Source organism: Raphanus sativus, chromosome 9, assembly GCF_000801105.2.
Source record: "Raphanus sativus cultivar WK10039 chromosome 9, ASM80110v3, whole genome shotgun sequence".
Taxonomy (NCBI): Eukaryota; Viridiplantae; Streptophyta; class Magnoliopsida; order Brassicales; family Brassicaceae; genus Raphanus; species Raphanus sativus.
Genome location: NC_079519.1, coordinates 28136931 through 28190293, shown reverse-complemented (window position 1 = coordinate 28190293; position 53363 = coordinate 28136931). Strand labels below are relative to the sequence as shown.

The following is a 53363-nucleotide window of genomic DNA, read 5'->3' as shown; positions in this document are numbered from 1 at the left end:
AAAATATACATCAAGTATCTTCATTATAGTTATGATAAACGACTATATGCTATCAGATTTTTTTTTTTGCTTATCGTGTGATATGTTATCATATCAGTTTAAATGTATTGTTCCAATGCTATCATATCAGTTGAGTGAGGTTTGGTTTCGAAAAATATACAGAAGAACAAGGATAAGAAAATATCCTCAACTATATTCAAATGATTGCTAGAGTTCAATTTACTGATTAGATAATAATAAAAAAGTTCTTCTAACAAACATCTGTAAAAAATTATAAGCATCAAAGTGATGATATTTTCCCGTAAGGTCTTTATGTCATTTTAGTCGGATCATGTACCTTTTAGGTCCACAATATAATCAAGTCTCCAAGCCACGTGAAGCACCGTCCAAGTCGTCAAGACCCTCCGTCGTCGTCGTTGGGGTCGAGTTTTGCGAAGAGAAAAGCTTCGATAGTCTCCAATGGAGAACTTTAGATTATTTGCAAATCTGGTCCCTAGAGTCTTGCTTATTCGCGCATTCGCCCAAAAACTCTTAAAATTGCAGAAATGCCTTTGCGAATTCAACCCAAAACTTTCAATTGTGCATTTTAGACCCTGTGATATGCAAATGTGTATGCAAATGCAATATATACATCTAAATGCAACCTAAAATGATCATAATAACCTAAAATATGAATCTAAAAACCTATAAAAACATGAGATATCATTAATATATAAGGGATGCTAAACCATTGATCATTAATTTTTAACGTAATAATTTTAATAGTTTTAGTAATTTATTGTCGGTTTTTTAAATTCAAAATATAACATATAAGAAAAAATCTAAACTTTTAATTTTATAGCTAATTTGATTGTTTAATTTATTTTAATAATATACAATTATACAAAAATGATGGAGGATATATAAATTGTTATCAAATCTTATTTATTAGAATCATTAATTTTCATATATATATATATATAGTATATTAGTCATATTTGGTAATTCCGTAACTTTTATATAAGGGATAGGAAAAACAATTTATAGAAATTATGTTCAATCGATTTTTAAATTAACTGTGAGAGCGACACGTGGCGAAATTAGTGTGAATGCATTAAAGCCAATACTTCTCTTTTAATATATAAGAGATATCATCTTCACTTTTAAAATATACATCAAGTATCTTCATTATAGTTATGATAAACGACTATATGCTATCAGATTTTTTTTTTGCTTATCGTTGATATGTTATCATATCAGTTTAAATGTATTGTTCCAATGCTATCATATCAGTTGAGTGAGGTTTGGTTTCGAAAATATACAGAAGAACAAGGATAAGAAATATCCTCAACTATATTCAAATGATTGCTAGAGTTCAAATTTACTGATTAGATAATAATAAAAAAAGTTCTTCTAACAAACGTCTGTAAAAAATTATAAGCATCAAAGTGATGATATTTTCCGTAAGGTCTTTATGTCATTTTAGTCGGATCATGTACCTTTTAGGTCCACAATATAATCAAGTCTCCAAGCCACCGTGAAGCACCGTCCAAGTCGTCAAGACCCTCCGTCGTCGTCGTTGGGGTCGAGTTTTGCGAAGAGAAAAGCTTCGATAGTCTCCAATGGAGAACTTTAGATTATTTGCAAATCTGGTCCCTAGAGTCTTGCTTATTCGCGCATTCGCCCCAAAAACTCTTAAAATTGCAGAAATGCCTTTGCGAATTCACCCAAAACTTTCAATTGTGCATTTTAGACCCTGTGATATGCAAATGTGTATGCAAATGCAATATATACATCTAAATGCAACCTAAAATGATCATAATAACCTAAAATATGAATCTAAAAACCTATAAAAACATGAGATATCATTAATATATAAAGGATGCTAAACCATTGATCATTAATTTTTAACGTAATAATTTTAATAGTTTTAGTAATTTATTGTCGGTTTTTCAAATTCAAAATATAACATATAAGAAAAAATCTAAACTTTTAATTTTATAGCTAATTTGATTGTTTAATTTATTTTAATAATATACAATTATACAAAAATGATGGAGGATATATAAATTGTTATCAAATCTTATTTATTAGAATCATTAATTTTCATATATATATATATATATATTAGTCATATTTGGTAATTCCGTAACTTTTATATAAGGGATAGGAAAAACAATTTATAGAAATTATGTTCAATCGATTTTTAAATTAACTGTGAGAGCGACACGTGGCGAAATTAGTGTGAATGCATTAAAGCTAATACTTCTCTTTTAATATATAAGAGATATCATCTTCACTTTTAAAATATACATCAAGTATCTTCATTATAGTTATGATAAACGACTATATGCTATCAGATTTTTTTTTTTGCTTATCGTTGATATGTTATCATATCAGTTTAAATGTATTGTTCCAATGCTATCATATCAGTTTGAGTGAGGTTTGGTTTCGAAAATATACAGAAGAACAAGGATAAGAAATATCCTCAACTATATTCAAATGATTGCTAGAGTTCAAATTTACTGATTAGATAATAATAAAAAAAGTTCTTCTAACAAACATCTGTAAAAAATTATAAGCATCAAAGTGATGATATTTTCCGTAAGGTCTTTATGTCATTTTAGTCGGATCATGTACCTTTTAGGTCCACAATATAATCAAGTCTCCAAGCCACCGTGAAGCACCGTCCAAGTCGTCAAGACCCTCCGTCGTCGTCGTTGGGGTCGAGTTTTGCGAAGAGAAAAGCTTCGATAGTCTCCAATAGAGAACTTTAGATTATTTGCAAATCTGGTCCCTAGAGTCTTGCTTATTCGCGCATTCGCCCCAAAAACTCTTAAAATTGCAGAAATGCCTTTGCGAATTCACCCAAAACTTTCAATTGTGCATTTTAGACCCTGTGATATGCAAATGTGTATGCAAATGCAATATATACATCTAAATGCAACCTAAAATGATCATAATAACCTAAAATATGAATCTAAAAACCTATAAAAACATGAGATATCATTAATATATAAGGGATGCTAAACCATTGATCATTAATTTTTAACGTAATAATTTTAATAGTTTTAGTAATTTATTGTCGGTTTTTTAAATTCAAAATATAACATATAAGAAAAATCTAAACTTTTAATTTTATAGCTAATTTGATTGTTTAATTTATTTTAATAATATACAATTATACAAAAATGATGGAGGATATATAAATTGTTATCAAATCTTATTTATTAGAATCATTAATTTTCATATATATATATATATATAGTCATATTTGGTAATTCCGTAACTTTTATATAAGGGATAGGAAAAACAATTTATAGAAATTATGTTCAATCGATTTTTAAATTAACTGTGAGAGCGACACGTGGCGAAATTAGTATGAATGCATTAAAGCCAATACTTCTCTTTTAATATATAAGAGATATCATCTTCACTTTTAAAATATACATCAAGTATCTTCATTATAGTTATGATAAACGACTATATGCTATCAGATTTTTTTTTTTGCTTATCGTTGATATGTTATCATATCAGTTTAAATGTATTGTTCCAATGCTATCATATCAGTTTGAGTGAGGTTTGGTTTCGAAAATATACAGAAGAACAAGGATAAGAAATATCCTCAACTATATTCAAATGATTGCTAGAGTTCAAATTTACTGATTAGATAATAATAAAAAAAGTTCTTCTAACAAACGTCTGTAAAAAATTATAAGCATCAAAGTGATGATATTTTCCGTAAGGTCTTTATGTCATTTTAGTCGGATCATGTACCTTTTAGATCCACAATATACGTGAGTTACAAGTTTTGTAGCATTGGTTTATGGCAACTCACTATTCATTACTCTTAAATATACAATATATTTAATAAATATGTTTTGTCCAAGTGTATGATTTTAAGAAACTAAGAATTAGTCATAAATCAATCCTTAAATTAGGATTTGTCTGTATCTTTTTTGGCTTGATATGGAAGTCTATAAGTGATTTAGTAGTATCCGTTTACGGAAACAAAATATAAAACTTAAATATTAGGGCTTTAATGTGACCGTGCTAATATCACTACAAGAAAACATCGGTATTCTGAGGGACATACCGAGGAAAAATGAGTTCCTCGGAATTTTCTGACGAAAAATCGAGGAAATACCGAGGAAACCAAGAAATGTGGTTTCCTCGGTATTTCCTCGAAAAATTTCGAGGAAATTGCGAGGAAGACACATTTCCTCGAAATATTTCGAGGAAATTGCGAGGAAGACACATTTCCTCGGAATGTCCCTTCACGGTTGAGGGGTTTGATTTAAAATCCCTTGTTCGTCGAAATACCCTCGAAATATTTCGAGGAAATTTCGACGAAACAAATGATTTTCGGTATTTCCTCGAAATTCCCTCACAATATTCCGAGGGAATTTCGAGGAATAAGGAGTTTTAAACCGAAAACAACGTTTTGCGGATTGAATAACACGTATATAACCTTCATTAAGTGTCTTAGGCAGATTATGAAGTCAAACTTTAGGGTTTTAAACCGAAAATAATGTTTTGCGGATTGAACGGAAACCACACAACATAAGAGAAACACTTATACATTTTAATAAACGTTAAAGGGAATACTTACAATTATTTTTGTAGTTGTGTTATTTCATTGTTTATGATCATCTATACAAAGAAACCTCATTAATATGAATTACATTTGTATAAGAAATGACATAGAGGAAAAAATCGATGTTTTCAAAACCCCAAACCCTGTTTCCTTGAAATTTCCTCACATATTGTGAGGAAATTTCGAGGAACCTGCTTTCAAACCCTGTTTCCTCGAAATTTCCTCACAATATTGTGAGGAAATTTCGAGGAAACAGGGTTTGGGGTTTTGAAAACATCGATTTTTTTCCTCTATGTCATTTCTTATACAAATGTAATTCATACTAATGAGATTTCTTTGTATAGATGATCATAAATAATGAAATAACACAATTACAAAAATAATTGTAAGTATTTAAAACTTACAATTATTTTTGTAATTGTGTTATTTCATTGTTTATGATCATCTATACAAAGAAACCTCATTAGTATGAATTACATTTGTATAAGAAATGACATAGAGGAAAAAAATCGATGTTTTCAAAATCCCAAACCATGTTTCCTCGAAATTTCCTCACAATATTGTGAGGAAATTTCGAGGAACCTGCTTTCAAACCCTGTTTCCTCGAAATTTCCTCACAATATTGTGAGGAATTTCGAGGAAACATGGTTTGGGGTTTTGAAAACATCGATTTTTTTCCTCTATGTCATTTCTTATACAAATGTAATTCATACTAATGAGGTTTCTTTGTATAGATGATCATAAACAATGAAATAACACAATTACAAAAATAATTGTAAGTATTTAAAACTTACAATTATTTTTGTAATTGTGTTATTTCATTGTTTATGATCATCTATACAAAGAAACCTCATTAGTATGAATTACATTTGTATAAGAAATGACATAGAGGAAAAAAATCGATGTTTTCAAAACCCCAAACCCTGTTCCTCGAAATTTCCTCACAATATTGTGAGGAAATTTCGAGGAACCTGCTTTCAAACCCTGTTTCCTCGAAATTTCCTCACAATATTGTGAGGAAATTTCGAGGAACCTGCTTTCCTCGGAATATTTTTCATTAACCCGGCAACCCTAGCCGCCAAACGTTTCGCGAAAATTAGATTAGAAGATTTCGAGGAAATTTCGAGGAACCTTATTAAATTTGTGAGGAAATTCGACGGACAGTGTCCGTCGGACGTCTCATAAATTAGGTTTTACGTTCTTCTCTTCCCCATTTCTCTCTGCCTCTCCTCTCTTCCTCTCCTCTCTTGTGCGGCCTCCTTCCTCTCCTCTCTTCCTCTGCGCGGCAAATCCCCTCTCTTCCTCTCCTCTCTTCCTATCATGTAAGTTCATCTCTCTTCTCTTCCTCTCTTCATAGATCGATTCTTTGGATGTTAGATCTCGAAATTTAGGTTGTTAGGAAGAAATTCTAGGATTGAATGGATAGCTTAGGATATTCAAGTTCTGATTGTTGTTATATATTTTTTTTAGTTCTTTTGCGTTTTGGGTAAAATTCAAAATGTTTTTCATGTTTTAAAACGTTTTTTGATTTTTAAAAATGTGTATATGATTTTTTAAAACGTTTTTTGATTTTTTTAAAATGTTTTTTTTTTATTTTAAAAATGTGTATATTATTTTTTAAAACGTTTTTGAATTTTTAAAACGTTTTTTGATTTTTTAAACTATTTTTTATATATTAAAACTATTTTTGTACTTATTAAACTATTTTTTATATATTAAAACTATTTTGTAATTATTAAAACTATTTTATATATATTAAAACTTTTTTGTAATTATGAAATTGTTGTTTTATTTTTTTCGATTTATTTTGTGTGTTTGGTTAAAATTCAAAACGTTTTTTATGTTTTTAAACGTTTTTCTGATTTTTTAAAACGTTTTTTGATTTTTAAAAATGTGTATATGATTTTTTAAAACGTTTTTTGTAATTACTAAACTATTTTTTATATATTTAAACTCTTTTATATATTTAAATTATTTTTGTAATTATTAAACTATTTTTATATATATTAAAACGTTTTTTAAAGTTTACAGTAATAATAAAACGTTTTTTATAAATTTTAAAAATATTTAAAAACCTTTTTCTATATTTATAAACGATTTGTAATTTTTTATAATATAAATATATATATATATATGTATGTATAAATCATGTATACTAAAAACTATATATAGTAATTATTAAACTATTTTTTATATATTTATATTTTTGTGATTAAAAACTATTTTTGGATTTTTAAAATTTTTATTTATTAAAACTAATTTTTAATATTTTTTAATTTGTACAATTTTGAATAATATTATCTAATATATTTTCAATTTCAATTTTATTTTATATTTTATATTTTCGAATTTCATTAAAAAATTAATATTTTTTTTTTTTTTTTTTTTTTAAATTCTGAGGAAAGGGTTCCCTCAGAATATTTCGACGACCACGTCCGTAGGAAAATTTTGAGGACTTTTGTGACGAACCCTTGTCCTCACAGTTTCCTCGGAATTACTGTTCTTCGAAATTCCGTCAGAAAATTTCGAGGAAATTTCGAGGGAAAATGAAATTTCGAGGAGTTTTTTTCGAGGACCTTTTTCCTCGGTATGTCGTCGGAATACGGTTATTTCGACGACATACTGAGGAAAAATACCCTCAATATCTGCGTGTTTTCTTGTAGTGTATGTTAATTTTGGCTTAATACTTTTTCAGAAAATAAAGAAGCTACATATTGGCTTAGTACTTTTTGAGACAATAACGAAGCCAGTTTTAATATGTCATTTATACCATAATATTTTTCGACGAGAATGGTCCAACTTTAGTATGTTAGTTTTGGCATTATATTTTTCTGTCAATGAGAGATGAACAAATTTTTTTTTTGTGTGCAACAGAAAATCAATTTGCTAATTAATGTATGATCTAATATTTAAGTTTTAAATCATGGTCCATTACCAAGTATTGCAAAGTTTTTGAATTAATCCTTAGTGATTACGTATAGGACTGAGACTTATTATTCGGATCCGGATCTAACCCGAGATCCGATCCCGATTCGCTCCGAAAATAAGATATTCGGGGTGTCCGGATCTAGATAGTAAAACATCGGATCCGTCAAATCTGAATATCTTGTTCCGGATCCGAATTTCTTGAAATATTAAATTAATTTTTATTAATAATTATAGTTGATATATTAATATTTATACATAAAATTACTCTTATCATATAATATTTTATTTTTTATAATCTTGTCTGTATATATTTTTAGACTTTTTTTATAAATATTTAATCCCCTATATATTAAAGGAGAAACATTTCGAAAATTAGATCCTCACTTTTGTAGTATTTAGAAAAAACCACATGTCCATGTGTCAATCAATTAAGATGCTAATTAATCTTACATGTCATGATTACATTGAAATTGAAAAAGTGAATAGTTTAATTTGATTTATTTATTTTCCTTCCTAAAATAAAGCCTGCGAAATTACCATAAATGACTAATACATATATGACAATTAATGGTTCTAATAATAAAGATTTGATAACAAATTATATATCCTCCATCATTTTTTGTTTAATTTTATATTATTAAAACAAATTAAACAATCAAATTAGCTACAAAATTTAAATTTGGATTTTTCCGTATATGTTATATATTGAATTTAAACAACTACAATAAATGACTAAAAAAATTAAAATTAATATGTTAAAATTAATGATCAATGGTTTAACATTTTTTTATAAAAAGATACACATGATTTTAAAATCATATGAGTAAAAAATATCATTTTATAATAAAACATATATATATATATTAAAATATATACCATATAAGATTACATAAATATTTTAAAATTAAAACATTCAATGAATTTTCAAGAACACTTATAAATTATAAACTTATTATATAAGTGCTGATCATAGAACTATATGATTATGAAGTCTCATTTAATAAATAACTATATAAACATACTATTCTTAGAAAAATATGTTGGTCCATCTTAACTTATATTACACTTTTTATTAAACTAACAGTTAGTTGGATAACAACTAATAAATAACTATATAAAACATACTATTCTTAGAAAAATATGTTGGTCCATCTTAACTTATATTACACTTTTATTAAACTAACAATTAGTTGGATAACAATTAGTAGAAAAATATGTTGGTCCATCTTATCTTTATTTTAACAATAAATAAATTGAAGTAAAGATTATAAATTTGATGGATAACAATTAGTTGAAATTCTTTACAACTTTTTTTATCTTTAAACAAACAGAGTTGTGTTTAATCGAAGACATATTAATTTGATGAACACTAAATATGAAAGAATAAGAAAACTTTTCTTTAATGCTTCTGTTTTGTTTTACTTTTATTTTAAATTTAGAGATTTGATATTAATTTTAGATTTGATTATTTTATTAGATGATAGAAGCATTTTTTGTTTTTAATCTTTTATTTAAATATATAATATTGTTTAATAAATGACTTTTTGACAACATAACTCTAAATATTCGTATAATATATAATATGATCTCAAAGTAAATAATTTTGTTTTTGGTATAAAACCAAATAAAATGCAAACCGACGGTTTATAAACCACATCGAGTCAAAGTAAATATGGATTTAGAATATTAGTTATATTTTATAAACCGAAATACCAAAAAAACCGAACCGAACTGAAACCAACCCTATATTCGGATTGAACACTCGTAATTCAAATAAAATCGAACTATTATTTCATTCTCCAAAACATAATAAAAATAACAACTTCATTCCGCGCAAGGCGCGGATCTTATCCTAGTATATTACTTATTTGAGGAGAACCAAATCTTGAACATTTTAAAAAACTCGGCTTAAAACAACAATAAATTGAAACCAAAACCTAGAAACAGGAAAACTAATAGAAGACCCTAATCAGATTTGGAAGGATCGAAGATTTGACCAACAAACAAAACAGTTCCGGTTCTGTCTTCTCTAATCAAGAAAAGAAATGGATGATCTGCCACGAAATCTATCCTATTTGGCGCAACCCGGGAGCCACCACCGCGCAAGGCAGTTGCAGCTGCAGCTTCAGTACCTACCTCATCGATCTCAATAAAAGATTTTTGGTACAATGTCACATTTAGCTCAAAATTATCATCAAAAGCCCTTGAAGCTTCAAACCCAAATTCGATCCTAAATTTTGGAATTCTGAATTCACCAACTCGATCTTTGTTTCTCGGAATGTGAGCGTCCAAGAATCCATGAGTAGATGTTAGTCTCTTCAAAAGATTATCCAGTCCATCTCTTTTGTCAGGTAGATAGAAGTACATTGAGAATTTGCGGCCGGCATCATCACGGCCTTGTTGATAATCGAGCCTCAGGACCTTGAAATCATCATAAGCCTTTACATATTGGTTCTTATGGCTGCTCATGAAAGGCACAGAGACTGATTCTCCATTGACAAGGTGAAATGGTTTGTTTTTAGTCAGATACTTATCAAAAGTCTCTTCCCAAACTCCTTTGAAGTACAATGCGTTTCCATAAATCCATGTGGTTAGGCTTGTAGCGGATCCTCGAGGAAGAAGGTCTTTGATGAGATTATTTGTGTGACTTGATGCCCATGCATTCACCTCCTTACGCACTATTTCCGCCTTCAAAACAACAAAATCATCAATCAATAACAAAAATTAAACAAAAAAATGCCTTGAAAATCCCAAAATGCATAGAGAATCCCCAAAAAATCAACAAAAAATGTAAATCATCAACCGAGCCGAGATTATGTTTCAGAAATAATCAAACCCTAGAAAACCCCCCAAATAATAAAAAGTAAAAGTACCTTAGTACTGAAGTCTACTTGAGAGAATTCAGCTTTGAAGAAGTTTACTAAGAGATCCTTTCATGAGGAATCAACAGGAAGTGATTGATCGATCCAGACTCCATTGACTGCGGCGATTTTAGGGCCACCGCTTGCACTACCGTCTGCGAGAACCACAGAACAGATCTCACCGAACACAGCGTTGAGCTCGTTTGTTGAGGAAGACCTAAGGAAGGAAAGGATAAAGGATCTTAGTCTTTCGTCTTCTTCTGGTCTATTAGCCGCCATGATGAGCACGGCGTTTATTGATGCCGGAGAGAAAACCAAGTTAGTGTTCTTGGCTAGGGTTGAGATTACTTTCCCCGCAAGGCACATGGCCACGTCGTTTTGCTTCTTCATCGCTTCTGCCAAATCAATCTTTGATAGAGATGGACTTGGGATTACTTGTGTTTCTCTAAGTTTTTGTTTCTTCTTTGGATTTGTCTCTTGGATAGGGAGATCTGAGACTTGTGATTTGCCAACTTTTTCTTTCATCTTTGTGTTATCCATCACCGTCTTTGGGGGTTATTATTTCGTCTATGCACACATACATGCATATATATACTATATCAATCTAGGGCTTGGAGGTCGGCCTAAAGTCGGTTTAGCTCTTTTTCCTAAAGAAAAAAATATCAAAAGGAATATTTTTAAGAAACAAAAATATATATGTATAAGATGGAAACAACCCAAATTCGGAAACTTTTCACTTTATTTATATATATATATATATATATATATATATATATGTATATATCTAGAAGTTTATTATTCCACAATTAATTTTCCTAGAAGTTTCTTTTAATTTAATTTTACTTTTAATTTAATATCTAGTATAAATTTTAATTTATTTTTCCTTTTTCTACAAAAGCCAAATAAGAAAAATGAAATATTTACAAATAAATATATAAATTTTATTGAGGCATCACCAACGGAGGACCCAATGGTTATCTTTACAAAGAAGCTGACAAGTGATATTAGGGAGACTCCCGTGGAAGTTGCAGCAGCCTGAGGTGCATGCATTACTGCAGTGGTTCTAGTTGTTGCAATTGTTCTGTTCTATCTGACTGTGTTTGGGTTTCATAGGTAGAACCAGCTCTTGATTATCCTGAGGGTTCATAATTACAATCACAAAGTTGGGTTTTAGGAGTCTGTTCTTTTTGATCAGATAGGAGTCTGTTCAAATAGACTCTTGGAATAGTATTTCACAGAAGGAATGTGAGTGGGGCTTTAGGAGTCTGACAATCACCATGTGCGCAGGACTGTAAGTAGAGGTGGATACATGTGGACTGTATTTCACAGAAATAATATGTCCGTTGATTCTTGGAATCGGTAACGGGACAGGTAGGATTACCTAAAATGAGTAGACACATGTTCATAACACCAGCTCTGTAACCCGGACGGACGCCGGGGGAGCGACGTTACACTTCCTTTCTTATACAAGAGTTTTAAGAAGAACACCCACTAGTTTCTAGATTCTCATCGTAGAGATAGTCCCAACTCTCCCCGCAAGTACTCTTTTTGGTCAGGGACCAGATAGCGATTGCTGCATCTTCCCTGGCTAAAACAGGTTTTGTAATAGCTCTCTAGCTAGTCTCAAAGAAAAAGTGAATATAAGCCGAATGAATTTTGTCACTGCCTTGCTTGATGGTGATAGCTTGAACTTGAGGGAATGAGCCTCACAGTCATGTTGAGTTTTAAGAAGAGAAACACTAGCTTCCAGCGATTCCAGCAAACAAAGTTTTTGGCCAGCGACCCCATAGCGATTTCTGTAGCTTCTCTGGCTAAAAACAGGATTTCCTTCTCCAGCTAATACCCAAAGAAAAAGTGAATATACGTTTAATGAATTGTCTCCTTGCGTTGGGTGGTGATGATGATTAGGGGTGGGCACTTTACCCGATATCCGAAGTGGCACCCGAACCCGATTCGAAAAACCTGAACCGAAATCCGAACCGAAGTAGCAAAATACCCGAATGGATATTAAGTTAGGAGAGATTGGATATCCGAACCCGAACGGGTAATACCCGAACCCGAATGGATATCCGAAGATAACCGAACATATGTATATTTACCTTTATTTTTCTAGTTTACATCTCTCATTTTATTTAAAATATTTAAATTGATGTTACACATACTTTAAGATCATATAGTATATATATAATTATGAAGAAAATAATTTGATATTCATTTAAAATGCATGTCAAATTTTTTATTTCATGTATTAACAAAAGTTACATCCAAAGTTTAAAAACAATAGCCAAATTAATATTTTTATTTTTGAAATGTTATATCCAAATCTATTAATCACTCAATCTATAAAAAATAGAAAAATCAGTTAAGTGAAATATATATTTTTAAATATATATTTTTAAATACAAGAAACTTTAAAAAATTGAAAATTTTATTTTTATTTCTTCTAAAATCTAAATATCCGAACCCGATCCAAAATAACCGAACCCGAACTAAAAATACCCGAACCCGACCCGAAGTACAGAAATACCCGAACGGGTTTTATATCCCTTTACCGAAATACCCGAAAATCCGAAATACCCGATCCGAACCCGAACGGGTACCCGAATGCCCACCCCTAATGATGATGGTAGTTTGAGGTATGACCATTCCATTTCTCTACAAGCTTCTTAAGAAGAACAAGACTAGCTTCTAGATTGTCTTTGGATATATTTTGTACCAGAGCTTCCAGCAAACAACGTTTTTGGTCAGAGACCAGATAGAAACTTCAGTAGCTTCCTTGGCTGAAACAGGATTTTCTTCTTCAGCTAATCTCAAAGAGAGTAAAAATCTGTTTAATGACTGGCTGACTGCCTTCCTTTCTAGTGCACCGGGAAGAGCCACTTTCTTCAACGAGCCATGAATTTCCGCAAACCTAGTTGTATCCACCTCTTCTGTTGGGGAAGTAGCAAGTTTGGTCAGAGCCCCTGGTTTAGCCAAAATTGTCTCAACTAACTCTAGGATGAGACACCTCCACTGGCACGGGGTGTCGTCACTATTGACTAGTGTAACAAGTAATGCCCAATGGAGCTGCTATAAGTGCACAATTCTTTTTTTTTTTTACAAAAGTATAGGAACATTAAGTGGGTCTAAAATCCTTTAAATATTGATGAATCATTTTAAATATATGATAAAGTAACTTCGCAAATTTTGCAATTCATATTAGTCGTGATGCATCTGTTGCAAGAAAAAAAAAATTAAGGATGCTTGAAAATTACTCCTCAACTAAACTGCATGTGAAGAATGATTCAGAATCATACTTAGTTGAGGGAGAACCAAATCTAGGTAGGTTATAATCATGAACATTTCCAAAAACCCAACAAAATAAAAAAATATTGATACCCCCAATTTCCAAACCTCAGAAACAGCAAAAAAAATTAATACAAAACCCTAATCAGATTTGGAAGGATCGAAGATTTGACCAACAAACAAAACAGCTCCGGTTCTGTCTTCTCTAATCAAGAAAAGAAATGGATGATCTGCAACGAAATCTATCCTCTTCCGCACAATTGGTCTGCAGCCGCCAGTAGATTTTCGCATGGCAGTAGCAGCTGCAGCTTCAGTACCTACTTCATCGATCTCAATGAAAGTTTTTTGGTACAATAACACATTATTACCCTGAAAATCATCAAAAACCTTTGAAGCTTCAAACCCAAATTCGATATTAAATTTTGGAATTCTGAATTCACCAACTAGATCTTTGTATCTCGGAATGTGAGAGTCCAAAAATCCATGAGTAGATGTTAGTCTCTTCAAAAGATTATCCAATCCATCTCTTTTGTCAGGTAGATAGAAGCACATTGAAAAGTTGCGGTCGGCATCATCACGGCCTTGTTGATAATCGAGCCTCAGGACCTTGAAACCATCATAAGCCTTTACGTATTGTTCTTATGGCTGCTCATGAAAGGCACAGAGACTGATTCTCCATTGACAAGGTGAAATGGTTTGTTCTTAGTCAGATAACTATCAAACTTATTTTCCCAAGATCCTTTGAAGTACAATGCATTTCCATAAATCCATGTGGTTCGGCTTGTAACGAATCCCTGAGGAAGAAGGTCTTTGATGAGATTATTTGTGTGACTTAAAGCCCACGCATTCACCTCCATACGCACTTTTTCGGCCTTCAAAACAGCAAAATCATCAATCATTAACAAAAATGGTATATACAGTATATAGCTATAAAATTATCCAAAAAGAATGCCTAAAAAATCCAAAAAAAAATATAGTTTTAACAAAAAAATAAAATCATCAGTCGGACCAAGATTATGTTCCAGTAATAAACGACCGAGATATGTTTCAGTGATAATCAAAACCATAGAAAATCCCAAAAATAATAAATAGTATAATTACCTTGGCATTGGTACTGAAGTCAACTTGAGCGAACTCAGCTTTGAAGAAGTTTACTAAGAGATCCTTCCACGAGGAATCAACCGAGAGTGATTGACCGATCCAGACTCCATTAACTGCTGCGATTTTAGGTCCACCGCTCGCACTGCCGTCTGCAAGAACCACAGAACAAATCTCACCGAACACTGCGTTGCGCTCGTCAGTTGAGGAAGAGCTAAGAAAGGAGAGGATGAAGGATCTTAGTGTTTTGAAATAGAATGTAAAGCTTTTGTTGTATTACGTATTGACGAAAGTATATATACACGATACAGAGTCCTAATCCTTAGGGGATTATCCTTATCTCTAATTTACATCATCATTATCTATAATATACATAGTTACCTCTATACCCCCTCAAGTTGGCGGTGAAAGGTCTTGAATTTCCAACTTAGACAGAAGATAGGAAAATGTAGTAGATGGTAGAGGTTTGGTAAGTATATCAGCCGGCTGTTCTTTTGTGTTGATGTGTTGAGTAGAGATGAGTTTGGAAACAATAGCATCTCTGACATGATGACAATCTGATTCCACATGCTTTGTTCGTTCATGGAAAATAGGATTAGAGGCAATGTATAAAGCAGACTTATTATCACAAAAGAGGTGCATAGGCTTGATCATGACAGACTCCAAACGAGAGAAGAAGTTTCTTTAGCCATTTGAGTTCCTTGAGTGTGTCTGACATAGACCTGTATTCTGCCTCAGCCGAAGACAAAGATACAGTGTCTTGCTTCTTGGTCTTCCAAGATATAGGAGAATGGCCAAGTAGAACTATGTAAGCGCTAAGTGAGCGTTTAGTTCGGGGACAAGCGTTCCAATCAGAGTCGGAGTAAGCACGTATCTGAAGATCATTATCGGCCCGAAGTAATATCCCGTGAGCAGGGGATCCCTTGAGAAAACGAACAGTGCGAAGAGCAGCCTCCCAATGTTCTTGAAGTAGATGTTGCATGAACTGAGATAAGATATGGACCGCATAACACAACTCAGGACGAGTGAATGTGAGATAGATGAGACGACCTACGAGTCTTCGATAAGCTTCGGCGTTACGTAGTAATGGTCCTTGAAAGAGAGCAAGTTGATGGTTGAGTTCAATCAGTGTAGCCGCAGGGTGTGCACCAAGAAGTCCTGTCTCAGCAATAATATCTAACGCATACTTGCGTTGAGAAATGAATATGCCTTCATCACTGCGAGCAACCTCGATGCCAAGAAAATACTTGAGTTTGCCCATATCTTTCATGTGAAAGCATTGTCCAAGATAGTTCTTAAATCTCTGAATTGTAGAGATATCATTGCTGGCAATGACAAAGTCGTCAACATAGACTAGTATGTGTAGAATAATCGGTCCTTGAGTTAGAGAAAAATGTGAGTAATCGGCATGACTTTGCTGGAACCCATACTCAGTTAAAGCATTGCTGAGCTTTGCGAACCAACAGCGTGGGGACTGTTTCAAACCATAAATCGATTTGCGGAGACGACAGACCTTGTTGGGATCAGGATGTTCAAACCCCGGTGGAAACTTCATGTATACTTCCTCTTTTAGATCACCATGCAGGAAGGCGTTGTGTACATCCATTTGGTGGAGTTCCCACTTCTTAACAGCAGCAAGATCCAATAGCATACGCACAGTAGTAGGTTTGGCCACAGGAGCAAAAGTATCAGTATAGTCAAGTCCTTCGCGTTGACGATTTCCGCACGCAACGACTCGAGATTTGTGGCGAAAGATCTTCCCATTAGATAGGTATTTAATTTTGTAAATCCATTGGCAAGCAATAGCCTTCTTGCCAGGAGGAAGATCAGAAACGTCCCAAGTGTGGTTTTCTTCAAGAGCAGTATACTCATCCGTCATAGAGTCATTCCAAACATCATCTTGGGAAGCCTCGTAGTAGTTAGCTGGTTCTTTGTGAGACGTCACAGCTGCAAGGAATGCAGTATGTCCTGGAGAAAACTTAGTCTTAGATAAATAGGCAGTAATGGGATATGGTGTGTTACCTGGAACCGAAGTAGAAGACCCAGAGAGAGACGATGAAGCGAGAGAGGGGGGTGTTTGTAGTGAAGCAGAGTTGACAACGTAGTCCTTAAGAAGAACCGACGGTTTGCAAGGTCGGTGACCACGACCCAAGATTTCTGCAAGACCAGGAGATGGGGGAGATTCAGGAGAGTGGATGGTAGTAGTAGAAGGTATAGGAGAAGGAACTGATTCGGGCTCGGGTTGGACAGGTGAAGGAGTAGGGAGTGGTTCAGTAGGTAACGTAGTATCAGTAGATGTAGTAGTCATGTCCTGGTTTGATATCGTAGGTGTAGGTGTAGTAGAAGCAGGAGAAGGCATCGAAGAGATTTCTGGTGAGATCCAGTCATCAGATGAGACGTCAGGAGAAGCAAGAGGCGGTGTGACATAATCTGTATCAGGAATTCCTGGAAATTGATCTTCGAGAAACACAACATCCCTGCTAGAGAAGAATTCATTTGTCTCCAAGTCGTAGAGTTTCCAGGCCTTCTTCCCGTAAGGGTAGCCTACAAATAGACACTTGCGACTTCGGTTGCCAAATTTGTCTTTGTCACGAGCTTTCTTATGTGCGTAACAGAGGCAGCCGAATGACCGAAGTGAATCATAGGAGGGATCGGTGTTGTAGAGCAGAGAATGTGGAGTCTTGCCCTGAAGAAGAACATATGGTGTCCGGTTAATAAGATGAACCGCAGTAAGGACACTTTCGCCCCAAAACGTGACTGGAAGTTTAGCCTGAAATAGAAGTGCTCGAGCTATGTTCAAGATATGTCTGTGTTTACGCTCCACGCGACCATTCTGTTGAGGTGTATCAACGCAAGAGGTCTGATGTTCAATGCCTTGTTCGCGAAAGTAAGTTGTCAAGGTCATGAACTCAGAACCATTGTCTGATCGGATGGCTTTAACAGATTTGTCGAACTGTTTTGTAGTCATTGCGCAGAAATTCTTAAGAAGACGTTTTACTTCAGACTTCTCGAGCATGAGGTAAACCCAGACCGCTCTAGAATAATCATCAACAATTGTCAAGAAGTAAGCAGCACCACATGAAGCTAAAGTACGGTATGGACCCCAAACATCGCAGTGTATTAAATCAAAAGGTTTTAAAGCTTTATTAATACTATCGGGAAAAACAGAGCGAGTTTGTTTAGCACGAAAACAGATGTCACAAGGATGTGTATCACCAAAATCGACTTTCAAACTCTGAAAACAAGGTAATGTAGAAAGCACTTTAACAGATGGGTGTCCGAGTCTTTGATGCCATAAAACTGCAGGAGAAATCTTCTTCTTGCTGGTTTGATGAGCACATGCGACACTAACACCCTTGAAGTAGTAGACCCCCTCTCTTTCTTCACTGGCTCCAATCAGGGTCCTCGTGAAACAGTCCTGTAACACACACAAGGTATCCGTAAATATGGCGATGCAACCAGTCTGCTTAAGCAAGCGTGATACTGATATCAAAGTACAATTAAAATTTGGAACATAAAGAACATTCAATAAGAAATAGTCCTTGTTCAAGAAAAGGGTTCCGATTTTTGTAGCACGAGACGCGGTGCCATCAGGAAATACAACTGCTGATGGAGTTATATCAACTGCGTCTCTTAGGAGAGCAAGATCACCGGTCATATGATGCGAGGCACCGGTGTCTAATATTACATCGGATAATTTCGTCTTACCGGACAAACGATCAGTTGAAAGCTGACTTTGTTGATTTTGAAGTAAGCTTATAAAGGTTGCAATCTGATCCGGTGTAGTAAGAGAAGTAGTGTTGTTGGCGGAAGCTGTAGTAGGAGTACCATGACCACGTCCGCGACCAGTATTAGAACGACCACCGCGACCATGTTGAGATGATCCTGTTGAAGAACGTTGCTGTTGTTGTTCAAGGAACCAATCAGGATAGCCGTGTAGTAGAAAGCAATCAGATGCCTCATGTCCTATACGTTTGCAGTGGGTACAACTACGGTTTGGATCGCGATTTCGAGGAGCAGCAGCAGCATTGACGAGAGCAGAAGATCGAGGAGACTCTGTTTTGACAGAGAAAGCCAGAGCATCCTGTTTCTGTTCTGTAAGGCGCATAGTATTGAGATGTTGCTCAGCTAGTATAACTCTAGAATAAGCAATGTCCAGAGTAGGCAGAGGATCCTCATCGATGATTTGAGAACGAATGGTGCTGAAACGAGTATCGTCAAGTCCGAACAAAAATTTGTGGACTTTAGCTTCTTCACGTTCCTTCTCAAGTTCAGTGAAGGCAGCACACGTACATGTAGTAGAGCTCTTAAACGTCAGTTGTTCTTCCCAGAGTTTGGAAAGACGACCGTAGAAATCGAGAACAGATTGTCCATTCTGTTTGCAATTTGTGATCTCATCTTCTAATAGATGCTTCCGAACACTGTTCTTGACAGAGAAACGATCCTTCAGGGACTCCCAAAGTTTTGAAGCATCAGCAACATGAGAAACCGTAGAGCGCACGGTAGGATCGATAGAGGTGCGAATCCACCCAACGATCATAGAATTAACAGACATCCAACGGGCTAGGTCAGGGTTCGAGGTTGGCTTAACGATGGAGCCATCAAGAAACCCGATCTTTTGTTTAGCTTGGAGAGAGTTCCAAAACTCAGTAGTCCATTCGGAGTAGTTGTCTCCTCGAAGAAGCACCGGAGTTAACAACAAACCCGGGTTATTCGATGGATGTAGAAAGTAGGGATCCGACGAAGAACTTTCCATCAAAGTAGATGCACTTGTAGAAGAAGAAACGGACATGATCAAACGATCGTATGTAGAAGAAAAGTAGCAAAAGAGAACGATCAAAGCAAAAAATTTAGATCAAAAAATCTTTTAGCTCTGATACCATGAAATAGAATGTAAAGCTTTTGTTGTATTACTTATTGACGAAAGTATATATACACGATACAGAGTCCTAATCCTTAGGGGATTATCCTTATCTCTAATTTACATCATCATTATCTATAATATACATAGTTATCTCTATATGTTTCGTCTTCTGGCCTATTAGCAGCCATGGCAAGCACGGCGTTTATTGATGCCGGAGAGAACACCAAGTTAGAGTCTTTGGCTAGGGTTGAGATTACTTTCCCCGCAAGGAACATTGCTACGTCGTTTTGCTTCTTCATCGCGTTTCCCAAATCAGTTTTTGATAGAGGTCTTGGGATTACATGTGATTCACTATGTTTTTTTGCTTCTTCTCTGGATTCGTCTCTTGGATAGAGAGATCTGCGGCTTGTGTTTTACCAACTTTTTCTTTCATCTTTATGTTATCCATTACCGTCTTTGGGGTTTTCGTTTATTTTGTGTGAGCATACATTAATACATGCATATATATACTACTCTATCTCGGACTTTTTTTTTTCTAAAAGAAAAAAAGAAATAAAAGGAATATTCCTATAGTCGGTTGAGCTCTTTTTTTCTTAAGGAAAAAAAATCAAAGGAATATTTTTATGCATTAAACAAAAATGTATATGTATAACATAAAAACAACAGAAATTTGGAAACTTATCACATTGTCAATATATATATGATTTAATTTTTTTGATAAAATATATATGATTTAATTTTCCTAGAAGTTTCCTTTAAATTTAAATGTCCTGTTAGTTTAATTTAGTAAACCTTTTAATTTAATTTCCTTTTTCACAAAAGCTAATAAATAAGAAAATGATTTAAAAAATAGATAAACATAGGATTTCTATATATAAACGAATTATAATTTTATTTATCTTTATATTTTCTCAAAACAACAAATAAAAAAGAAAAAATCTAGAAGTTGTAAAATATATAGACACGCATATATATAGCATAACTTCACAAAACATTAAAACAATAATAATACTTTAGTTTTTTTTTTGAACGTTTGGATCGATTATTATCGATTAATTATGCTATTACAATGATGAGAATATTACAAAGACGATTATACAGCCGATAATTCTACCATCTTATGAGAATACACGCCTGACTGCACCTCTCCGAGCCGTCCTATGAGATCCATGTTCGATGGTACGCCCTGCACCAAGCTGAAGATCTCTTGTAATCCGTTTCTCCATAAGCTGCATAATCTGGTATTTTCTGGGGTTTGAACCCCAGACCTCCGGTGTAGAAGCATTACATAAACTCTTAGTCAAACCATTTGACCAAAGGGGCTTCCACTGGTTTAATACTAAAATGATTCTAAACAATAATGATACTTTTATTATAATATAATTTTGATCAAATGTTTAATACTAAAATGATTCTAAACAACATAAACTGGTCATTTAATATCAAACTTTTCAAAAACTAATTAGATAGATAACCTTAATGATCTAAACTTATACTTAAATGTCATTAGTGATAAATACTTGTTTTCCTTTTAAATAAAACTTTAATAAGTTTTTAATGTAAAATTTTCTTTTTTTTCACAAAAGAACTTAAACAATAAAAGGTAAAAATATATAAGATATAAAACATACAGAATATTAAATATGTGAATGAATTTTATTTTTATTATATTAAAAGTATAATTTTTAGTTTTGTCATCAAATTATATGTTCACTTATATTGATAGTGCAACATAAATATTGAAGATAAAATTTTGAATGCATTATTTAATATTCATCATAAGAGGAATTCAAAAATCAAATTGGTCCAATACTATAAAAGTTACTAAAATTTATGCAATAAATTATTCCAATTAACTTATTTCATTGATATATATATATATTAATTTAAAACTAACCATAAAATAAAATTACTAAAATATAAATTTAAGGAAAAACAAAAATCAGACATGAGATAATTCAAATAAAATTCAAATTTGAAATACATAATCCGCACATAATGTGGAAACATACCTGGTATCTAATAAAGATGAGAACATAAGGATGTTTATACAATTTTCAGATATAATTATGATAAAGGATAGATATATTAAGAAGAATTATGTTTAGGAAAACCAGATATTAGAATTTACACTTTTTTCAATTATATGATATATGCAAAATATTATGTATTGATTTCAGATAAGAATTATGATTTGACATAACATATCTAGAACTATATGTATTGTTTTTTTGTAATTAAACCTTAATTTTGTTATTAAATATTTTTTATTTAGCATATTATTTGTCTGAAAACTAAACTGTCAAAAGTTTAGTCAATACTTTATTGTAGTCTACTAATCACATCTCTATAATCTCTTTGTATGTTTTCCCTAAATGTCTAAAAATGTAAATTTTCTCTTAATAAATTTTACAGTAGTGATTGTTCATCATAACAAAGTATCTTTTCATCTTAAAATGACATTATTTTAAAAAAAATGTTATCAAAATATATAAGTATATATCTATTCATTTTAACAATATGTTTTTCATTTTAAGAAATACGTTTATCTAAAAGAAGTTGTTAAAATGTATAAGGATGTGTCTTTCCATGTTAGACTTTGCTTTTGTTAAAAATAAACTGTCTTAATGTCTAAAGATGTTTTTTTTTTAACACAAACTAAAGATGTATATTTTTCTCCAAATAAATGTCAAAGGTTGTAATTTTTCATCTTAATTACAATGACATTTTTAAAAAATGTTATCAAAATATATGAATAAGTATCTTTCCATTTATAAAAACATAAAGCTAGAGAAAGGTTTGAAAGTAGAAACGAATCTTGATTAATATAATTAGCCAATTTAGCAACAAAAAAAATGTAACTTAATGTAACACACCAAAATTCAAAGTAATACCAAACCGTAATCCTAATCCGAAGAAGATTTAGAAGGATCAACGACCTGACCAACAAACAAAACGGTTCCAGTTTTGTCTTCTCTAATCATAAAAATGAATGGATGATCAGCCACAAAATCTATCCTCCTACTTCTGTTAGAGCCTCTACCACCAGAAGCACAACTTACAGCAGTAACAGCAGCCGCCTCTGCACCATCTTCATCGATGTCGACCAAAGCTTTATGGTACAATTTAAAAGAACCCAGATCCAATCCATTCAAAGCACTTGAAGCCTCAAACCCGAAATCTATCTTAAACTTTGGGATTCTGAACTGACCAACTTCAGCTTGTATTCTTGGAGTGTGACTATCCAAGAATCCACAAGTAGAAGATGCCATCTTCTCCACCAGACTATTCAATCCATCCATGGCGTCCGGTAGATAGAAATACATTGAGAATTGGCGATTGGTGTCACCGCTTTGTCGAAATGGCAGCTTGAGGACCTTGAAACCGTTGTACTTCTCTACGTATTGCTTCCTATTGTTCCTCATGAAAGGCACAGAGACTGATGTGCCACTGAGAAGGTGAAACTCTTTGTCTCTTGTCAACCTCTTTGGGAATTTTTGTTCCCAGGTTCCTTTGAAGTAAAGCGCGTTTCCATAAATAGAAACGGTGTCCATTGTAACGGATCCAGGAGGAAGAATATTTTTGATGAGACCATTGGTGTGCTTTGAACCCCAAGCATTCACCTCTTCACGCACTTCTTCAGCCTGTGTTTCAAGAATATTTATCAAAACATGTATCGCTGGAAAGCACATTTATCTTCTTCTTGATCACAAGATAGATTCACAAACACTTTACCTAATCTATCTATGATCACAAACACTTAACCTAATCTATATATGATCACATACACTTAACCTAATACACAGTTTCACACAAACTCTTAACTTAAACTATCTATGATCAAAGAGATAGATTCACACACACTTGACCTAAAGTAATTTCACACAAACTCTAAACCTGAAGTATCTATGAACATAGAGATCAAAAAACACTCAACCTAATACAGTTCCACACAGACTCTTAACCTAATATAATCAAAACAAGTGGGAATTAGAGAAACTAACCTTGACTCGGAAATCAACTAGTGAGAAACTAGCCTTGAAGAAATTCTCAAAGAGATCCTTCAACGAGGGATCAACCCGCAGAGATTGCGCCATCCACACTCCATTAACGGCCGAGATCTTAGGGCCACCGCTTGCGCTTCCATCGGGGAGGACGATGGTAGCGATCTCACTGAAAACAGCGTTGAGCTCATCGATTGAATTAGACCTAATGAACGATAAGATGGAGGATCTTAGTGTTTCGTCTTTGGAGCTAGCAGCAAACATGGTGAGAGCGGCGTTGATTGATGTAGGAGAGAAGACGAAGTTTGAATCTGTGGCTACGGCAGAGATTACTTTCTCCGTAAGAAACATTGCGTTGTCAGTTTGCTTCTTCATCGCTATTCCCACATCAACCTTTGAGATTACAGAGGGACTTGGGATTACCAGATCCTTCTCTGAGTGAGAGGGACTTGTGGTTATTAGTGATTTGCTCACCTTCTGCTTCTTCTTCTTCTTTAGATCCAGAGAGGGACTAGCGATTGCAGATGTGCTAAGCTTTTGTTTCTTCCCTTTTGGATCCATCATTAGGGTTTCTGTAAATATTTTAATGAGCTTGTACATACATATATAGAAGATATCAAACGTCAAAGATAGAACTAGGGTTTGGTGTATCGCCGCCCCCTTGACTAAGAAGTAACTAGAATGTATTATTATTAGTCAAATCTCTTAAAATACCCTAAATTTTTTTTTCTCATCTAAAATACCCTAAAATTGGTTGTTGTTTTTTGACGAGAACACAAAAAGTAACCAAAGAAAATTATTAAAAAGGGGAAAACCATTATATCTTTAGTTTTTAGATGTATAAATATAAATAATTAAATAATAAGAAATAAGAAATCTTTTTTTCCGTTTTTGAAAAAAACTTTTTTTCAATTCAAACACTTTCAATTATTCGAATTCTTTTTCCAACTTTTCTTTCCTTTTCAAAAGTTTATTTTGAAATCCTAATTTTTTTTCAAACTATTTTTAAAAATATTATTTTAAATTTTAAACATTAATATTTTCTTTAATCGTAAAACCACCCTAAAACAGTAAAACCCCACTCTTCACTGGAGTCTTTTTATTATTTTTAAAAAATATTTTGGTCATTTTATTTCTTTGTTCGCTATAATCAATACAATTAAAACATCAGTTCTTTTTCAGACTTCTCCTTAAACTTTGAAAATATTTACAGATACATGCCACTGCCTATTAATTATTAAATATATTAAAAGTATAATTTGATATGTTCCACGATTTCTTCCATTCAAAAATAAATAATCATATTACTTTTAATTCTCAATACAGTTATACGACTTCTAACAAACCAAATATACGACATAAGCAATCCACTTTTTAATAATAATACCACAAACTGATATAATTTTTACAGAATTTATTTTCATTATTCAACGTAAAGTATCTTTATATTTTTATATGATGTTTGTTTTATTTTATATCAACTGGATACAATTCATTTATTTTTGAATCAACATACTTATGTTTAATATTTATAAACTACATTTCATACTTTTCATGAAACTCTATTTGTATTTTTTAATTCGAACCACTTAATTAGAATTAACTGAGAATATGCAGAGATTTTTGCCATCTCAACAAAAAATATATTGTTGTTGTAACTTAATATATCTAAACAAACTGAATATGATAAATTTCTGTAACCAATTATATCTCCAATTATTTATATGTTAAGACCAATATGAATTAGTTATGGGCTTATATATTTTAAACCATTTGTAGTTATTGCATAATAAAATTACTTTGATACCAAATTTAAAAAAAAAATATATATATATATATATATCAATATCATATTGATTTATATATTTGTATAACATGCCAAACTAAACAAAACTAAAATTAAACGATTACAACACAGCTTACAAAATATACAAAATTAACCATGTTTCTATCATCTAAATTTCCATCTTTATATAATATAACAAATTTTTAATCTTTGCAAATTAAACATTCGAAAAATAGAATCGACTTTGAGCCGAACAAAAAAAAAGACATCCCGCGCTTTGAAAAGCGCGGGTCAAAATCTAGTTATGATTAAAACATAAGTGTTATCCCCTATATATTATTTGGGAATCATATGAACCTTAGGGGGGGGGGCTTATTGGAGTGGGAGTTTAAGAAGATTTTGAGGATTTTAAAATTTAGTAGAATTTAGAGAATTTTGTTAAATTCAAGGGTTTTGATGGAGATTTAAAAGGGGGGATTTTGGTAGAATTTGGTAGGATTTGGTAAGATCTTTTTTTTTAATATTTTAATAATAATTTTAATGGCTAAACTACAAATAAAACGTTTGTTTTTTAGATTTATATTACATACATATATAATAGAGACTTACCAATAATACTACTATATGATATAAAGAAACAAATGCATGTAATAAGACATTTGTAAATATGATGAAAATTTTGAAACGTTCTTTTAATAAAATGAAGAATTCAAACAAAAGTTCATTTCTTATTTTCCTAAAAATCCAAAATAAAATCTTACAAACTATTTCACTTCGAACTTAGCTTCATTGTGAGTGTCTTCTTAATAAATCCTGCCAATAATGCAATAAATCATCTCACACATATCAACCAAGTAACGCATTGTAATTTATCAATCATTGTCAACCATAAATATTTATATAAAGAAAGATTTATACCTTACTTTATGCGCATATCACCGTTGAGATCCACTAATAATAGAATCGTTCCACATATTTGAAGCCATTGTTTCTCTCCATTCATTAGCAAGTTCTCTTTGTTGTTCTTGTGTGCCAGAAAATTGAGAACCACTAGTATTTGGTTGGGTAGCACTTTGTTCATCAGAAATCTCTTCCGGAGGAAATTCATATGAACGTCAATTCTGGCGGAGATAGTTATGCAATGCAGCACATGCAAGTACTAATTCTGCTTGTGTCTTATATGGAAAAGAAGGTGCAGATTTAAATATCAGAAATCTTGATTTGAAAATACCAAAGATCCTTTCGATGACGTTTCTTAAACAAGCATGGCGGTGGTTGAACATTTCTTCTTTATTTCTGGGATCACTATCTCCTCCCGTAAATTCCTTGAGATGATATCGGGTACTTCGAAATGGAGTTAGGAATTTTTTCCGGTTGGCATATCCACAGTCAGCCAGATAAAATTTTCCTGAAATATTATAAAGTACAGTATAATTAGAAAGATATAAGACTGTAAATAAAATAATGTATCTTAAGCATACATTAACATCTTTTCGTATGGAATAAGGTATGTACCTTCGGGGACTTCAAATTTATTGTTACTTCTCGTTAAAGCATCACTTAAAACTTTTGCATCATGAGCTGAACCTTCCCAACCAGTAAGGACATATATGAATTGCAAATCGAAATTGCATGCAGCTAAAACATTATGAGATAAGATTCCTTTTCTGTTTCGATAACTAACAGCTTCATTTCCTACTACCATAGCAGGAATATGTGTTCCATCAATAACTCCAATACAATCCTAAAAATATAAATACAATTACTAACCGATAAAAATAAACAAAAAGTTACAAGTTTTACATACCTTAAAGTATGGATAAAATCTTGTGCTTTCTCTTATTTTTGAAGGCACACCATTCCCTGGTTTAGCCATCAAACTTGGACCAATGCTGTTTATCGCCCTTAAGATTTTATTAAAGCTCTGACTTATTGCGAAACTTGATCTCTTGAACACATCTCGAGGAAGAATATATCTCGTGCTCTGGCCAACAATGAGCAAAAATGTGGCAAGCATTTCTTCAACGGAAATCCATCTTGTATCTCTTAAAGGTGTTTTTTCTCGGATAAATACTTTGTCCAATAAGGGAGGATTTGACAAAATCCTAAAATTTTATAAAATCCCAAGTTCAATAAGCCCCCTTTAGTTTTGTAAGAATTTAAAAAGGAATACATCCTATGTGGCACTTGTGTATGTCTTCCAAATATATTTCAAAGAATTCTAGAGCACTTTATATAAACTATAGTCTAAAAATTATACTCTCTAACATTACATTGGTCGCATATATCTTTCCTTAAATAAAACCTACAGAATTACCTAATGTGACTAAAATATATATATACGATAATTAATAATCTTAAATAATAAAAATTTGATAACAATTTGTATACTTTCTATCATTTTTGTTTAATTCTCTATTATTAAAATAAATTACACAATTAAATTAATCATATAATTAAAAAATAGATTTTTTCTATATGTTGTGTTTTCAATTTTTTCAAAACGAGTATAATTACTAAAACTGTTAAAACTTAAAAGTCTCATATAAACTTTTGTGATCAAGGTTCAAATTTTTTTCTATATTAGGATACAATGATTATAAGACCGTATGATTAAATAATTTTATTTTAATAGGTTTATATATATATATATCATTTAAATTAAACTATACATCGTATGAAAATACATACTAATATTTTGATATTTACATTGAACATATATTAAAAAGTTAATATTTTAATTTTGAAATCTTCATTTTTATATGATTATAAATCATTGAAACTATTAAACATCCACATTAAAAAAAATCGTTAGTGTAGAATTTTGTTTCACAAATATGCAAATAATCATAAAATCATATGAGTAGAATTTCAATTAATAAAATAAATATTAAAATCAATATCTATGTTAATATCATTTAAATTTAATTACATATTATATATGACAGATAAGAGTGATTGTTTTGATTTATTTATTCTAAAATGATTGCAAAAAAACAAGAGTGGTCGTTTGATTTATATGCGCACACCAATTTGATTTATATATATTAATTGATTTCTTAGTTATTTAATATATAATTATTATTTTATAATTTCATAATTTGCACAAAAACAGAAAATAAGTAAATATAAAATATTGCACAATATGATGCGTGCAATTGATATATGTAATATATAATTTTCATAAGTTTCAGTAAAAAGAATATTTGTATTAATTAGAAAGATTGGTGAATAAGCGAAGAAAGTAAAAGATAATTAAAATTTAAAATCATGCAATTAATTTATCAATATCTAAATTATTCGAAGGTTTCACTAAAAATGTATACTAATATTAATGAAGAAAATAATGTCTTAGTGTCAAATGATGATTTGTTTATGTTCTCATAAATTATATTTTAGTAACTAAAACAATATTAAAAAATCAATTCGATTGAATTAAACAAACACAAAAAAAACGAACCAAACTAAATTAAAATTGAATCGAACACAATCCAAATCGAAATAAAACCGAACACAAATCAAACTAAGCTAATTTGAATTGACTTTGGTTAAGGGTTTTTTAGACCTTAATAAACCAAACCGAACCTTAACCCGTAATTTTTTTTTTGAATAAAACTTAAACATATAGTTAAACCGACATGTTTACTCCTAATAAAACCGAGATATTGCTGACTTGACATTATTTGTCAATACTATATATTTTAAATATTTATCACAAAATTTACTATGCGCTGGTCTTATCCTAGTTAATGTATATAATGAGAAAAATGTAATTCTTAGTGCTAAAAAAAATATAATTACCAAACTTTATTGATCAAATATATAATCCCTAATATAAATTAGAAACAGCAAGACAAACCGATCAGGCCTGAACCAAATCGTCGTAGACATATCGTATATCACATCAGTTCAATGACCAGAACGTTACCAATAAACTAAAACCTACTAATTTCGGTTTCTGAATATAAAAATCTCAAATGAGAACAGAACACTAAAACCATAACCGCCAGGACATAATCTTTACCACAATAAGACCAGACCAAGTTAAACCTGATCTTAGCCCGGTTAAGAAGATTGGGAAGGATCGAAAATTTGACCAGCAAACAAAACGGTTCCCGTTGTGTCTTCTCTAATCAAGAAAAGAAAGGGATGATCAGCCACGAAATCAACCCTATTTCTAGGAATGCTTCTGCATCTGGTCATAACCAAAACAGTTGCAGCAGCAGCTTCAGCGCCTTCTTCATCGACCTCGACACAAGCTTTATGGTATATAGCATCTGAAACCAGAATTCCCTCGAAAGCCTCTGAAGCCTCAAACCCAAAAGAGATCTTAAACTTTGGAACTGCGAAATCACCAAGAGTAACTCGGCATTTCGGATTGTAATTATCCACAAAACCAGGAGTTGATGTCATTTTCTTAACAAGATTATCCAAACCATCTTTCTCGTCGGGAAGATAGAAATACATTGAGAAACTGCGCTTGATATCAACGCCTTGTTGAAATGGGAGCTTAAGGACCTTGAAACCATCACATCTCTTAACGTATTGGCGGCTATCGCTGCTCATGAACGGCACAGACACTGAGGCGTCATTGAGAAGGTGAAATTCTCTGTCTCTCGTCTTAGACTTGCTGAATTTGTCTTCCCAAGCTCCCTTGAAGTACAATGCGTTTCCATAAACCTTGACCGTTTTGCTTCCAACGGATCCAGGAGGAAGAAGATCCTTGATGAGACCATTCGTCTGATCTGAAGTCCATTTATTCAGCTCTTGGCGCACTTGTTCAGCCTTCAGAACAATAAAAACATATTAGTATATAATCGCATATAAAGTTAACTGTTGTCAAACAAAAAAAAACTTAGGCATTGGGGGAAACCTACCTTGGTCCTGAAGTCAACTTGAGTGAAAGTAGCCTTGAAGACATTCTCCATGAGATCCTTATACGAATGATCAACCGGAAGTGATTGCTCAACCCAAACACCGTTTAGCGCCGTGATCTTGGGGCCACCGTTCGCCTTACCGTCAGCAAAAGCGACGGTAGCAGTCTCGTTGAAGACGGCCTTCCGTTCTTCGGAAGCAGACATGCCAGCAGCCATAGTTAGGACGCTGTTGAGTGACGCCGGAGAGAAGACGAAGTTAGAGTTTCTTGCTTCTGAAGCAATCACTTTACCAGTAAGGACCAAGTCAGAATCGTTTTGCTTCTTCATTGCTATTTGCAGATCATTCTTTGACAGAAAGGGACTTGCGATTGTTCCTGAGGATCTACATAGTTTTTGTATCTTCATCTTCGAACTCATCCTTGAATGAAAAGAACATCCGGTTGCAAATCGTCGACCAATCATCTTTCTAAATTTTTATGTTTATTTTTGTTCTATGCGCTCACATAGCACATATTTTATAGAAGGTAGAACTAGGGTTTTAGGAGTCGTCCACGTCAACCCATCGTAAATATCGTATCGAATCTAACCTACCCCAAAACTATAAATCTACTTCATCGTAAATATCGTACCTTACCATATATTTAAAAACAAGTTAGAACAGAGCATAACTGTAAATATATATTTGTAGCCTATATTGAAAATTACTCTTTTATTGTCCAATTGATAAATATATTTTGACATCACCAAATAAAATTCGAATTTTTATTTATATGTTATGATCGAAAATTTGAAAGCATTTATAGCTAAAACAAAACTAGAGAATGAAATTTCAAGTAAAATATTTCTTATCTAAATTTTTATGTATTTGAATTAGAAAAATTCTAATATAGTGCGGTTCTTCAAATCAATGAGTTCACTAAAACCGCAGACCCAAAAGACTAGCGACGTTCATAAAAGACTTGGTCCGGTTAAAATAACCGGTCCTATTCAGAAGAAGATTTGGAAGGATTGAAAATTTGTCCGACAAACAAAACAGTTCCAGTTTTGTCTTCTCTAATCAAAAAAAGAAATGGATGATCTGCCACGAAATCTATCCTCTCCGGCACATAAGCGCTCGAGCCAGTTGTGAGCACCACGCAAGTAGCAGCTGCGGCTTCAGTACCAACTTCATCGATCTCAATAAAAGCTTTTTGGTACAGTGACATATTAAGCTCAATATCACCAAAAGCCTTTGAAGCTTCGAACCCAAATTCGATCTTAAATTTTGGAATTCTGAATTCACCAACTAGATCTTTGTATCTCGGAATGTGACGGTCTAAAAATCCATGAGTAGATGTTAATCTCTTCAAAAGATTATCCAATCCATCTCTTTTGTCAGGTAGATAGAAGTACATTGAGAATTTGCGGTGGCCATCATCACGGCCTTGCTTATAAGGGAGCCTGAGGACCTTGAAACCATCATAAGCCTTTACATATTGGTTCGCATAGCTTCTCATGAAAGGCACCGAGACTGATCCGCCATTAAGAAGGTAAAATGGTCTGTCTTTAGTCAGATTATTTTCAAACTTGTCTTCCCAAGATCCTTTGAAGTACAATGCATTTGCATAAATCCATTGGGTTAGTTTTGTCACGGATCCTCGAGGAAGAATATCTTCGATGAGATTATTTGTGTGACGTAAAACCCACGCATTAACCTCCTTACGCACTATTTCTGCCTTCAAAACAGCAAAATCATCATCGATCAATAACAAAAAAAAAGTATCTAACTACAAAATTATCAAAAAAAAAAAAAAAGAAAAAAAGAATGCAAACAAACAGACCGAGATTATGTTTCAGTAATAATCAAAACCCATTATGCCAATTTACAAAAAAAAAAAAAATCAAAACCCTAAAAATAATTAATAGTAAATGTACCTTTGTACCGAAGTCGACTTGAGCGAATTCAGCTTTGAAGAAGTTTACTAAGAGATCCTTCCATGAGGAATCAACAGGAAGTGATTGATCGATCCAGACACCATTGACTGCCGTGATTTTAGGGCCACCGCTTGCAATACCGTCTGCGAGAACCACAGAACAGATCTCACCGAACACAGCGTTGAGCTCGTTTGTTGAGGAAGAACTAAGGAAGGAGAGGATAAAGGATCTTACTGTTTCTTCTTCTCCTGGCCTATTAGCCGCCATGATGAGCGCGGCGTTTATTGATGCCGGTGAAAAGACCAAGTTAGTATTTTTGGCTAGGGTTGAGAGTACTTTCCCCGCAAGGCACATGGCCACGTCGTTTTGCTTCTCAATCGCTACTAACAAATCAAACTTCGATAGAGTAGGTGTTGGGATTACTTGTGATTCACTAAGTTTTTGTTTCTTCTTTGGATTCGTCTCTTGGATAGAAAAATCTCCGACTTGTGATTTACCAACTTTTTCTTTCATCTTTGTGTTATCCATCACCGTCTTTGGGGGTTATACCTTATTTCGTGTAAGCACACATACATGCATACATATACTACGCTTGGACGTCGGTGTATATATGTAGTCGGTTTAACCTTTTTCAGAAAAAAGGAAAAGAACAAGGAATATTTTTCCGCACTAAAAAGAAAATAACTCTGAGACAAAAAAAGCATTAAGAAACGAATAATGTAAATTATGACATATAATCTATAGAAATGTGGAAACTTATCACTTTATGAAATCTAGCTTTTATTAATTGAAACTGGAACAAAGACCGAACCAAAACATTTGGGTTACAATTTAATTTGGTTGAACCAAACCAAACCTGCCTTTAAAAACATATTAATTTGTCTTTTAAAAGATCGTTTATTTTAAACTATATTTAAGAAATTATATGTATATCTAAATTATAATTTTAGATACATTTTAATCTATTTATTTTGGTTAAGATATATTTAATCAACTTGTATATTTAAGTTATATTTTGATTTTTGTATGTTAAATGAAAATAAAAATAAAGAAACTAAAGCTAAGTCAGTGTTAATATTTAGAACATAAAATATGTATTATTTTTAATAGCTAACTAGATTTTGACCCGCGCTTTCAAAGCGCGGGTTTATGTTTGGTGAAAATTTTATATAATCACATTTATATAATCCGTCTTGTATATGTATTTATATAATCCGTCTCATATATGTATTTTATATCCAGATTTATGTTCGGTAAAACTATATTATACATGTATTTTTAGGTTTTTAATTTTGAATTAGATATTTTAAATATAAATCAATATAACAGTTTTATAGTTTTGATCGGTGTTTTGAAATTCGATTGAGACCTGCGGTTGAACGGATTACCGGTTGATCAAAGATAAATTCAGTTCGGGTTTGAAAAAAAAAACAAAATCTAATAATCCAATAAAAACTACTAAAATCGAAATCCAGTTACCGGTTGAACCACTGGTTGAACCAATAAACAATTTTTATTTTTTATAAATAATTTTGGTTAAATAGTTGGGATTATATTTAGGAAAAAGCGGTTTAAAACCAAACCATTAAATAGTTTGAGAAAAAACGATGCAGTTTCAAACATGTCCGGCTGGAAAAATATTAAAATGATGCAGTATCAAACACGGAATAATCACATACCAAAATTGAATTAGGAAACCAGTGGTTAATGACAAACCAAAAACAATTAAAAAAGAAACCAATGCAAAATGTCTAAAATGTCATTAATGAATACAAAAGAAAGCCTCTTTAATAGGGGTAAACAGAGTAAAAATCCAAATGTGCTTGTACTTTAATAGTATAGATATATTATTATATAATAAAAATCATCAATGTATAGATTTGCGGTTTGTCCACGATCGACCCAAAAACTAATGATCCGATATGTTGTCCGGTTCAGTATCCGGTGGGATTTCAAAAACATTGACTAAACCTAATCAGACTGAAACAAACTCGGTTTCCAACATTAGTTTCTCAAACTAGAACATAAAACTAAAGCCATAACCGGTAGGACATAATCTTTTCCAAATTAAACCTGATCTTAGCCTGGTTAAGAAGATTGGGAAGGGTCGAAGATTTGACCAGCAAACAAAACAGTACCCGTTGTGTCTTCTCTGATCAAGAAAAGAAAAGGATGATCGGCCACGAAATCAGCCCTATAATTAGTATAGCATGTTGGCATACCAAAAGTAGTAGCAGCAGCTTCAGCGCCTTCTTCATCGATCTCGACACAAGCTTTATGGTACAAGGCATTTGAAACACATTCCTCGAAAGCCCTTGAAGCCTCAAACCCGAAAGAGATCTTGAACTTTGGAATTGCGAAATCACCAACTTCTACTCGCCATCTTGGATTGTGATCGTCCCCAAAACCAGGAGTTGATGTCATTTCATTAACAAGGTTATCCAAACCATCTTTCTCATTGGGAAGATAGAAATACATTGAGAAACTGCAGTTTTTATCAATGCCTTGTTGAAATGGGAGCTTAAGGAACTTGAAACCATCGCACTCCCCAACGTATTGGCGATTAGTACTGCTGCTCATGAACGGCACAGACACTGAGGTTCCATTAAGAAGGTGGAAGTCTCTGTCTTTCGTCTTAGACTTGCTGAATTTGTCAGCCCAAACTCCCTTGAAGTACAATGCAGTTCCATAAACCTTATCTGTATTGCTTCTAACGGATCCAGGAGGAAGAAGATCCTTGATGAGACCATTAGTCTGATCTAAAGCCCATTTATTCAGCTCTCTACGCACTTGTTCAGCCTTCAGAACAATAAAAACATATTAGTATAAATTCAATATAATTGCATATAAAACTAAGTCATGAGGGAAACTTACCTTGGACCTGAAGTCAACTTGAGTGAAAGTAGTTGAAGACATTCACCAAAAGATTTTTATACGAATGATCAACCGGGAGTGATTGCTCAACCCAAACACCGTTAATCGCCGTGATCTTGGGGCCACCCTTCGCCTTACCATCAGCAAAAGCGACGGTAGCAGTCTTGTTGAAGACGGCCTTACGTTCTTCAGAGGCTGTTTCGGCAGCCGCTATGGTTAGGACGCTGTTGAGTGATGCCGGAGAGAAGACGAAGTTAGAGTTTCTTGCTTCTGAAGCAATCACTTTACCAGTAAGGACCAAGTCAGCGTCGTTTTGATTCTTCATTGCTTTTTGCAGCTCCTTCTTTGACAGAGAGGGACTTGCGATTATCTCTGAGACAGACATATCTGCTGTTTCTGAGGTTGTGCTAAGTTTTTTCATCATCGAACTCATCCTTGAAAGCAAGGAGCATCCGGTTGCAAATCGTCGACTTTTCATCTTTCTTATTTTTTATGTTTATTTTTGTTCTGGGGCTCACATATATAGAGAAGATATAAAACTAGGGTTTTGAGAGTAGTCCACGTCAGCCGATCGTAATCTAATTATCTATCTAAACTTGCCCCAAAACTATACAACCACTTCTTCACCACGTTTACCAGACCGAAACCCGGTTTATCGTTTCTGTTTGTTTCTACTCACATACATGTGCATGTGTAGGTAGGTGCTAACATCTATAGAGAAGATATAAGAATGGAACCAGAGGCGGATCTACTTGGGAAAGAGGGGTGTCCCTCACCAGCATCGCTTTGGTTTCTCAAACATAGTTTCTCAAATATTTATATTCATATTTTAGCAAATGGTTTACATGTGGAGTGTATTATATGGGGAAGGTAAACCAAATCTATTTTTTAAATCAAAAAAATCTAGATATTTATTTATATAATTATTAAAATCATAAATCCCATATTTAAAAACATATAGCTGACCCTATGATTATAAGTGTCCACTAGATTTAGACCCGCGCTTTGAAAATCGCGGAATTATTTTTGAATGATATAAATTTATATTTTTGATTGTATATTTATATTTAAAATGTTATGAAGTGTTATATTCAGTGTTATTTAATCATGTCCGGACCTACGGTTAAACCAATAAAACCGATGACTCTATATGTAATCTAGTTAAACTCGTTATTTCAAAATTTTATAAAAACCCACAAAGACCGCTAAAACCTGACTGGTTACCGGTTGAATCTATGTGTGAACCATTATGTAATACAATTTACATAAATTTTCAAATTTAAAGTATTCTAATTCATGAATGTTTAGATATCAATAGTGGATACATTATGAATGTGTTGCTTTAGTTTTAACAAAGTAAGCCTTACAAATTTTTAGTCAAACTAATATATCATTTTTTTTGTAAGCGTAATAGATCAATATTTGAGAGAATGTATACTAAGATAGAAATACATTGACCATCAACGATTCGTATACGGTTATTATACTTTAGTGATTTAAGTTTGAAATAAATATAATTGCTTATTTGTTTATTTAGTTTACTTTTATTTTTCACATGCTATTAGAATTTTTTCAATGTTTTTTTTGTTTATTTTAAATGGATTAAGTTACTTTATATTTATTACTTGGTGTATGTAGTAATTTAATTACAGATATACATTATGTATATAAAAATATTATAGAAATTTTATTTCTTATTATATAAATGAAAATGAACTAATATTCGTTTTTATTTATAGTTACTTATTAATTATGATTTTTATTATTTAAAAGTAAATATTAAAAAATGTATATTTTTATTATTCAATATTCTGTGCCAAACCATAAAATCGATATGTTCCATTATTTGACTTTTCTTTTTTTAGATATAATATTAATTGTGTATCATGAAATTCAATGTCAAAAATAGTTTAAGGGTTTAGGTTTTGTTATGGTTGGTATTGTGGGTGCTTCAAAACAAAAATATAGGTATTGTGTTTGTTAGAAAGTATTTAGATTTTATGGTATATGGTATATAGTTCAAATGAACTGAGTTTCAAAAAAAAGTATCAAAATAAACATTCAAATATGAACGTTTGATTTTAAAAAAATAATATATATATGTCGTTTTATTTGGTTTGAAGTTGCTGTCTTCGTTCACGGAGTTCAGTATGTAAAAAAGTCAAGTAAATTATTAGGCCTAATATATAATGCTCTAACATATTTCTGAGATTGTTATATTAAGGTGCATTACGATATGATTATATGCATATGATTTATACGTAGTTATATGGCCTACATTAAAAATATACCAAGATAAATGTTGGTTCCTTTTAAAGAAAAAAGAAAAAATAAAAAGTTATTTCTCTAATTTGTGTTAGATAAATATTTAATATATAAAAAATATTTAATATATTTAATAATTAATAGGTAATGGCATTCATCTGTAAATATTTACAAAGTTTAAGGGGATGTAAAAAAAAAGTCTGCTGTTTTAATTGTATTGATTTATCTCTTTAAAATGAGCGTAAATATGGTTAACATACATAAACATGAAAAATGATATTAGAAATGTGGTACTTTGGCAGTTTCTCAAAAAATCCGTTTTTATAGTTATAATTTAAATTTATGTGGAAATTTACAATTCAGTGTTTTATATTATGAACTTTTATAATATTTTTATTTTATATCTTGTTTGACATAGTTAACTTGGTGCTTTCATGGACCGATTAATGACAACTTAAATTTAATTTTTACTAAAAATATAATATTATTAGAATTCTAAATTTTATTATTTTTTTACCAATATTTTAGTATAAATTCATTTTTTTAATTAAATATAAAATTAAGATAAGATTATTTATTTTAATTTTATTTAAGGAATATATATATATATATATATATATATATATATAAATTATAGTTTTAGATAGATTTTTTATCTATTTATTTTTGTTAAAATATATTTATTGTATAAAATTAAGAAAAAAAATTGATAGAAAATTTAATAATTATATATTTAAGAATAAATATGTATATATTTCAAATTATAGTCTTAGATAGAATTTTTAGAGATTAAAAAAAATTATCAAATAAAGGATGCATGCTTACAACTAGTAACATTCTTTGATCAAAGTTGGTCCACCAAAAGGAATTTCAAAAATTGAAACCACATATTTTTCTCCCAAAACTTCAACACCCTTATTATTTTACATTCAACTGCTGAGTCACACTCACACATTCAATAAGAGCATCAATATCGGTGGGATTAATTTGCAAGTCTTTATAGTTTTATATTAATATTTGTAGTTTAGAACAATGTTAAGGACTTTGATTAAATTTGTGATTATTAGTGGGACTTTTAGTTGGTCCTTAGGTTAATTTTTTTTTTTAAAGCAACAATATGGGAGAGAGTCGGGATGAAATCAGAGGGGAATCTCGTGACGGATTCGGGAGAGATCAGGGAACGAGTAGGAGATGAAATCGCCAGTCTCCTTTATCGCGTTTAAGTGCAGCGACGAGAGCTCCGTCTCCTCCGTGTTGAAGAATGCTCCGACGAGGACACAGCCGTCAAAAACTGTGTCGAAGAATGCTCCGTCTCCTCCGTGTTCTACGGTGGTTCCATCGTCGATCAACAACACCACCACAACAGCAACATCAAACGGTTTCACCACTACCAAAACCCTCAAGACTTCACTTTTCTAAACACTAGTCGTGTTTCCCCACCTCCGTTTCTCCGCTTCATCTCCAGGCGACAGGTGGCAAGGAAGGATGAGCTAAGAACATCCTTAGTTAAGATCCGTCCCACATAATAATGCCCATTTTGATTTAAATTTGAGTCCAAAAACACTAAGATATTGATATTACGTGTATACGCACACCAATTAACCTAATGTGCACACTACCAGAATCGAATGGTATGTCGATGTAGCACTTTAGGATCAAATCCACAGAGACCAACTATTACACTTTATTTTTATGGGATCAAAATTAAGCTAAGACAATATGGGATTTTGTTTTGAGGGTAACGTGCAAAAGCAAGTAAAATAATGTAAATGAGAATTTAATTTAAAGAGAAGCCAGTCTAGGGTTACTTCATCAGGTGCTAAAACTTGTGAGCTGAACAATTATTCAAGTGCTAATGAGAACAGTCTAGAACTCGGATCACTTAAGTAGAACAGTCCACTGTCGTGGTACTGCTCCCTATGCTGATCGATCTCACCATCTAACTGTCGTTGAGGTGAGAAGCGACAGCAATCAATAGAGATCAGGTCCGATAGGTTCACAAAACACCCTATTATCTACTTTCGCTGATTAGGGATGCAATGCTCATTCAAAACAGATCTAGCAACCTATTACACGGTTAATGAACATGTTAAACCTATGATCTAACATTAAGCGGCCAGTTTAATGCAAGCAATAAGAACAGTTATGAATGAAGACAATCAATGAATTCAATTATTTATGTTTAGCTCACAAAATCAACACCCTAGAACCCTAGACAAGCTAGCAGACTACTCAGCCATATCACAAGAGATCAGAGACATTAATACTGAATAATACTGCATAAAGAAATCAGAAACAAGAGATAGGGTTCACGGGTTCTTCTCTATGGAGAGAGATAGCCTTCTCCCTTTACAAAGTAGCAAATCCCAAAGTAAAAAGCTCTAGAGTCTATTTCTCTATGAAAAGTAGCGTAGAATAATAATGAGAAACATAAAAATATGATATATCAAAGCCACATGCGGCTGGGAGAGAAAAATAGGATAATTAGGGCAAATCCCGAGATGTTGTATTTTCCTTATTCGTCGGGAACAACCACCGGATCACTCCGTCTGCTTGTTCCGCTTGATCGGGAACAGTCTGATGACTGTTCTACATGAAAATCACCAAACTGCACTGATTTCTACTTCTTTTGCTCCAACAGGTCCATCTCTCATCCAGTGCAACTCCAGACATGTAATGACTCGAAAAGGACTAGAAAAATTCGATAAAGACTTGAAAATCAATTAGAAAACATATATACAATGATGTATAAAACATCATATATCAGATACACTGTTAAGGACACCGATATTGATGGTCTAACCTTAATGTAGATGGTTTTAGATTCTTTTTTTTTTGTCAACTATGCTTTTCATTGAAGCTTTAAGGACTTTTAGGTCTAATTACATTCAGTCCAACCATCCAAATAAGAGTTCAGTCAAGACACTCCCAACTTTTTTTTTTGGCACAAACACTGCCCAACTAAAAGATAAGATTCACACATGTTTTTTATAGAAAATAAATTAATATATGCTTGACACGTTTTTTTTGACACATGCTCCTCGAAGGTGCATGACAATTTTGGAAACAGAGGAAGCATCGACGGTGTCGCTGAAAACTCTGCTAGATCGAAAACCATGGACTTCAATCTCCTATTAGTTGAACTGGTTAACTGCTCTGCCTTTTCGAGTTCGCCACTGATCTTCTTCAGGCTCCTCATCATGCGCAAGTGTTAAGTCCAGTGAAAGCTTATAGGAGATAAACGCAAGAGTCTTGCCATAACATTTCATGAAGAGAAACTCAGGTTTATTTGAATATGCATATTTTCTCCTTCGCAAAATCAAACATCTCGATCTCATATCAGCTTTGGATACTCCGCTATGTTTCATTTATGCAAAGATTGAATCTTTGCTGTATAATTGATCACACATAACTCACGAAAAAAATTAGAACCCTCCAAAGGCAAACAGAATAATCAATAATTTAGAATAAAGAAGACGAATTTAAAACAAAAAAGTAACATAACAAAAAAATCTTCTATAGAAATATAAATCTGTTAATCAGAAAACAAGAGTAGCCAAGTGAAGATGGATGTAATATGATACAAGATAACAAAAGGAAAAAAAGGATGGGATTGGTGGTGAAATCGCTCACCGGCCACCAGTGATTATTCTCAAAGAAGAAAACTTTTCTAGATAGATATTGGAGAAACTTTAGAGAGAGAAGTTTCAGAGGGTTGTTGATGGTTTTAGGATTACACTATATTTGTTTGCATTTGTCACATATATTGGTGTTACGATTTTTAGATTTCGAATGTTACAATCTGCACCGCACCGCAATTAACAGTAACAAAAATCTCTCTATATTCTGTATATCTATACTTTTTATAACTCTTAGACTCGCACCGCAGTTATACCGTTTGTCCCACACCGCTTATTCCAGTGAATTTAGTGTTGATAAAAATAAAAATGAATATAGTTAATCAAATAATAATAAAAATAAAAACATTTAACGGACACTAGACAATCTAACGGCGTTCGAATTCAGATAAGGGGTAATTCCGTCAAATAAACGTGCCCAAGCCAACACCTGAATACTCCATGGGAACATTTCAGAAACTCACCAAAACATTTACGTGCCTAAGCTTACATAACTCTCTAAAGCCGTTAGATCACAAAATCCTCGTCACCAGTCTGTATCGAACGGTTGTCAATAACTCTCTACAGCAATAATGTAGCCAACACGTCATGCCTACCCGTAAGGACGACCACACCGGAACATACAGCATATCCACAGATGACAAAATTAATTTTCCAAAAACTATAAATACTCATCTTTAATCCCCTTTCATTTTTTGCTTTTGCCCTAGAAAAAAAAATCAACCACGCAGCCGCACCACCATTGCCTTCTTCTTCCCCCAAATCGTCAAATCCCTAAATTTCAATCTCACTCTCTTAGCTTCCGATTCTCCACACGAATCAGCTTCCTCTCGACCTCGATCGAAGCTTTAGCTATGTCTTCTTCTTCGTCTCGCAGCCTACACGGCTGCGATGTCGTCGTCTCCTCACCGTGGTGATGTACGTTCTGGAGGTTTCGTTGCAGGCTAAGCTTATGGGATCCGAAGGTTGTGGCGGAGTTAGGGTTTCGTCGAATAAAACAGCAGACAACAACAACAACTGTGAGAAGACTCGTGTCGAGATTGAGCGTTGCAGTGCTTCAGTTAGTAAGAAAGGTAAAGGTCTGACCTTTTTATTTATAGATCCAATCAGAGATTTGGTTTAAATTTGCTAACTTTTTTTCTTTTTCTAAATCTTCTCAGGAGGAGGGAGTAGTAGCAGTGGGGTTTCAGATCCGTCTCTATGGCGGAAGCTAATGCACTCACACGAATTTGTACATGATAGGCTTACGAAACTCAGAGTTGAAACTTCTTCCGAGCCTCAGAACGGTTATCTACCGATCGCCAGTCCTGAGAGTGCTGAGTCTTCTAGGAAAAGAGGAAAGCTTTCGAGGAGTAGTAGTAGTAACCTTACTTCCAAAAGGTCTAGACTGATTCTTTTAGATGATACTGTGAGAGATAATGACACCAAGGAGTTATGTGGACAAGGATCTACTCTCTCAGGTATGTAATATGTTCTTTGAAATTTGATTGGAGATGATTCATATTAATTTGGTTACTTTTTTTTTTTTTTTGGTTTAATGATGTGTAGATAAACCCTTAGCAGTGAAGCAAAGAAGCAGCTGTAATGGCAAGCGAAGTGATAAGAGGAACCCAAAAGTTCCCACTAGAACTTTTTCAACCCTCAATACATCCACTGGCGAGAATGCTTTCTTCGGTATGTGACAGCATCTGAACTAGTTCTGTGCTATCCAACAATAGTGTGCTGCGGATTTAATTGTCCTCTACTTGGTTCATTTACTTTGGCTAGTTCTTGTATGCTTTCAGTTCTATAGGTTGCACCATCTGTACTTTGGAGTGAAACTGTTTTGTTGTAGCTTTAGAGGTTCCCTCGGTTATGTGGTGGTTTTGAGTCTCTTTTCTCTTAGTACCCCTAACATCAAACTTAAAAGGTTTCATTGGCTGACATATTCTTTGCATCTATGTGTGTACCAAAGGGACAATGTGAGAGTCAAAGAACCTGTGTTTTCACTATTGTTTTCATTTAAACTCTACCTTGTTGATATAACAAAGTATTGTCAGTATATCCTCATAATCTGCTTGTGGTTTTGATCTTTTTCTAGTGTTCTGTCTACCTCATAATCTGCCTTTCCTGCAGGTGCCTATGGGTTGAAGCCTGAAATAAATGATGTTACCAAACTTGTTGAAGATTTGTCACTGAACAAGCTTCTTGAAGGCTCTTATGAGTGTCCTTCTTTGGCCAAAGATAAAATGAAGAAACTGGAGAATACTAATGACACTTTGCTGAGTGTAGTCAGAAATGTTTGGTCTGTTCTTCCAACTAGAAGGCATGTTCAGTCACAAAGCTCTGCTGAATTAGACAGATCTCTGGAGTCGCCTAGCTCTATCTCTGCCACAGTAAATGGAGAAAACAGCGTTAAAGTAAATGCTCTTGATGGAGATCTATCCCCATCTTCCAAGGTGTGTTTTAATTCAATACTTGAAATTTCATATATGACCTGTAATACGAGTATAACATGCCTTAGATGCTTCTATTGGTTCAACTGAAAAGTTAACTACTCTTTGTGTGTTTTCAGGATCATTGTTTCAATCCTGAGATTCCTTCCACACCACTTAATTTTCCATTATGCCAGTCTGGCGACGTATTGAAAAGATTAGGCCTTCCGCCGCCGAAAGATTTAGACTCTCTGCTCCAAGATACTTCAAAACCTTCTCAGAACTCTAAGAACGTATCGGACCAGCAGCGTTCAGCTAAACAACTACCTCATCGTGGCGGATTGCCACATTTCCCCTGGTCACAGGCGTATAATGCGAGCTCTAGAACCAACTCGGAAGCTGCAAAGCTTCTTACCGGCAAAACGCTTTGTCAAGGACGATGGCTAAGAATAGCCGAGACTACAACGAGCTCTCACGAGAGTAAAACCAATCAATTCGCAAATCTGGAGTCACTCACTTTCAACCAAGACTTAGTCCTTCCAGTACAGAAGCTAACCGTAGCTGGAACTAAGACCTCTCAGGCAATTTTGGCTAACACCACTTCGTGCCAGTGCACAGAAGCATCTGTGTCTACCTTTCAAAAAGCTGCATGTGTTCCTATAGGTACGAATCTGCCTTTCGTGTTCCCTTTTTTTTCTGAATTTTCACCCTTTTATTCTCTTAACTAATGATATGAATTTGTCTCTAATCAAATGCAGAAGCAGAGGGCTCACGAGATGTTCAAGACGGTGGTATGTTTTCACAAATGCTATTACTCAATCTCTCATCACCTAGTCTTATGATTGATGCTATGTTCTGTGCAGCTCGATCCTGTCCTCAGCTACTAGCAGCTGCTCAAACACTCTGTGACTTTGCAGTCCAATCCGGAAACCATAACAACAACCCAAATGGAATCCTCAGGTGGCCAACGAAGCTTTCTCAAAAGTCAATGAAAGCTCGAAAATCCAAACTAATAGAAACACCTCTCGAAAGGCACGTAACAACTGAATCATCCTCCTTACATCTTATCTCAAGCAGCAAGAAGAGCAACCACGTGAGGAAAGATTCAGCAGCAGTGCATAAGTATCATGATCGTCATCATCTTCCTAAGCCCTCAAAGAGACTGAAACTATCAACGATGGAGATGGAGAACAAGAAAGGGTCATTCCCAAGCTCATCATCACCATCAACCGCAGTAGAGTTAGATAGAAAACATTCATCTTCAAACAAGTTCAAGAATCATTCCCGTATGATGATGCCACCGCCTCCACCACCAGCGAGAACACTCCAAAAGTCTTCCACCTATCCTCACAAAGCTCGGAGGTTTCCAGGAATCGGTTGATAGATACACATAAGGCCGGTCTGGTACTAAAAGGGGACAAAATCACGTGTTAGGAGTCGTCTGTAAATATGAATGTTGTCACTGTCTAAGGTAAGTTCTCTATTTGCACAGTTTAGGAGGTGCAGAAGACTATATATATAGTTTATATATGTATTGCCTTCAATGTTGTAACAATTTTTTTTCATTTGTAGCTGTAGCCACACAGTTCTTTTAAGGTCTGTTGTGTTTAAAGATTATTAATTCTACGAGGTTAAATGATATAAATCCCAACTTTATTATCTTTCTATATTAGTATCTACGCACTACCGTTATTGCTGAGGTGGAGATTTTTAAACCTTGATACGTGTATTTGTGCGCACATGGTTGGCGATGTTAAATTTCAAATAAAGATTTGGCTGAGCTGAAGCTTTTTGTATGTTACGTTGATGAGGCTTTGGAAAGTGTGGATAAATTTTGAGGTTAGAGATGGCTTTGCAGTAAGGAAAGACTGGAAGACACAATAATAGGAGGTATGAATATTTGATGTAGTATTTCATGTTTCACGGCTGATGGAGTGCATGAATGTGTTGGAAGTGTTTTTTTGCAACAAACTATTTAACGTGGTGTTTTTGTCATATACAACGGTTTGACTGATTTTGCCGCCCCATCTGCCAACGGCAATAGTGATTCTTAGCATTTACAACAATCACGAAAAGACTATAAACTATTTTACATTGTTCCAAATTAAAAATTGGTTTTGCAGTTGTAGGAGACTATATAAAAAAAATTTATCAAAAATTTGTATAAATATAAAAACAAGAATGGTTAATTAATTGTTCAAACTGAAATAATATAAATACTAATATATATATAACACATAAATAATTTTTTAAAAATAATACTACGATTTTATGAATATAATTTTATATTTATTATAATAATATAATTTTTAACATTTTATAATTTATATAGTGTTAATATTATTAATTTATTGTTTTCGCAGCTGCATTTCTTAATTAACTAGTTATAAATATACTACATATACAACAATTTTAGCTGATATATCAGTCATATAAATTGCTTAAAACATAAAACCATAGTTTTCCACGACCACAAACTTTGCGTTTACACCAGCTTCTTGGCACAGAGAGGAGTTCCAGTTTGTAAGATGTATTTCAGCACTTTTGTGATTACCAAAAAGATTGTAATTACATTGTTAATTATATTTTAAAGAAGAGTTTATAAGACATTTCAATGCCCATATTTTTCTCAATGCACATTTTATTGGTTAATATAAGCAAATTTTAAAAGAATACTTATGGAAGAAAGTTACATTGTTAATTGCTACTCTCTCTATTTCAGAAAGATCTGTGTTCTATTATTTTTCACACTTATCAAGAAAATACAATAAAACTTAGTTATTAATGTATAGTTTTTTGTAATTTTATATTTTCTATATTTTTAAACCAATAAAATTTCAAAAAATGCAAAAAATGTTTTTGAAACACAAAATTTTTCATTATTAGTTAAAAATACATTGAAAATATGAATATATATATTTTTGAAACAATTTTTTTTAGAACATGAATCTTTATGAAACAGAAGGATTATTTGTTTAGAATCGGTGGAAATTGTTTACTTCAAAATTGCATAAATAATTAAAACATTAAAATATTTTTTAATATTTTTAAGAAAAAAAATTGGAAAAGAGGGGTAGTATTTTGAAATACGTCCCTTTAACGTGTTGAACAGAAAATAAGATGTTTCATTTTTGTCACGGTACTAGATGGTTGTTAGAGTTTGGTCTGCTTCTAGTTATCATATCACATTTAGACTATTAGCTTTGAAAATTTCGTCAACTCCTAAATTTGGAATCGTTCTTTTTAGTCTCCACCAACAACACACTTTTGGTCACAAATCAGAAGACGCGTACTCATAAGATTCTCATGAATTTGAAGTATTATATAGGTTAAACTAAAAATAAAAAAGAGAATTAAAATAATTTAAGTCATATAATATCTGCTTTTACGTTTTCACCGAACGCAGAGAACGCGTCACTATTCAAACTTGTGCTTGTTTCCAAATTTTTAGGCGCCTAAAAGATTTTGTCCACAGAAGTAGCTTCCAAGACATCCTATATTATTTGCATATCGTCGTAGCGGTTGCGGGAGTCGTGATTGTGGAAGACTACATATAAGACTCATGTCCAACGGTCAGATTGTATGTAATCTTCACCTTCTTCTTCTTAGGAACCTCCTCTATCTTATGTTCCTAGCTTGTAAAACACTGTATGGCTCATAAGTCATAGTCTTGTACCGTTAAACTGTTTTTAGCTTAAACATACTTTTTGGAGAATTAGTTTAAACATCCTTTCAAAAAGATAGAATAAGTTTTTGTTTATTTGTTGAGAAGGTATACACTACACATGTGTAACTAATGGGTTGTGTATAAACAAGTATTTTAACCTAAGATAATATATTTAATTTTGGAAAGCCATCACGAAGTCGGTTCTAGTTCGAACTTTATGTATGTGGTGTCACACCGATCACGATCGGAGAGTTCGTGTTTCTTACGTGTTTTAACATACTTTTGAAATTATGTTTTATTTACTGGTTATTTAGTTGAATAATATTTTAAGATTTCACAGAAAAACCGAGGAAATTAATCTATGAGTTTAGCAAATAGAAAATCAGTTTTACCAACTTTTTCTTAAAGCATCATATCAAAGTAGTAGGTTAAGCAAAAGAAAAAAGTAGTACAAACAGAAAATTCCTTATCAAGTAGTACACCAGAGACTACAATGCAATTTGTACTCTATTTACAATTGAGAAAATAATTCCCAACTGAAATATTGATTCAATCAAATAGAACATATTGAAACTTTTTTTAAGAAACAGGTTTTTTTTGTCACTTTTAAACGTTTGACACAAGACCATTTCAGAGCCACAACCCGACAAGGTAAACATAATCTTTCGAAGCCAAAGATAAAATGACAACAAAACATGACTTCACATCAGTGGCGGTCCCAGCAAAAAACTTCACTGGGTTCAAAGGTGCGCTAGGGGAGGTTCGAACCGGGGTTTGTGGGTTCAACATTAGGGTTTCTGACCAACTGTGCTATGTTTCATTAATGTTTTAGCTTACAAATCACAGATTTTATTACTTTTTGTGGTGCAGTTGAACCCACACCTCCCCATGTAGGTCCGCCCCTGCTTCACATACGCAAGGCGGAAAAGTGATCACTGAAATCTTTATAACCGCTTTATAATTTGATAGTTGTTTAATCAGTGTTTGATCGAATGTTTAAGAGAGTAAAAATATGATCTGTGGGTTTTTAAGAAGACGTTTTAATTATTGATCTGAAGAGTTATAAGAGTTCTCGATCGTGGATTCTAAAATCAAAATTAAGCATATGGTAATGTTTGAATGTAAAAACTAGGAAAAAGATGTGGACAACAATATCTTTAAAGCATAATGATGTAATTAGATTTCGGTTGACGAAAATATACTTTTATTGATTAAATATGGATGAATACAATAAGAGAAAATGAGATCGAAATACAATTGAGATTAACTACGAAATAAACTACCTAGAACTTTAAGGTCGATGTGTGTGGCTAGGTCTCTCCAGGGTTTCACGTGTTTGTTTACTTCTCTTTCTCCTCTTTTTATAAATGCGTAGTCTCGAGATCTTCTCAAAGATATCCTAGATCTTCAGGATTTATGCCTCGTCATGTTTGAACTCGTCTTCCTCTTTGTATTAGGCCGGAGTTCCTGTTTCATATCCAAGCCTACTTTTACAGCGGTCCAGTCATGAACTGTCGATCAAAATTAGGTCCAACATCGATGTAAAAAAGGGTAGAAAAGGTAAATGCTTTGGTTAGAAACAATGACCAGTAAAGATAAATCCTAGTTCTAGCCATCGGTGTTATGTGCTTAATTCCGGATGCTGCTTTTTTCCTCTTCCTCCTCTTTTTTTTTGTTCAAATTCTGATTTTCATTAGATAAAATTTAAAGTGGGCTCAAGACCCATAATACTTGTTTTTCCAAAGAGTCTGCAGAAGAGTTTGAGGCTCTTGGAATAAAACGAAACACGACAGAAGTAAATAAAGTAGATAGATAGTTAATGTCTCTAAGCGTGTTGAAGATCTCCAATTTCATCTCCTTCCTCCTCTCTTTATACACTGTGTTTTAATGAGCATTTCGGTCATGACCTAATTCGACTTGGATCGAAATGGTCTAGGCCGGGATGTCACGGGCCGAATTATCTTCCTTTTCCATTATGGCTGAAAATATTTATTGGACCTTAACTAGGGAGTGTAACTCTTTTTCAATAATAGTCATTAAACCAAATGTTTACAGAAAATGGAAAAATGATTTGTCATAACCATTTTTTATTTTTTTAATAAATTTTATCGGCTGATTTGGTTGGCCCTGAAACTGTACTTAGTACTATCGAGTGGACTAGCGTTATTTTTTTCTGGCATCAAATCATTTCGTTCTTACTTTATTCCATTTGTTATTTTAAAGTTTTGTTGCTTTTTGCATCAAGCCAATATTCTTGATGTCAGAAGTTATATGTTTGTGATAAGAAATTATTTTACTAAATGCTAGCTTTATGTCATCATGTAGACTTAAATCCACATAATCATACATTTTTCCTCGTTAGTGAAAGTTGGTAGGGTAAAGAGAATTGTAAATGTGAAATAAGCAACAACAATAAATAAATAGTTTTCAAGGATTTCTAATAAAAACAAATAAGCTGGCATATATTCTCTTTTGTAAGTTATATAAGTAGTTGGCCCATTGACTTCCAGATATATGGTGGGCCCCTTTTCTCTCATTTTATTGGGCCTCCATCACGTAATTTTCTTCTAGAAGCCCAGAAGTTTGGATGATACATATGCTGATATGCATATTGTTTGCTTTGTTGGTTCCAGAAATAAATTATATAACTATTATTAAGTCTATAACTTATCGTCTATAAACATATTATAAACAAACTTCTGACTTGGTGACCGTTAATTTTGGTAAATTTTCTTTGACTAAATTTTTTGTAAGTTTCTGTACCTATGTAAATGGAACCTTTATTTTCTGCAAAACATATAATCATTAACACAAAAGAAATCATTAACTGCTCTAGTTCTAATATATTTATTTTCTCTGTGGGACGACATAATAAATTAAACAAACAACGGTTAAGGTTGATCCATCATTCCAAAAACGTTTGGCTTTAATCAATAAGGTACCTATTCTTGTAATTAACAGCTCGTCGAAAAGCACATGATATGTCAAATTTTGAAAACCTAAAAGTCAAGCAGGTGGGTTAACTCCCCTTATATTTTATAATCTGCAATTAAGAGAAATGTTGTAAGTATATTAAGGTCTCGTATATTAATCTAATATTTTCTTTCAGTAAACTTTTTTTCTTCATTACAACGTTGGAGTTCAGATGCATACTTCACTAACTCTCGGGACAATTTATTTTCCTACGAATTATAAAAGTTGCAGAATATAGTAACAGAAATTCCTTTGATTGTTTATATAATGTTTGTGCGCGTGTGTCTGTATATATTTATATACACAATTTTCTCTTAAATACGAGTATATTAAAAACCTTTGATTGTTCATCCACATAACTTTAAGAACTTTTTAGTGGCTACATTAACAATTATATTTTAACATTTTGAATTTGGTTTAGCGTGAAAAGAACATGTTTTATTAAATTGAGGTTAGATATGTCTGAAAATATTTCTATAGCAAGCAACTTAAATACGAGTATATTAAAAACCTTTGATTGTTCATCCACATAACTTTAAGAACTTTTTAGTGGCTACATTAACAATTATATTTTAACATTTTGAATTTGGTTTAGCGTGAAAAGAACATGTTTTATTAAATTGAGGTTAGACATGTCTGAAAATATTTCTATAGCAAGCAACTAGAACCAAGCTTGACTTTTACATCCGATTAATTTGACAACATCTTAACATATTACTTTAGACTATTAATCGACGACATATATTTTCTGTTCATCAGTTTCTACTTTCTAGTATTGCTAGCCTATAGTATTAACGATATGATCAAGAAGTAAATCGTAAAGATTAGTACCATCGTACTCATTGGTTCTAGACTTCTAGGCTAGTATGAGATATGTATCATCATAATAAAACCAAAACGTTGGCTACAAGATTAGTATTCACGGATTCTAGTATGAGATGTCATAATACAGTTTCAGTTTTCTGTAATAATAATTGTGATATCAATTAGGGTCGAGCACACATCGTAATATACGCATTAGCTTTCAAACTATCACGTGTGGTTTAATTCATCAATCAACATATATATATATATATATATATATATATATATATGTAATTACTTGGTAGACACGAAAACATTTTCAAAGACTAATAACAAAAATAAAGGAGACAGTCCCTCAGTAAACGTCTAAAAAGAAACTAATTAAATATTTCTTAGATTAATCGACATTTCGTTTTGAAGTTTAGAATGTCCAATAAGTCTACATTAGTTTGTTGCCAAGTCACAATCTTTACAAGTTATGAATTTCTACTTAGTTCACGAAGAAGTTGAAACATTGAACTTATTATATACATCATATATGCCCATATCATACAGCTTTTATTAATTCTAGCAATTTATATCAGTTAACTTTGTAAATATTTATTCTTATATACGTCTTTTGAATGGGATAACCGGTATCACTAGAAGAGATATACTTTAGACTAAAAAATTATTAGTTTAAGTAGATGCCTGGAAAATTAAATATCCTTCTAATTAATTTGAGTTAAGCACTATCCCATAGATTTATTGCTTAAATGTTAATCCAATTCTAACCACACAAAAAGTTATAGATACTACTGCCTTCATATTTCATATAAAGTATCGTCTGAGACAAAAAATTCCGTTGCAAAATAAGTATCGTTTTAACATTTCAATGCAGAATTTATTAATTTTATTTTCAGTTTATTTTTTTTATTGGTTAAAATATGAGTAAGTGTATTGGTAATGATGTTTTTATATTCAAAATATACAAAATTAAATGATTTCTTAATATGTGTGTACAAATCTAAAATGACACTTATTATGAAGAAAAAAAAAGTAATATAATATACTCCTTCTATTTTTTAAAGTTACATATTCTAGATTTTCACACATTTTAATAAAATACATTAAATTTGCATAATTTTTTGTGTTTATCTTTTTCTATAATTTTAAGTCAATAAAAATTCAATAAGTGTAATTATTTTTTTTTGAAATTTGCAATTAGATAATAAAACATGCATTGAAAATGTAAAAAATAGATCTTTTTGAAACAATATTTTTTTTAGAATATGTAACTTTAAAAACGGATGGAGTAGATATCTAGATGTGAAAAAGTTATTCATTCTGTAGCATAAAACGTAGATGTTTGTTTTCTTTGGTGAAGAATTAAAAAGATTTATTGATGAAATATATGTATCATTTAAAACGAAAAAAAAAATCATTGGGTCGATCAGTTATCAGTGAAGCAATTAAAAATGCTGTTATCAAAATTGGTTTGTTCTTCTTAAACTAAACTCGTTTCCGTTATCTGAATATATTTGTGGTCGTGGACTTAAGATATACTATACATCAATCACTACAACACTTGTATCCAAAAGTTTCGTCTAAGCTTATATTCAAAGTCGTCCCTTTTGTTTTTCTCTCAAAAATCTACAAGCAAAACTTTGGCAAAAACGCGTCGGGCGAAAGACTTAAGTAAACTTGCAGAGAGACGATCAGACAAACATTCACACATTCACTCGTGTAAAACGCCATGGATACAGTAGATATACATGTCTTACATATTTCTTGGAAGAGCAAACTATTAGTGATAGTTTACTTGAGAGATCTTCGGTCTCAAAACGGTCAAGGGTTTGATTTCCACTGGCCATACGGAATCGGATAGTGGCGGAACCAAAGATATGTGGGTTCACTGAGAGAGCTTTAACCAAATTTGCCACAAATTTTTAATGTTATAGCTTAAAAACTTTTATTTATTTTATTTTTTTTGTGGTGTCAATTGAAACCACTTACCTCTGAGTGGATCCGCATTTGCATACGGATATAAATTCATTTGCTTTCGACTTATTTGAATGTATAGAAAAAGGTTTATCCGTTGGCTTTACCTTCATCCAGAGGTTAAGTCTGTATCATTATTGACATGAGTTTAACTTTTTTATCAAAAAAAGATAGTTTAAAAAAAAACAAACTATTAGTGATATTTATGGATAAATTATCTCAATGTAGTAAAACACCGCACTGATATATTCTCAGGTCTCATTTGTCAAACCAAAAATATAACATAAAACTAAATTATAAACTCGAAAAAGATAAATTCTCTAAAATAGCACTGGTTCTTTCCAGTGACAAAAAAAGCACCGGTTCTTTTTGTCCCACAGTCCCAGGCCTCAAACCTAACACCAAATTTAGAATTGTAAAATTGTATAAATTCAGTATATCAATCCTTCTCCTCCTCTAAAATTTATCCAAAAAAATTAAGTATATCAAAAGATTAAAAATTCATAATAATAAGGAAACTTTAAAACCTGAATTTAGCATGTAGAACCCAAACAT

The 53363-nt window shown here is 32.7% G+C and overlaps 6 protein-coding genes and 2 pseudogenes across 6 annotated transcripts; 1 reads left to right on the top strand and 7 right to left on the bottom strand.

Moving 5' to 3' along the window:
• Positions 1 to 9396: 9396 nt before the first annotated feature.
• On the bottom strand, positions 9397 to 10925 carry LOC108826494 (probable non-inhibitory serpin-Z5). Its single transcript, XM_018599871.2, is given in 2 exon segments — positions 9397 to 10192; positions 10378 to 10925. Coding segments are annotated over 2 exon segments (1251 nt in total). The 5' UTR covers positions 10906 to 10925; the 3' UTR covers positions 9397 to 9469.
• A 2866-nt stretch (positions 10926 to 13791) lies between these two features.
• Positions 13792 to 20060, bottom strand: LOC108826692 (serpin-Z2-like; annotated as a pseudogene).
• A 2396-nt stretch (positions 20061 to 22456) lies between these two features.
• On the bottom strand, positions 22457 to 24287 carry LOC108825168 (probable non-inhibitory serpin-Z5). Its single transcript, XM_018598498.2, has 2 exons — positions 23617 to 24287; positions 22457 to 23256 (listed from the first exon to the last, which is right to left on the bottom strand). The coding sequence occupies exons 1-2, from the start codon at positions 24214 to 24216 to the stop codon at positions 22519 to 22521; spliced, it is 1338 nt and encodes a 445-aa protein (XP_018454000.1). The 5' UTR covers positions 24217 to 24287; the 3' UTR covers positions 22457 to 22518.
• Positions 24288 to 26493: 2206 nt separating this feature from the next.
• Positions 26494 to 27122, bottom strand: LOC108839098 (uncharacterized). The gene is made up of 2 exons (XM_056993653.1): positions 26918 to 27122; positions 26494 to 26810 (listed from the first exon to the last, which is right to left on the bottom strand). Exons 1-2 carry the CDS (start codon positions 27105 to 27107, stop codon positions 26518 to 26520), a joined length of 483 nt encoding a protein of 160 aa, XP_056849633.1. The 5' UTR covers positions 27108 to 27122; the 3' UTR covers positions 26494 to 26517.
• A 2105-nt stretch (positions 27123 to 29227) lies between these two features.
• On the bottom strand, positions 29228 to 30781 carry LOC130499473 (serpin-Z2-like). The gene is made up of 2 exons (XM_056993578.1): positions 30280 to 30781; positions 29228 to 30187 (listed from the first exon to the last, which is right to left on the bottom strand). The coding sequence occupies exons 1-2, from the start codon at positions 30739 to 30741 to the stop codon at positions 29468 to 29470; spliced, it is 1182 nt and encodes a 393-aa protein (XP_056849558.1). The 5' UTR covers positions 30742 to 30781; the 3' UTR covers positions 29228 to 29467.
• A 360-nt stretch (positions 30782 to 31141) lies between these two features.
• On the bottom strand, positions 31142 to 32753 carry LOC108836163 (serpin-Z2). Its single transcript, XM_018609362.2, has 2 exons — positions 32194 to 32753; positions 31142 to 31994 (listed from the first exon to the last, which is right to left on the bottom strand). Exons 1-2 carry the CDS (start codon positions 32719 to 32721, stop codon positions 31263 to 31265), a joined length of 1260 nt encoding a protein of 419 aa, XP_018464864.2. The 5' UTR covers positions 32722 to 32753; the 3' UTR covers positions 31142 to 31262.
• A 1456-nt stretch (positions 32754 to 34209) lies between these two features.
• Positions 34210 to 35725, bottom strand: LOC108826719 (probable non-inhibitory serpin-Z5; annotated as a pseudogene).
• Positions 35726 to 41657: 5932 nt separating this feature from the next.
• Positions 41658 to 45070, top strand: LOC108828472 (uncharacterized). The gene is made up of 7 exons (XM_018602180.2): positions 41658 to 42043; positions 42131 to 42430; positions 42519 to 42644; positions 43086 to 43408; positions 43525 to 44047; positions 44143 to 44175; positions 44248 to 45070. The coding sequence occupies exons 1-7, from the start codon at positions 41887 to 41889 to the stop codon at positions 44763 to 44765; spliced, it is 1980 nt and encodes a 659-aa protein (XP_018457682.1). The 5' UTR covers positions 41658 to 41886; the 3' UTR covers positions 44766 to 45070.
• The last annotated feature ends 8293 nt before the right edge of the window (positions 45071 to 53363 follow it).

Bases quoted from the DNA above. Each gene is read 5' to 3' on its own strand.
- LOC108825168 (XM_018598498.2), bottom strand. From the start codon at position 24,216: ATGTACAAGCTCATTAAAATATTTACAGAAACCCTAATGATGGATCCA. The intron at 23,257-23,616 runs GTTAGTTTCTCT...CTTGAAACACAG, and splicing joins TAGTTGATTTCCGAGTCAAG to GCTGAAGAAGTGCGTGAAGA.
- LOC108839098 (XM_056993653.1), bottom strand. From the start codon at position 27,107: ATGGTAGTAGGAAATGAAGCTGTTAGTTATCGAAACAGAAAAGGAATC. The intron at 26,811-26,917 runs GTACATACCTTA...ATAATATTTCAG, and splicing joins TAAATTTGAAGTCCCCGAAG to GAAAATTTTATCTGGCTGAC.
- LOC130499473 (XM_056993578.1), bottom strand. From the start codon at position 30,741: ATGATTGGTCGACGATTTGCAACCGGATGTTCTTTTCATTCAAGGATG. The intron at 30,188-30,279 runs GTAGGTTTCCCC...ATTGTTCTGAAG, and splicing joins AAGTTGACTTCAGGACCAAG to GCTGAACAAGTGCGCCAAGA.
- LOC108836163 (XM_018609362.2), bottom strand. From the start codon at position 32,721: ATGGATAACACAAAGATGAAAGAAAAAGTTGGTAAATCACAAGTCGGA. The intron at 31,995-32,193 runs GTACATTTACTA...GCTGTTTTGAAG, and splicing joins AAGTCGACTTCGGTACAAAG to GCAGAAATAGTGCGTAAGGA.
- LOC108828472 (XM_018602180.2), top strand. From the start codon at position 41,887: ATGTACGTTCTGGAGGTTTCGTTGCAGGCTAAGCTTATGGGATCCGAA. The intron at 42,431-42,518 runs GTATGTAATATG...AATGATGTGTAG, and splicing joins ACAAGGATCTACTCTCTCAG to ATAAACCCTTAGCAGTGAAG. The intron at 44,176-44,247 runs GTATGTTTTCAC...TGTTCTGTGCAG, and splicing joins ACGAGATGTTCAAGACGGTG to CTCGATCCTGTCCTCAGCTA.